The sequence below is a fragment of the Vulpes vulpes genome, chromosome 8 (assembly GCF_048418805.1).
Source record: "Vulpes vulpes isolate BD-2025 chromosome 8, VulVul3, whole genome shotgun sequence".
NCBI lineage: Eukaryota > Metazoa > Chordata > Mammalia > Carnivora > Canidae > Vulpes > Vulpes vulpes.
Genome location: NC_132787.1, coordinates 18754242 through 18826330, shown reverse-complemented (window position 1 = coordinate 18826330; position 72089 = coordinate 18754242). Strand labels below are relative to the sequence as shown.

Sequence of the window (72089 nt, the reverse complement as noted above, 5' to 3'; positions counted from 1 at the left end):
TGGAGAGCCTGTTAAAATACTGATGCTGATCCAGTGTTTGTGAGGAAGGGTCTGTCATTATGCATGCCTTACAGGTGACCAGGTAATGCTGCTGCTGCTCCTAAACCACACTTGGAGTAGTGGGGACTTTAACTCTTTGATCCTTGGTTTTCTCATCTGTAAAATGAGGATAAGGATGGTTAGGTTGTTGTGAGGATTGAATAAGATGGTCCCCTTTTACAGTGTCTGGGCAACTGTTGGGTGCTTGATAATAGGATCAAATATTTTAGGACTATATGTTAGTTTCACTTTATGGAAAACCCACAAAAATATACCATATGTCTTTGATGTGAATTTGTGTGTTCTAGGACAAGTATTTCATTGCGAATTTTGTTTTACATTTCCAGACATTACAGAAATTCTTTTAAATTGTTCATTTTGGTTGTTTATATAGTGTCTTCAGTGCAATGAATAAATGTATTATTATTGGTGATAATGAAAATAATAATGTATTTATCGTCTACATAGTGGTTCTTGTGATCAAACCTTTGGACAAGCTACAAAAGAAATCCAACCCATATTCATCCCTGGTGGCCTTATCTCTATTCTGGTTTTGTTAGCATGTGAAAATGTTTGTTCTGAATGACTATCTAGAGTTACCTTTTAAGTACAGAATAACTTAATTATGGATCTCCCAATACTGGTAACAAAGTGCTATGAGATTTACAGGTTTTCTTTTTTAAAAAACTAAAAGCAAAAACCATCATTGTGCAGATTCTTCCAATAAAAGATAATAGAGAACTTTTGACTTCCACTTATCTCAAGAGAGCTTAAAACTTCTTTTAGTACATGTGCCAAAGATTTTCTGACTTATTTCTCATTTGAAGTTTTATTTTTTATTTATTTATTCATGAGAGACACACACACAGAGAGAGAGGCAGAGATACAGGTAGAGGGAGAAGCAGGCTCCATGCAGGGAGGAGCCCTACGTGGGACTTGATCCCGAGTCTCCAGGGTCACACCCTGGGCTGAAGGCGGCGCTAAACCGCTGAGCAACTCGGGCTCCTCTGAAGTTTTATTTTTTAAAAAAATCAGGTGTTTAAAAATGTCTGCATGATGTATCTATAAATTTATATGTAATAATGATTTTGACTCATTTAAAATGGATTTTCCCTTTAATATTACATCAGATTTTTTTAAACCATTATAGTAGAATATTTCTAATAACTACTAAAAAGTGTTTTAAAAAACTCTTGCTGCTTTTAAGAACACCAATCTCTATTCTCTCTGCAGAACCTATAAAACCACACCACACATAAAAGAAGGAATGCCATATGTGACTCTCTTCTCGTCGGCACTGCTAATCATGAGGATAAGTAAGAATGAACTGCTTATTTTTTTAAAAAAAGATTTTATTTATTTATTTGAGAGAGAAAGGGAGAGAATGAGCAGAAGGATGGGCAGAAGGAGAGAAAGAAGCAGATACCCTACTGATCAGGGAGACAGAAGCGGGAGTCCATCCTAGGACCCTAAGATTATGACCTGAACCAAAGGCAGACACTTAACCAACTGGGCCATCTGAACTGATTATTTTGTAGTTCAGAGACTCTCATCTTCTTCATGGTGGGTGAAGCATTGTTGCCATTTTAAGTTTCCCAAGAAGTTCATCATCATCACTCTAGAATGATGATGGCTAACATTCGCTGAACTCTCATCCAATAGTTTTTGATACTGGCTGCACATTAGGGTCTTCTAGGGAGCTGTCCAGTTCCTAGAGTGGTTGTACCTGAATCTCTGAGGCTCAAGCATTCATATTTTTTAAAGTGCCCCAAGTGATTTTAGTGTACAATGAGATTTAAGAAATACTTAACCTAATTAATAGAACATATTCAAAATCTAATTACAGATTAGTAAGAAGAGTTTCACTTTATCATATAATCCTTACCACAATTCTGTGAAATCTGTATATTTGGTGGTACCTTAGATTTAAGCTTAGAAAGATCACAAAGCAGGACAAAATTCATATATTGAATCCAATTCTGTCTGACTTTCAAGTCTGTAGCAGTTCCTTCCACTAAGCTATGTCACAAGGAAAAAAAATGTGGTAAAATAATGAAACTAATTAAATTAATTTTAAAATAAGTGAAAAGTAGACATCACTCTTTGTGGTACTGGTAAACTTTCTCTGCTTTCTAGAGTGTTTTATTGCAATATAGGCCCTGAAAGACCCAAACTGATCCATTTTCTAGGAAGAAAGGAACAAATAAGACATCCAAAGAAGATGGTTTTAGGCATAGTAGTAATCAAGATTGATAGGTTTAAAAAAAAAAAAAAAAGATGATGCCTGGGTGGTTCAGCCAGTTGGTGTCCAACTCTTGATTTTGGCTCAGGTCCTGATCTCATGGTCATAACATCAAGCCTCTCATTGGGCTCTGTGCTGAGTGTGAAGCCTGCTTGGGGTTCTCTCTCTCCCTGTCCCTCTGCCTCTCTCCACCCACTCCCACTTGCTTGTGCTCTCTCTCTACAAAAAGAATTATAGGTAATAAGTTTATTATATAGATAATAAGTACAATAAGTATATACTGCAAGCAAATATAACCACATTCATCTAAGCTTGTTAAACACCACAAGTTGCTCAAATAGACATTGAGATAATGAGTGCTTAAGACATACTGTAGCCTAGGTTAAGCACTATGTATGAGGAATGTGAAGTCTATAGAGTAAGGGAAAATATCAAGAAAGTGAAATGAAACCATGTTTAACATTATGTTGGGAAGAAAAACATCACCACTCACATGTATTTCAAACTCTAAATTTCAAATTCCTGCTTCCAAAGTTGACCAATATTCAAAGAGCAAATCTGAAATTTGCTTTAGATGCAACAGTTTTATAGCTGCTGCTTAATTAACTTCAGTGTGGTCTCATTTTTGACCACCATTCTAGTCCAAAGAAACCTCATTTGATAAGCCAATAGCTGCCTTTGCCAAGGGTTACCAAGTCAAAATGTTTGCAATAACACCACTAGGATCATTCTAGTCAGGACCACAATACTGAATTAGTATTTGCCCAGTTACCACAAAGCTGACTTAAGACTAAGACTATACCCAGACAGGCTATCATAAGAGAATTGTTATAAAAATGACCCTACCAAGATTATGAGGGCAAACATCTTTTTCTTTCTTTTTCTCCAACGACAGTTTCCCAACTTAAAGGGGAAAAAAAATTCAATGCAGATATGCATTGACAAAAGTTGAATTAAGGGTAATCCTTGTTGAGCAATTACCCAGAATATGAGTATCTAAAAGAGACTAGAAACATAATGAGATAGAGAAAATTGAACATATGCGAACTCTTTTTAGGCAGAGAACCATATGAGTCACACAGATAAGCCATAAGAACTCCCACCACTACCACCAGCTGCACTACTCCACTTATAAGAGCATGTTTATGCAATAAAGAGTTTCTGAAATAATTTGCAAAGGGTTCAAGTTAACTGCAAAGCTTTCTTTATGCGGAGCTTCTCTTTTTACAATGTGGGAGCTTGGTGAAGCTTCTCTCTTTTACCAAATTCTCTTTTTGTAAATTTAGGGCCAAAGAGACACTGCCACCTGGTCCTCTTATCCCATCCTCTGACATACAATCTCATCTCTCTTCCAAATAAAAGTGAAGTGAAATACCCGTTGGAAAATGCCTGCCCAGTGCAACCAGTCATTGGTCTGCCCGGGCCATTGGTCAGTCTGATTCTGTTGTTGATTCTTCTATCTTGTTCCAAGCTATGGAACTAGATGTTGAGTAAGAGCAATTTAGACCAGGTTAATTTGTATCTAAAGGAAAATTTCAATTATATATTTTTAGGACCTGACTATGTGCCAAGCAAAAAGAGGAACCAGGTGTGAGCCTGTCCTTGAGGAGCTCTCAGTCTAACCATGGTTGGGATCAGGGGACATGACTGAAATTCTAAATTTGAGCTGTTGTGCAGAAAGTGACAAGAATACAACTACTCTCCTTTAATAGAACAGTGCTACTGTCTTTGAGGAAAAATTGATGTGTCTCAGCAAACAAAAGTTTTAAAGAATAGAATATTTCCTCTTGTTTCACATTTAAATGTCTGTGATTCTAAGGCACTCACTCAGCTGATGTTTACTGAAAATCTCTTGTAATCTAGGCACTGTTGGACAAAGGGAAGCTAAGACTGCTTAAATATGGTAGATGACCACCAGCTCAAATCATGAAAGTAAAGAAATATTTAAGAAGATATAAAGCAGAGAACACAAAGACAATGAGACAAGAGAGAACAGTAGAAAAAGGATCACCTGCAAACAAAAACAGGACAAGGTGGAAGGTTCTATAGTGAAAGATGTCCATCTTTGATCTTTGCAGATGCTGGCAGCCAGTGATACATCATTCCCAACTTCATCCTCTGCAGAAGATTGGTGAATTTTTTTTCCTTTGGAGAAAAGGAATAGCTCTAAGAAAAGACTTACAGATATTGATATTTGGAGGTACCCTAATTGATTAGCTTGCCATTTGGGCTAATTATGAAAAGTAAAAATGAAAAGTAGAGATCAAAACAAATGAAAGAATATTATAAACTTGAAAGAAACATGACAAACAAGGAAACATAAGATAACTTTAAAATTGCAAATTTGTTCCATATATTTGGACAGATAAAAAATGGTATTTCATCTATAAAAAAGAATAGGGCATTATAAGAATGAAACAAACAGAGGAAAAGAAAAGGCTTTCAAAAATTAACAAAAATAAACACTAGGAGATCTGGAAAAATAAAGCTAAGGAAATCATTAAGAAAGTAGGGCAAAAAGAGAAAAATGGAAAATTGGAGATAAAACATAAGAAAATTAGAAGATCACTTCTAGAGACCCAACAGTTAACGACTAGGTATTCTGAAAAAGAGCAGAGAAAATAGAGTACATTATTAAATAAATAATAGAAGACAGCAGTTGGGTGTCTGCCTTTGGCTTGGGTCGTGATCCCGGGATCCTGGGATAGAGTCTTGCATCAGGCTCCCTGCAGGGATGCTGCTTCTCCCTCTGCCTATATCTCTTGCCCCTCTCTCTCTCTCTCTGTATCTCTCATGAATAAATAAGTAAAATTTAAAAAAAGAAAGAAAGAATAGAAGAAAACTTACCAGAATAAGAGTACATGAGATTCCAGCTAAATGAGTGAAAAAGACTGACACTCAGGCACACCAACAACATGAATTATGTAATTCTTGGAATTAAGAGAAGAGCCTCAAGACTTCCAGAGAAATCATTATGTCGTGGAGAAAAGAGGGAATAAGCATGGCTTGCAGTCTAGTAAAACCAATAAATGAACGATAGCAAGGTGATGCATTTAAAATTCTAAGGTGAAAAAAAAAATAAAAAAAAAAATAAATAAATAAATAAATAAAATAAAATTCTAAGGTGTGTTTTAACCTTATCATTAAGTAATTATAAGTTAAAATAGTTGAGTTTTCAACTATCAAATACGTGGGTATAAGAAAATTATATCAGACAGTCGGGTAAAAATTACTTACCTCCCATCCCTTCTTTCTCAAGAGACTTCAAGGGGACATATCCCACTAGAATGAGGGAATAAATCATGAAATATAAAAATTCCAGAACCAGCAAAAGGAGAAATTCAACAATGGAATAAAGCCTAGGGAAGCTCACTCTCTCCTTTCGCTTTATAGCTCCCAGGGTGACAGGGCCATGTTCCTGTAAAGTCCCTGGAACATAATCATAGCCATGTATCCTGGAACACAAACATTGCCAAACATGAGTCTCCATTGTTTATCTTATAGCATGTTCTTTACCTAAAGGAAGACTCCAGTAGTCTGAAAAGGTGCAGGGAGCATCACTCATGTATAAATAGTCTAGAAATAACACAATTCAGCTCAATGTAGGGCATACTTGTGTTAGAAGCTGTTAGTAATGCACCCAATCTGACTTTAACTTAGAAAAAAAACACCATTTCATATCCTTCATTTATTTACGAAAAGGCAAAATAGTGGGGGTGATTGTTGCTTTCAAAATATGGCTCAGAAAGACCTTAGCCTTGCCTGGGCTACTTATTAAGAATATAGGTTACTCAATACCAGACTTTCCTTCTGTTTTTTTTTTGTTTTGTTTTGTTTTGTTTTGCTTTCCTTTCCTTTCTTATTTGCATTTACAAGATGCACTTGGCTCACCTTGGATTTTCCCTGTCCTAATTTTTAGAATCATCCATTTGTCCAAGTCATGTATATTTTAAAGGAAAATATTTCAGGACCAATACCATTACAACGAATCAGCACTGCTTTGGTAGAGGTTCCAGAAGAAAGATCTGAGATAATCCAAGACACTCTAGTTCCTCCTAAATGATAAACTATGGTTCTGGGTGAACCACTAACGCTTACTTTGAATCTAATTCTGGGGTCCACCCTATCACGTGGCCTGTTTGGACTGCTGACTTCATGGTGATGGAGGCCTTTCCTGGAGTCTGTGTTCCATAAATTTTGAGGAGAGCATCCAGAATATTTTCCCTCTTACACACCTCACCTGCATGAGCAGAGCAAGCATCGGACATGTGGGGCATGTGTATATTCCTGCCATGCACACCTGTACTTGCAGAAACCGCACCTCATTTGTACTGATGAATGAAAACCAAGGCAGCTTGTGTCTATTTTTTAATTATCACAAAGATCTGCATTGTAACTTAAAAAAAAATCTTGGCATTCTCAAGTGTGAACAGATTCATGTAACATTAGTTGTTCCCCTTTTTTGTTTATAAACTGTGATAGTATCTCTTTCCATCTCTTCCACTTGGGTGCTGCCAAGACTTATTAAGCTGATACGAGTTAGTCATGCTTGGTACTAAATGAGTTAGCATTGTAGTAACTTTAGGAACTTCACTGGCATGTGATTTATTTTAGATAAACACACTTACCTATAAACATTCCAAAGTTAAAAGCATGTTTTTTAAACTAAAATTTGGTAATAAGACACTCTCATTTATTTTCAATCTTTTCACAGTAAATAATCACTCATTGTATTTGAGAATAAAGGAGTTAAAAATACTCATTCTCCATTTTTTCTCTTTTCTGTTTCTTTTATTATTACCTTGTATCATAGACATGGCTGCTTATGTCAAATGACTTATTCTTAGAGCAGATTCATTTTGTTTTGCTCCGAGCAGTCTTCAGTGTTGAGGACATTTTCATAGACAACATGGAGAAGTCCATCTCTGTCTGCAAAAGTGACTTCACAAGACTAATAGATATTCTTCTAGGGCTTGACAGAGGTCCTCATTTCTTAGGAACTTAATATTCAGAATGATCTGATGACCATGTTTTGATGTATTACTTCTGAATGCTGAGTTTAGGTACAGTATCTCCTAGCATTCAGCTTACATAGAATCTCAATAGTTCAAAGAAACTTCAAAACATGTTGTTGAACAGTGTTGTTAAAAAAAAAAGGTGGGGGGGATCTCTGGGTGGCTTAGGGGTTTAGCGCCTGCCTTTGGCCCAGGGCGCAATCCTGGAGTCCCAGGATCGAGGTCTGCATCAGGCTCTCTGCATGGAGCCTGTTTCTCCTTCTGCCTGTGTCTCTGCCTCTCTATGTCTATCATGAATAAATAAATAAAATCTTTTTTTAAAAAAAAAAGGTATCACAGTTTGACCTTGAGATGGATCTGTGGTAACCATGTTTCCCAGGAATACTGGTCATGGCACATGATGGGGTTACTGTTAACCAGTAACTAAGATTCCATGCAGCCTCAACCTCAGGACAGGGGAGGCCGGATCCAACTCTAACTCATCTTTGCAGGTTCTAGAATGCAGGGAAAGCCTCTCTAAGAGATTGACCTTTGAGCAGAAACCTGTATGAAATGAGAGAAGAAGTAAGGTGAAGATCTAGGGAGAGAGCAGAGAAGGCAAGGGGTAGATTTTGTTTGCTTGAGAAAGAACAGGAGAGTCATAGTGGCTAAAGCACAGAGGGAGAGATTGTGAGGGGATAGACTGAGCAAGGCAGGGAGGGGTCAACACATAGAATTTTGTTCACTTTGGCAAGGAGCTTCAGCTTTATTTGTAGTATATAGTAGAAATCCATTAGAGGGTTTTGAAGAACGGAACAATGTGACCGTGATGCAGGCAATGGTGGCTTTAAGTCCTCTGTTATTTTGTGTGGCGACCTTCTTCCATTAGGTTTTCCATGTCTCCTATAACCCCATAGGCAAAGTGAGGGGGGAAATCCTTTATAAGTAACTAGCTCCGTACATATGTAGTAGTATATATGTGTGTATATATATGCAACTGGGATAGTACATAAAGACAATCATCTTGGACTCAAATGTTTTGTAGCAGTTTTATTCATACAGTCTTACCTGTTACGAGCCCCTCTCCCCAAGTATCTGGTCCAAGTTCCTGCGTCAGACTCCACATAGTTTTGGAAAAATAGAGTAACAAATATTCTGCTATTCTCAGGATTCTCCTTTTAGTCTTACCAGTAGTTTATTGTCTCTAGAATAATGTTTCCAGCGAGTCCTCTTCTGCTCATGGGGTCAGGTTTCTCCTACGCAGCTCCCTGGTGTCCTTGCCAACAGACCTGTGACAGGTCCTTCTCTCTTGTGCTCCAGAAACAGGAACTTATCCTCACCCTCTGGCATCCCTTCATAATGCATGCCAGCAGGGACACCACAGGGCTTCAGAGGAGTCTTGGCCCCTGGATCAGTAACTCGTAACATCAGTCCATTACAGCTCAAAGGGAGTTTTCTGTATTCTCTACCGAGGGACTCCCTTTAACTTTCCAACAGGTGATGTTATAAGACCTCTTGAATAATTAACTGTCAAGACCATAATGTCAATTTTTCTTCTCCTGAAAATTTTTGCCTTCAGCTAGTTTTCTTACCGTCAAGTCTTCAAGGAAGGTGAGTCCTTTTATTTAATGTGGTTTTCTCCCCCATTATTGTTTGCTCACTAAGCAAATACTTCTTTATTAAAGTGGCTCTGTATTTGACATCGGGTGAGGAAGGAGGTACAAGCTCAAACTGAAAAGTCAGAGATGATAAGATGCCCAAAGAACACTTAGATTTCTCGAGTTTAATTGCACCACTGAGGATCTGTTTATTCATCTGCAGTTTTTGTTATTGTTATTTTGCTTTTGGCGAGGAAAGGGCTTGTTAGTGCCAAGGCAAACAAAACTTTCTACCACTTTGTAGAGGTACTGAGAATGAAATGGTTCTCTTTTTCAACTAGCAACAGCTTTAGACCTGATTGTCTGAGCAGTTGGCCTGAAGAGTTCCCATAGAAAGGGATGCTTTCACTTCTATTGAGGAGCTCATGGTGCTGTACTCATAAGGCCCTCAAGTGCCCAGAAAGAATGTTTTCTTTTATTCCATGGAAAGCTTCTCTGCTAACTGGAGCCCTGACTGAGTACCTTACCAGAGTTTTAAATGCTATAATCTTCTGCTGAGACCACTTTGCCGCATTTATCGTTTTACACAAATCTTTGATGTGTCTGTCCCACTATCAACAGCCCTTTGCTTAAGAAGGGCTTCGTCTATTTTTTTTTAAGATTTTGTTTATTTATTCATGAGAGATACAGAGAGAGAGAGGCAGAGACTCAGGCAGAGGGAGAAGCAGGCTCCATGCAGGGAGCCTGATGCAGGACTCGATCCCAGGACTCCAGGATCATGCCTGGGTCGAAGACAGGCGCTAAACCGCTGAGCCACCCAGGAGTCCCAGGGCTTCATCTCAACATTTATGTCATCTCAACATTTAACTCTTTTACTTTTCTTTAAAATCTAAAAAATTGGGACGCCTGGGTTTGAGCATCTGCCTTTGGCTCAGGTCCTGGGCTCCTGGGATTGAGCCCCACATCGGGTTCCCCGCGGGAGGCCTCCTTCTCCTTCTGCCTGTGTCTCTGCCTCTCTCTGTATATGCCTCATGAATAAATAAATAAAATTATAAATAAATAAATAAATAAATAAATAAATCTAAAAAATCATATCTAAAGAAGTCTCCATTTGCTTCCGCATAAGGCTGTCCCCTACCATATTAAGCTCTGCTTTTGCAGCAGCAAGATGCCTGTCCCCCACCCCCTCCCTAACTTAATGGATATTGCAGCCAAGGATACAGGGATCATTTTAAAACACATGGAGTCCTTAGAAAATTTTAATTCCACAAACCCACTTGAAACGGTAACGACCAACAGTCTTGCATTTTCTCGAAAGCTCAGGCTGTGTGGTGGCAGAGAAGGAGACAGTGGGCCGAGGCGGGCCTTGCCTGGAGCGGCTCCGGCTGCGTGGGGAGGAACAGTTCATTACTGCTGCCTACATCAGGCGACACTCGGAGGGCAAGATCCTAAAACACTGTGCGTTTCTGGAACAATTTCATTTTTGCAAAGCTCATATTGCTGCCTTTTAAGTATTTTTTTTTTAAGTGCCCAATTGTGCCTGCTTTGAAGTCATGCTTTTCTGGTCCTCCTTCCTCTGCTTTCATCATCTGCGCTTGGTTTTAGGGACATTTACATTTAGGACACTTATTTAATTCGGTTTTAACCTCGGGTTTCTGAGTGTTGTACTGTTACTCCATTGTTATGTTTTGTTTTGCTTTAACCTGCTGCCAGAGGTGCCACGTGGGACTGGAACCCACCTTCTGCCAGAAGCAAGCCTGAATTCATGAACTTGCCATTTTCTTTGCTCTCCGTGGGACCTGCCAGACAGGCACCTCCGTGGAAGGACTATTTACCCAACACCAACACCTGCCAAGGAAAACAGAAAGAAAAACAGGAGGCAAAGAAGGTGGAACGGGTAGGAGTACGCGTGTGTTTAGAGATTGGAAGAACCTTTCAAAAGTTATTGTTTAGGGGTCTGGGAACATGATTCTTGCTGTTACCAAAAGCATCCCATCAGGGACACATGGTCTAACATCTTAGCTGAGAGGCAGACCTTGAGCTCTTCACTTCCAAGACAACATGAATTAAAATCACAGCAGACTTCTGACAGGGAAACGAACATTGTGATCTCAGCGGGAGTCTCTGTAGGGTGGTAGTCCACTGGATTACAAAATAATCTCTGTAATTAAACACATTTGACCTCTTCAATGTGTGGGAGAAGTCACGGATGAACAGATCGGAGGATTTGATTTTATGCTGGAAGGAGGGTGGTCCTGCTAAGGCAGGGTCAGCTATCGGGCAAGAAGTCAGGAGGAGAAGCATGTTGTTTGGCTGACTGATGCAATCCCCGGATAATTAGAAAACTGAAATCATGTCTTGGTGTTTTCATCATTCCACAGCCCCAGCACACACAGGGAGAGGGGAATGGAGATGTGGTCATTGGTCCACGCTTACGTAAAGCAGAGGCCTTCTTTGCTTGTCTCTGTGCACTGGGCTTCTCCCCAATGGTTTCTCCTCCCACCAAGAGAACAAACAAAATTCAGCCTAGTCTTCTCTTCTTATCTGTGATCCTGAGAGAAAAAAAAAAGACTTTCAGAGAGGAGGGATACATGCACAAAGTGAGAATGCTGTCTTTCTTCCCTTTCGCTCCAGAGAATAGATTGTGCCACCTTGGCTACGCCTTACAGAATGATCAACACTCAGTCACGTGAGAAGCATGTTAAACACATCACAGCTTTTGGAGACATTATTTTCACAGCTAAGTGTTCTCTGCAGGGAACCACCTGGATGTCTCCACTCAGGAAGATTCCAGTTCAGGCAGGACTGATGATAACTATTCTACACTCTCTCTGGAATCATAGCCACCATCCCTTATCTTCCACATTCTTCTGCAGAGATGAGCAGAGCCACTGAGGAAGAGCACTGACTGCCAGAGACTCTGATTATGGTGGATTAAAACCAACGGAACCCTCAGAACCTTGACCTCTCTTTTTCCTCCCGCATGATTTAGTCTCCTCCATGCAATGACATTCCACTCACATGGTGTAGAGGGCCTCTCCTTTGGGTGTTAGACCTTGTTTCACAGGATCCTAAATATCTATAACTGTAATCCCTGGAATGAGAAGTGTGTCTCATGAACAAGTACATCACAGTCAGGTAAATTCCCTTTTCACTGAGGGATTTCCTAAGCCTGTATGATGCTGTCATGTAATGCAAAACTCTAAGAGTTCCCCAATAGGTAGCGTCTCCAGAATACGTTTGACTATGAAGCCCCTATTGCTGTAGCAGATAAGAGAATGTACTAGTGTCATGCTGCTAATGTTAACCTGGAGGGATCTCTAGGATGACTTGCGTTAAGGTTCTGTCCTTGATCTTTTTCTCTTCAATATATTTATCAATAGCTTGGATGAAGTCATAGAATGCGTGCTTACCAGATATCCTGAGGAACCAAAATTGAAATGGATGACAAATTTGTTAGATGTTGGAGTATGCTGTCAACAAACAGTCCAATTTGTTGGCCTGGTGATGGACCAAATCCCACAAAGTGAAATATAATCAGAGAAACTTAGAGTCCTTTCCTCAAGCCCCCAAATCGTAAGTATGGGGTAAAGAAGATGTGACTGTGTCGGGATCTTTATTTGGGTGCAAGAGTGATATGAGATTATGATGAAGAGGATGAAGAGTTTGAAGCCACACATAGGTTAGAGGCAAGTTTGAGGCAAAATGAAGGCCATTTGTGTCATGTTTGCAATTCTGCAAGAAGGGAACACAGCTTGAGTGAAGTTATGTCCATAAATACTCCATCCTGCGAGTGAACAGGCCGGTATGTACAAGAATGTGAATGGGCGGCACACCCCACACTCCCAGGCTCAGGAAGGGCAGCGTGACTCACTGGAATTGTAATTCAGGAATTGTTACACATTTAAACAATACTCATAACATTCTCTTCCAAATGCTTATCGCTTAAAGTAATTCTGGTTCATCAACAAGTCCCAACACTTTCCTTGGCTAACGATACCTCCCAAACTGGTGCCCATCACTTCATATCTATAAGCAAGACCTTTACTAGGATCTCACAAATGTACTCTTAGGATTGTCACCTCATCCTGGCTTACGTGTGTGTGTGTGTGTGTGTGTGTGTGTGTGTGTGTGTACGTGTGCATTAAAGTTGTGCTTCACCTGAATTGTGAATAGAGGATATGCACAACTTAAAGTAATCCCTTATCGGCTACTCTTTGTTGGAGAGCCAAGACAATAGTAATGATAAAAACTAACACCTGGGGAGTGTTTGTTACGTGCCAGGCACTGTTATAATTGCTTAAAATAGATTCTTTAACTTTCACGACTCTCCGTTTCCTTCTCCCTCCGGCAACCCCTGGCAACCACCATTCTATTCTCCACTTCTGAGTTTGACTATTTTAGATACCTCATATAAGTAGAATCATACAATAGTTGTCCTTCTGAGACTGGCTTATTTCACTTAGCAGGAAGTCTTCCAGTTTCATCCATGTTGCCACAAATGGTAGGAGTTTCTTCTTTTTTTAAGGCCAATATTCTATTGTATGTACAGACCACATTTTTTTTAATCCATTCATCTGTTGATAGACATTATTGCTGTTTCCATATCTTGGCTATTGTAAACAATGCTGCAATGGGCATGAGAGTGCAGGTTTCTCTTTGAGATTCCAGCTTTTTGGATGCATACGCTGAAGTGGAATTGCTGGATTATAACATAGTTCCATTTTAATTTTTCTGAGGAACCTGTATACTGTTCTTCATGGGGGAACCATTCTACATTCCCACCAACAGTATGCAAGGGCTCCAGTTTCTCCACAGTCTTACCAATACTTGTTATCTTTTCTTTCTTGTTTGATAATAGCCATCCTAACAGTTAGGAGATGTTATCTCATAACCTGATTTTTAAAATGAGCCCAGGACTGGATTAGACATTTCTCCAAAGGAGGCATACAAAAGGCCACCGCTTATATAAAATGTGCTCAACATCACTAATCATCAGGGAAATGCAAATCAAAACTAAGATATCCCCTGTACTTGGTTTTATCAGGACTTTTAAAATCAAGTTTTGTTGAGGCATAGTTTATAAACAATAAGATGCACTCCTATTAAAAGTACAGTCCAGCGAGTTCTGACAAAAGCATACATACTTGTAACCACCAGCAAAACTATTTATATAATATTATTATCACCTTCAAAAAATTCCCGTGGCCCCTTCACCATAAAGTGCAAGCCCAAACGTGGCTCCAGACAACCATTGATCTTTCTATCACAATATATTAGGGTTAGCTTTTCAAGAGTTTCCTATAAGTAGAAACCTACAGGATTTCTCTCCTGTCTTCTTTTACTGAGTGTAATGTTTTTTTCTTTTTAAAGATTTTGTTTATTTATTCATGAGACACAGAGAGAGAAAGGCAGAGACACAGGCAGAGGGAGAAGCAGGCTCTATGTCGGGAGCCCAACATGGGACTCGATACTGGGTCTCCAGGATCACACCCTGGGCTGAAGATGGTGCTAAACCACTGAGCCACTCGGCCTGCCCTGAGTGTAATGTTTTTATGGTTCATCATGTTGTGTGTACAAATATTTTATTCCGTCATGTAGTATTCTGCTGTATGATTATAGCACAATTTGTTTAGCCATTTACCTGTTGAGGGATATTTAAATTATTTTGAGCTTGGGTCATTATGAATAAAGCCACCGTGAATATTTGCAAACAAGCCTTTCTGTGGATATGTTTTCATTTTTCTTGAGTGATTATAGATTAAAATGACAAGATCATATGGAAAATGTTGTTTAACTTTATAAGACACTGCCAAACTGTTTCCACAGTGGTTGTACCATTTTACATTTCCACCAGAAATTAATAAGAAGTCCAGTTTTTCCATAGTCTTGCCAAAATTTGGTATGATCTGTCTTTTTAATCTTACCGTTCTCATAGACGTGTCATGGTATCTCATTGTGGATTTAATTTACATTTTCCTGGTGAATACTGACATTGAGTATTGTTTCATGAGCTTATTGGGTCTTCATGTACTTAGTTTCTCATGTGTCTCTTTAAATTCTTTTTAAAAGTTGTGTTGCTTGTCTTCTTAGTAAGGAATTGTGAGTTCTTTGTAAATTCTAGATACAATCTCTTTAATCTATAGTGGAAAAAAGCAAATGTTTTGTTCTTTAACTTGCGTTTTTATTTTTAAATGCATTTTCAAAGCACAAAAATGTGGAATTTTGATGAAGTCCATGTTACAATTTTTTTTCTCTACGCTTCATGCTTTTCGCGTTCTACTTTAAAAATTTGCCTGCCCCAATTTGCCAAGATTTTTCTCCTGTCTTCCTTTAGAATTGCATATATTTTGTTAATTTTCTTGCATATATTTTGTTAGCTTTCTTATTTCATATTTTACTGATACATATTATATTGGTTTTCTCATTTTAAGTTCCAGTTGTTTATTCTTAATACAACAAAATGCAATTAAACTTTGTATTTTGACCTTGTTTCTTTTAACTTGACTAAAGTCATTTTTAGTTTGAATAGGATTTTTTTGACCCTTACATTTTTTTCACAAAAAAATTATGCCAACTGCAAATAAAAGCAGGTTTATCTCTTTACTTTCTTTCTAATCTGTATGTCTTTTTAATTCTTTCCTTTCCCCCCTTTTTGCATTAGCTAGAACCTCCAACACAACATTGAATGGCAGTGTTGAGAATTAATATGCTTGCCTTGTTTCTGAACTTAGGGGGAAATATTTCAGTTACTTATCATTAAGTATGAAATTAGTTTATGATCTTCATGGATTCTACTTATCCGGTTGAGAAAGTGATCTATTTTTATTTTGCTGAAGGCCTTATCATGATTGAGGATTAATTTTTTAATTACTTTTTTGCATCTATTTAAACGGTATTATAACTCTTATTATGTTTTTTATTAATTCGGTAAAGTTCATTGGTTGGCCATCAAATGTTAAATCAACCTTGCAGTCTCAAGACAAACACCACCACCACCATATTGTACATGTATATGTGTATATATGTATATACTTATATTGCTGAATTTGATATCATAAAATTATTACCATAACAATATACTATTAATACACGCATATACACATAGACGAGATATAGTAAAATTATTTGCTCTATACTTCACTGAGGTTGATTTCTATTATTATGTCTCCTGCACAATGTAATCTGCCATTAGTCTAATCCAGTGAGCTACTCATTTTAGATATTTTATTTTTCATGTCTGTGGTTTCATTCGGTTCTTTTTTATATCTCCATTTCTCTCATTGAGTTCACATTTTCCTTTATATACTGTAAGATAGTTTTAACATCCTTGTCTGCTAATCCCATCATTTCCATCTGTTTCAATCATTTTGGTCTTTCTCTATTGAGTGATGTTTCTCCTAATTATGGGGCACATTTTCCTGCTTTAAAGGTCTAATAATTTTTCACTGGGTTCTGGACATTGTAAATGATACATTTTTTAAGTCTGGATTTTGTTGACTTCCTGTACAGACTGTCGGGCTTTGTGTTTAAAGGTAGTAAAATTAATTGCAAGTTAAGTTGATCTTTTTGAGTTTTATTTAAGCTTTGTCGGGGAAGGTCCAGGAGTATGATTTCTTTCTTTCTTTCTTTCTTTCTTTCTTTCTTTCTTTCTTTCTTTCTTTCTTTCTTTCTTTCTTTCTTTCTTCTTTCTTTCTTTCTTTCTTTCTTTCTTTCTTTCTTTCTTTCTTTCTTTCTTCCCTTCTCTTTAGTACAGTTCACACAAAATGTTACATTAGTTTCAGGTGTACATAGTGATTTGACCAGTTTATGCATGATCCTATGCTCATCACAAGTATAGCTTCCATTTGTCCTGATACACCACTATTACAAATATTATTGACTGTAGTTCTTATGCTGTGCCTCTTATTCCTGTGACTTATTCATTCCATAACTCATCCCACTAGTCTTCACCCATTTTTTCTACCCCCCCCCCCCCCAGCAACCATCAGTTTGTTCTCCATATTTGTAGGTCTAATTCTGCTTTTGGTTTATTCATTTGTTGTTGTTGTTGTTGTTATTTTTACATTCCACTTATAAGTGAAATCATATGATATTTGTCCTCCTTAGTCTGACTTACTTTACTTAGCATAATAACCTCTGGGTCACCCATGTTATCTCAAATGGCACTATCTCAAGGGATGAGTTAATCTAATTCATAAGGTCTGACCCATACAGGATCTCTAATAAATGCCCTAAGCAATCAGTGTAGGCTTGCAACTTTGACTGCCTGGCACTTCATGCCCTGCGTGAGTTCTTGGAACCCTGAAGTTAACAAATGTATTTTCCCCCCAATTGCATGTAGTTTTACCCTGTGCATGCATATCTTTGTGTCAGGAAAGACTCATAGATACCTCTGTGCAGATTGCTAGAGTCCTTCCTCCTCATTGCTCCCTTCTCTCTGAACTGTGCCATGCATAATACAGGGAAATTCTGTTTCCAGCCATGACAGAGTATAAAGGACTAGATTTACCCTCCCACTGCAAGCAAATGAAAAACGGAACAAGATAAATGAAACAACTGTTTTCAGGCATTGGAAGACAGGCAGCGTCAGACTGTCATGCTTGAGAGAGAGAAAAAAAAAAAAAAAAAGACCAAGGTGGACTAACTCTCTAGCTAGAAACAAGTTCCCTACTGCCTCAGGGGGAGAATCATCAAAAGCACTGTTTGGTTATCTCACTGAACTAAGGAAGCACAGGTTGGGGCTCAGAGAAAGTGAGCTGGTTGGAAGTTCTGGGACAGAGTTACAGGGAGGAAAGAACTGTGAGAAAAGAGCGAACTTCAGAAATCTACTTGGGAGATTCCTTTAGTTCATCAGACTTTTTGCTTTTTGCCGGCCAAGTGGGTATGGAATCATAATTCAGCATGGTCTTAATTTGAATTCTTCTGATTGCTAATAAGGTTGAGCATTTTTCAATATATTTATTGGCCACTTGTTCTTCCTTTTCTAGTAAGGTGTCTGGTCAAATCCTTTGCCCTTTTTTCTTTTTTTTTTTTAATAAATTAATTTTTTATTGGTGTTCAATTTACCAACATACAGAATAACACCCAGTGCTCATCCTGTCAAGTGCCCCCCTCAGTGCCCGTCACCCATTCACCCCCACCCCCAGCCCTCCTCCCTTCCACCACCCCTAGTTCGTTTCCCAGAGTTAGGAGTCTTTATGTTCTGTCTCCCTTTCTGATATTTCCCACACATTTCTTCTCCCTTCCCTTCTATTCCCTTTCACTATTATTTATATTCCCCAAATGAATGAGACCATACACTGTTTGTCCTTCTCCGATTGACTTACTTCACTCAGCATAATACCCTCCAGTTCCATCCACGTTGAAGCAAATGGTGGGTATTTGTCATTTCTAATGGCTGAGTAATATTCCATTGTATACATAAACCACATCTTCTTTATCCATTCATCTTCCGATGGACACCGAGGCTCCTTCCACAGTTTGGCTATTGTGGACATTGCTGCTAGAAACATCGGGGTGCAGGTGTCCTGGCGTTTCATTGTATCTGTATCTTTGGAGGTAAATCCCCAGCAGTGCAATTGCTGGGTCATAGGGCAGGTCTATTTTTAACTCTTTGAGGAACCTCCACACAGTTTTCCAGAGTGGCTGCACCAGTTCACATTCCCACCAACAGTGCAAGAGGGTTCCCCTTTCTCCACATCCTCTCCAACATTTGTGGCTTCCTGTCTTGTTAATTTTCCCCATTCTCACTGGTGTGAGGTGGTATCTCATTGTGGTTTTGATTTGTATTTCCCTGATGGCAAGTGATGCAGAGCATTTTCTCATGTGCATGTTGGCCATGTCCATGTCTTCCTCTGTGAGATTTCTGTTCATGTCTTTTGCCCATTTCATGATTGGATTGTTTGTTTCTTTGGTGTTGAGTTTAATAAGTTCTTTATAGATCTTGGAAACTAGCCCTTTATCTGATATGTCATTTGCAAATATCTTCTCCCATTCTGTAGGTTGTCTTTTAGTTTTGTTGACTGTATCCTTTGCTGTGCAAAAGCTTCTTATCTTGATGAAGTCCCAATAGTTCATTTTTGCTTTTGTTTCTTTTGCCTTCATGGATGTATCCTGCAAGAAGTTACTGTGGCCGAGTTCAAAAAGGGTGTTGCCTGTGTCCTCCTCTAGGATTTTGATAGAATCTTGTCTCACATTTAGCTCTTTCATCCATTTTGAGTTTATCTTTGTGTATGGTGCAAGAGAGTGGTCTTGTTTCATTCTTCTGCATGTGGATGTCCAATTTTCCCAGCACCATTTATTGAAGAGACTGTCTTTCTTCCAATGGATAGTCTTTCCTCCTTTATCGAATATTAGTTACCATAAAGTTCAGGGTCCACTTCTGGGTTCTCTATTCTGTTCCATTGATCTATGTGTCTGTTTTTGAGCCAGTACCACACTGTCTTGATGACCACAGCTTTGTAGTACAACCTGAAATCTGACATTGTGATGCCCCCAGATATGGTTTTCTTTTTTAAAATTCTCCTGGCTATTCAGGGTCTTTTCTGATTCCACACAAATCTTAAGATTATTTGTTCTAACTCTCTGAAGAAAGTCCATGGTATTTTGATAGGGATTGCATTAAACGTGTAAATTGCCCTGGGTAACATTGACATTTTCACAATATTAATTCTGCCAATCCATGAGCATGGAATATTTTCCCATCTCTTTGTGTCTTCCTCAATTTCTTTCAGAAGTGTTCTATAGTGTTCTATTGATTTCTGGGCATTGATTTTGTATCCTGCCAAGCTACCAAATTGCTGTATGAGTTCTAGCAATCTTGGGGTGGAGGCTTTTGGGTTTTCTATGTAGAGTATCATGTCATTGGCGAAGAGGGAGAGTTTGACTTCTTCTTTGCCAATTTGAATGTCTTTAATGTCTTTTTGTTGTCTGATTGCTGAGGCGAGGACTTCCAGTACTATGTTGAATAGCAGTGGTGAGAGTGGACATCCCTGTCTCATTCCTGATCTTAGGGGAAAGGCTCCCAGTGCTTCCCCATTGAGAATGATATTTGCTGTGGGCTTTTCTTAGATGGCTTTTAAGATGTCGAGGAAAGTTCCCTCTATCCCTACACTCTGAAGGGTTTTGATCAGGAATGGATGCTGTATTTTGTCAAATGCTTTCTCTGCATCTAATGAGAGGATCATATGGTTCTTGGTTTATCTCTTGCTGATATGATGAATCACATTGATTGTTTTACGAGTGTTGAACCAGCCTTGTCTCCCGGGGATAAATCCTACTTGGTCATGGTGAATAATTTTCTTACTGTACTATTGGATCCTATTGGCTAGTATCTTGTTGAGAATTTTTGGATCCATGTTCATCAGGAATATTGGTCTGTAATTCTCCTTTTTGGTGGGGTCTTTGTCTGGTTTTGGAATTAAGGTGATGCTGGCCTCATAGACCGAATTTGGAAGTACTCCATCTCTTTCTATCTTTCCAAACAGCTTTAGTAGAATAGGTATGATTTCTTCTTTAAACGTTTGATAGAATTCCCCTGGGAAGCCATCTGGCCCTGGACTCTTGTGTCTTGGGAGGTTTTTGATGACTGCTTCAATTTCCTCCCTGGTTATTGGCCTGTTCAGGTTTTCTATTTCTTCCTGCTCCAGTTTTGGTAGTTTGTGGCTTTCCAGGAATGCGTCCATTTCTTCTAGATTGCCTAATTTATTGGCGTAGAGCTGTTCATAATATGTTTTTAAAATCGTTTGTATTTCCTTGGTGTTGGTAGTGATCTCTCCTTTCTCATTCATGATTTTATTAATTTGAGTCTTCTGTCTCTTCTTTTTAATAAGGTTGGCTAATGGTTTATCTATCTTATTAATTCTTTCAAAAAACCAACTCCTGGTTCTGTTGATCTGTTCCACAGTTCTTCTGGTCTTGATTTCATTGAGTTCTGCTCGAATTTTAATTAACTCTCTTCTTCTGCTGGGCGTGGGGTCCATCTGCTGTTTTTTCTCTAGCTCCTTTATGTGTAAGGTGAGCTTTTGTATTTGAGTTCTTTCCAGTTTTTGAATGGATGCTTGTATTGCGATGTATTTCCCCCTCAGGACTGCTTTTGCTGCATCCCAAAGATTTTGAATGGTTGCATCTTCATTCTCATTAGTTTCCATGAATCTTTTTAATTCTTCCTTAATTTCCTGGTTGACCCTTTCATCTTTTAGCAGGATGGTCCTTAACCTCCACGTGTTTGTGGTCCTTCCAAACTTCTTGTTGTGATTAAGTTCTAATTTCAAGGCATTATGGTCTGAGAATATGCAGGGGACGATTCCAATCTTTTGGTATCGGTTCAGACCCGATTTGTGACCCAGTATGTGGTCTGTTCTGGAGAAAGTTCCATGTGCACTTGAGAAGAATGTGTATTCAGTTGAGTTTGGATGTAAAGTTCTGTAGATATCTGTGAAATCCATCTGGTCCAGTGTGTCACTTAAAGCTCTCGTTTCTTTGGAGATGTTGTGCTTAGAAGACGTATCGAGGGTAGAAAGAGCTAGATTGAAGTCACCAAATATAAGTGTATCATTATCTAAGTATTTCTTTACTTTGGTTATTAATTGGTTTAAATATTTGGCAGCTCCCACATTCGGGGCATGTATATTGAGGATTGCTAAGTCCTCTTGTTGGATAGATCTTTTAACTATGATATAGTGTCCCTCTTCATCTCTCACTACAGTCTTCGGGGTAAATTTTAGTTTATCTGATGTAAGGATGGCTACCCTTGCTTTCTTTTGAGGGCCATTTGAATGGTAAATGGTTCTCCAACCTTTTATTTTCAGGTTGTAGGTGTCCTTATGTCTAAAATGAGTCTCTTGTAGACAGCAAATAGATGGGTCCTGCTTTTTTATCCAGTCTGAAACCCTGTGCCTTTTGATGGGGTCATTAAGCCCATTCACATTCAGAGTTACTATTGACAGATATGAGTTTAGTGTCATCATGATATCTATTCAGTCCTTGTTTTTGTGGATTGTTCCACTGAACTTCTTCTTAAAGGGGAATTTTAAGAGTCCCCCTTAAAATTTCTTGCAGAGCTGGTTTGGAGGAAACATATTCTTTCAGTTCCTGCCTGTCTTGGAAGCTCTTTATCTCTCCTTCCATTTTGAATGAGAGCCTTTCTAGATAAAGTATTCTTGGTTGCATGCTCTTCTCATTTAGGACCCTGAATATATCCTGCCAGCCCCTTCTGGCCTGCCAGGTGTCTGTGGAGAGGTCTGCTGTTACCCTAATATTCCTCCCCATAAAAGTCAGAGATTTCTTGTCTCTTGCTGCTTTAAGGATCTTCTCTTTATCTTTGGAATTTGCAAGCTTCACTATTAAATGTCGAAGTGTTGAACGGTTTTTATTGATTTTAGGGGGGGATCTCTCTATTTCCTGGATCTGAATGCCTGTTTCCCTTCCCAGATTAGGAAAGTTTTCAGCTAGGATTTGTTCAAATAAATATTCTGGCTCTCTGTCCCTTTCGGTTCCCTCGGGAACCCCAATTAAACGTAGGTTTTTCTTCGTCAGGCTGTCGTTTATCTCCCTTAATCTGTCTTCATGGTCCCTTTAATTGTCTGTCTCTTTTTTCCTCAGTTTCCCTCTTTGCCATCAACTTGTCTTTTGTGTCACTCACTCATTCTTCCACCTCGTTAACCCTCGTCGTTAGGACTTCTAGTTTGGATTGCATCTCATTCAATTGATTTTTAATTTCTGCCTGATTGGATCGAAATTCTGCAGTCATGAAGTCTCTTGAGTCCTTTATGCTTTTTTCTAGAGCCACCAGTAGCTGTATAATAGTGCTTCTGAATTGGCTTTCTGACATTGAATTGTAATCCAGATTTTGTAACTCTGTGGGAGAAAGGACTGTTTCTGATTCTTTCTTTTGAGGTGAGGTTTTCCTTCTAGTCATTTTGCTCAGTGCAGAGTGGCCAAAAACAAGTTGTATTGGGAAAGGGAGAAAAAGAGAGGAGAGAAAGAAAGAAAGAAAAGAGAAAAAGAAAAAAGGAAGGGGAAAAAAAGGAAAAAAGAGAAGAAAAAGAGAAAGAAAAAGAAAGAAAGGGAAAAAAAGGGTGGGGGAAGCAAACAGAAATCAAAAAGAAAAAAAAAAAACCCCACGGGGGAGTATCTTCCGATTCTGTATACTTTAAGTCCCTTGACTTCCCCTGGAACTGGTCCGTCTCGCTGGTCTTCTGGGGGAGGGGCCTGCTGTGCTGATTCTCAGGTGTTAGCACTTGGGGGAGCTGCTCTGCCCCTGCCTGGTGCAGGGCTCAGTGGGGGTTGTTCACCCCGTGAGGCCCCAGGAGGAACAGCCCAGTGGCTGCGGCAGCTCTGCAGCCCTGGAGTCAGCTCCTGCAGTAACTCCGGGCTCTCCGTCTGCAGGGCCTGGAGGCTCCCAGGCGGGGCCGCTGATCTGCTCAGTTCCAGGCAGGAGCGTCCTCGCTGTCCTGGGCCCTCCCGGCCTCTGCCTGTCCCGGGGGAGGCCGGATCCTGGGCTGTGTCCCGGCGCCCTGTGCTCTGGGGCCTGGGCTGTTGGATTCGCTCCCGCCCCGCAGCCCCCTCCGCGGAGCCGCCGCCCGAGCCCCTCCGAGCTGCTCCGGGTCCCCCCGCGCGCTGCAGCCCTTAGGGAGCTCGGCGCACTCTCCCGGGGCGCGGTTCCTCTGTTACTGTCCCCGGGAGCCCGAGGGCATCCCCGCCTTTCTGGGGATCCTGCTCCACCTCCCTGCGGGCCCCTTTCCCCCGGGAAGGTTGGTGCAGCTCCTGCTCCTCCGGGACGGGGCTCTCCTGTCCTGGGGACACTCGCCCCGGCCTCTGCCCGGCTCCTCGGGGCCCCTCCCCCTCGGAGGCCTTTTGTGTCTTTATTTCTTTTTCCCCGTCTTCCTACCTCGATAGAAGCGCGAACTCTTCTCACTGTAGCGTTCCAGCTGGAATCTCTTTAAATCTCAGGCCGAAATCGTAGATTTTCAGGATGATTTGAAGGTTATCTAGGTAATTTGGTGGGGACAGGTGACTTGGGGACCGTACTCTTCCGCCGCCTTGCCCCTCCTCTGTTTTGCCCATTTTTCTTTTGAGTTTTTTCTTATTTACTGTTTCTTCTACCTTGCTAAATTCCCCTATTTTATCTAGTGATTTGTCTGAAGGCTCTTTGATGTTTTCTACGAAGGAAATCACAAAATGTGAAAATAATGCGTCACCCTCTCATTATCAATTCTCATACCTTTTTTCCCTCACTGTGGTGACTCATAATGACAGTAAGTGGTGAGAGTCAATATTCTTCTCCTAAAGTGGTTTTATTTTTATTTTTTTAAAAGATTTTTATGTATTTATTCATGAGAAACACAGAGAGGGAGAGAGGCAGAGATACAGGCAGAGGGAGAAGCAGGCTCCATGCAAGGAGGCCGACGTGGGACTTGACCCCGGGTCTCCAGGATCAGGCCCTGGGCTGAAGGCGGTGCTAAACCGCTGAGCCACCCGGGCTGCCCTAAAGTGGTTTTCAACATTTTCACCATGTGGGTGTCTGGGTGGCTCAGTCGGTTTAGCATCTGACTCCTGATTTCTGCTCAAGTCATGATCTCAGGGTTATGAAGTCAGTCCTGCTTCAGGCTCTGCACTCACCATGGAAGCTGCTGAGATTCGTTCTCTCCCCCTCCCTCTACCCCTTCCCACCTCTCAAGAATACTCTCTCACTCTCTCTCTAAAATAAATAAATAAATAAATAAATAAATAAATAAATAAATAAAATCTTTAAAAAATTTTCACCATTAAGTTGGTGTTTGTTCTAGGTATTTTGTTTTGAGATTCCCTTTCCCACGTTAGGGATGATCCCTTTATTCCTAGTTTCTCAGGTTTCTTTTATGAGGCATTTATTTGTACCCAAGAATCCTGAAGAGATCTAAAATTTCGCTGTCAACAACTTCTGCCAGTGGAATAATGTTTTATCTAATTTCCCCTTCCCCTTATGTTACTCCAGTTCCACTTCTCTGCCTCATGCAACCTCAAGACCATCATCCTCTGTCCTCTACAGGGAGTGAAACTCACACACATACTCCACTCTGCACGTTAGTTAGCGAGCTCTGTTAGATAATGAGCTCACTACTCTGATTTTCAGGTTGCTTTTTTTTTTTTTTTTTTACATATGGGTTTTCTTTTCTTTCTTACTAATGTAACTCTTGATTTCAGCTCAGGTCATGATCTCAGGGTTGTGAGATGGGGTCTGCACTGAGCGCCTGCTCAGGAAGAGAGGTTCTCTCCCTCTCCCTCTGTTCCTTCTCACCCTGCCCCTGTGTGCGCTCTCTCTCAAAAAAAAGTGGGGGGGTAGGCATTTCGGTTGCTTTATTTGTAATGCTTCATGCCTTAATTCACCAGTATTAAGCACCTGCAGTCCTCAGTAGCCTAATTTTTCACTTTTCTAGTTACACTGTATTCCTCAGTCATAAATGTTCTAACAGAAACTAATTTCTTTCTAATTCTCCGCCTTGACACAGTTGTGGCAGGTTATTACTCCTGAGCCATCAAAAACTTTGAAAACGCCCTTTGGAATAATCCAAAAGAAAGTAAACGAAGCATAGACTAAAGATGCAGTTTTGTATGCAAATTATTTGATAATTCATTATTTGAATATATGTGATAGTTATTTAAAACACTGTTATTATAAAAGCAATAGATGTATGTCACAAAAAAACTGAAAATCATAAAAAATGAGAAATAAAATCCCTGCTCCCTTCCACAGTCTAACAAATCTTACTCCTCAAAAGATGTTATAAATCTTCTTGGATGTTCTCTGTGCATTTAGAACACATACATTCAAGTTTTTTACTTAAAGGAAGTTCATTTCACACTGTTTTGCAACTTGTTTGTAGAATCTAAGTCATGTGTGTGCATGCATATATAAAGAATTCTTATGATCATCTATATTCCATAGTGAGGACATGATATTATTTATTTGTTGTAAATTACGCTGTTTAAATATTTTTTACTACTTCAATAGTCTTTATTTGGGCTTTTGCTTTTAATCAAATCAAGTTTTAATCAAGAACCTTTTTTTTTAAAGTTTATATCAGTTTGAAAAAAGTTTATATCAGTTTGTATTTACTATGGTAAATATATTTGGCAATTTTACTATACATGATTTTATTTTATATTCTATCATATTATTTTATGTTAGAGTTTCCCTTTTACCTCTTCTCCTTCTCCCTGTTTAAATTTTAGACACTTAACAGTTTCTGCTTATATTTGTCTTTTATTCTCCTGATAAGCAGTTCTATTACCACTTGACTTTAGAATTTTAAATAGCATACTTAAAACTCTTCCAATTTCTCAATTTTAAACAGTACATACCAGCTCACATAAAACAATGAAAAAAATTTTTAAAAATAAAGGATTACTCCTTCAGTGCAAGCAGAATATGACTACAACCACAAACCATGGATTTTTCAGAAATTTGTAAAATCTGTGAAAATTAGGACCAAATGGAGGCAGGACAAGTTAGAGCCTATATGTAATCCTACATGTTACTTTGTGTTGAATTCAAGAAATGGTTCTTTGTCTCTTGTGACAGAAACCAGGATTTGGAGTGGGCCAGAGAAAAGGTTTGAAACCACTCTATGGAGGTTTGACTCCCAAGCACAGACTGGTAAAGAAGAAAGGTCTGGACAAGGTATATCGGAGTTGTGCCATCTTTGATTTTTCTTTATTAGAATCCTCACCCCAAACCAGGTAGAGAGAAGGAAAGCTATAATCAGCTAGAGTTACATCTGATACCATAGTGAAAATAAACACTAAGTCACCGAACAGAAACAGACGGACTGGATAGAACTAAGCTTGCAGGCCTCCTGCTGAGCAATCGGCCTACTTCAGCGTGTGAAGGGAGATATGGAAGGAATTCCTGGAAGATGAACGCAGTTGTTCTACAGAGAAAAACAGCAAATATGCTGAGAAAGTGTTCTGAGATGACACTCCATTGCCAATTCTAATCACCCTCCTTGCCCCTTCCCATGTTATTCTTGAGCAAAGAACAGATTTAGATAGAATATTAGATATTTAAAAAAGAAAATAGTGAACAGAAAGGATTCTACATGAGACCCAGGTACATATTCAACAAAATGGGAACATGGCATGCTGTTATAAGCACGATAATCAGATAATCTGTGAAACGCACTTTAGAAGAATTACGTGGAATATGAGAATATTCCAGACAAACCATTTCCTAGATTTGTGAAGAAATTAGTAAGACAATGAGTTGGAAAGGACACAAGATACCAAGATTCTTACTCTGTAGTTTGCTCAGGCTTCCCCTCAGCCAAAGACACCCTGGGAATCCTACATGACTTCTGAAGTCTCCCTTTTTGGTGCCTTACCCTTCAGATTCCTGGACATCCTCCAGATGCTGATCTCTGCCTCCTCAGCTCAGAAGAACAACTATATCTACTTGGATTCCAGATCCCTACATTGCACTCTGGAAATTGTACACATGCACAGGACTGGGATGATTCAGGGCTCTCACCCCAAGGATTTCCTTTCTCTTAAGTATTGCTTTCTAGCACTGCCTGTTGTCCAAGACCTGGACACAGTTGCCTCATTTTGAGGGGGTGCCTATTCTAAGGCTGTTTACAGAAGGGAAGTAGTTGGGTACCAGTTACTCCATCATAGCCAGAAGCAGAGAGACCACTTCTTTTTCTATCAAACTCAAATTCCTCTTCTAACTAGCACTTTGAAACTCTCATTGCTTTTGTATTTGGGGTTATAGCAGAGTTATATTGTGCATAAAATAAGCAAGAGCATGCACAAATGCAAAACAACATGTCAGAGATGAAGGCTGAAATAACTCACAGCTTCTACTGCTACCTGCTAGTGACAGACGATGCCCAAGCTACGTTCTCTCATGTAGATTTGCACATATTAATGAAAATTCATAAAAAATAAGTTTGTAAATACAGAAGCTTCTAAATTTCTAATTCCTACTTCTACCAATCAGTGCCTTAATTTACTAAATATTGCAGCATGACATCAGAAGGTACATGTGTGATATACAGAAAACTTGAATCACAAAACGGGTGGACGACTTGATCAGGTAAGGAGACCTTCACTGATAGAAATTCCTTCAGAAGGAAAGAGATGAGTGAAAGCTTGGAAAGGTCATGAAGGTGCAGGGGAGGAATATTTGACAAAGGACTCAGGGGGCCCAGGCCTGAAGCAAAGTGTTGCCATGTAATAGGTCTACCAAATTGCTAAGAAGCCCAGTAAGTGCTTAGGCAAAGGGCTGCAACCATCCGCAGATTGCCACGCACTTTTGCAAAGTGCTGCTGCTGGAATGTCAAGGGAAGGTTTGAGGTTCCGTATTTGGTAGGCTTTGCCAGTTTTCTTCCTGACTTTTCTAAGTGCGGTCTTCTTAGCACTGAGAACAGATCATTTTCTAGCCCATCAGTGAAACCCTGATCACCGTTCCTCCCTTTTTTAGAACTTTTGGTTGAGTGAGTTGCCAACTCAAAGCAATGGGGGTGTTCCTCTTCATAAAGACAATCTTTGTGATAATAGTCAACAGTGCTGGTGCAGTATTTGAAGTGCTTTCCATGATCAACACACGTAATCATCGCAAGAACCATAAGAAGTAGGTATTGTTATCCCAGTTTTATAGATGAGAAGCTGAATATAAAGATTAAGTAATTTGCCCAAGAGCACAAGGCTAAGAGGTGCAGAGCTGGGAGTCAGAGCCAGCCTGAACCCAGAGCCTGAGGACCTCCCTACTCTGCTTTCCTGCCTCTCGGTATCCTAAAGTGCTTACTAAACGCTGCAGATTCCTGGAGAGCTAGGAATGTCTACCCTACCAATAATTTTCCATAATATTCAGCCTGTGTTGTAGGTAAAACTATATTTTCCCCTCTGCCATGGCTATCACTTTTCAATGGACACCACCTACTTCCTTTTCCCTTCAATGAACATCTGTTTCGCAGCATCTAAGTGACCTGGTTAGAATATTGCAACTGGAGAGAGGTGGGTGGTGTTACAATGAATCCCAGCCAAGGCAAACCTTAAAACCCGGCAGCACTAATGCTCTCCAACACAGTGCACAATTTTGTTTGGTGGACCAGTTTCGATTTAGCCATCCAAGTAACTTGTCACTGCCTGGTTTACATAAGAGAGTGTACTGTGTGTGAGCATGCATGTGCATAAAACTAAGTTTCTTTCCACCTTTATAGCTCAGGCCAAATGGCTCCAGGGGTATAACTTGAAAGCATTGTAAGTGGAAACAATTCTACTTTTCTACCACAGGTTTTCAATGTAAAAGGGATTCTTTTCTATTTAAAAAAAGAATTCGCTAGAGGATAACAGTATTTCAAATTTATGTCATAAAGACAATTTATTACCTTTCAACTTTGAAGCAGCTACCTGATGTAAATCGATTTTCACAGCACTCCTGAGTGTAATGTTAGTATGCCCTGCTCTGCAGATACAGAGCAGAGCAAGTGGTTTTGAGTTGTGAGTGGAGTTGACATTCAACCAGTAACTAAGATTCTGTCCTCTCTGTTAGAAATAAACTTTACCTTCATGCCTGCCCCTGGACATACAAGCCTCTGTGTTCTCTCTGTGAAAGCCATAATAATGAATGGGTTATGTCTTGATTTTCACTCATTCCTCTACTCATTATTCATTCACTTATGCAAACAAGTATTTGAGAGTTGACTCCAAAGGACTGCGTCAGGTGCTGTGATACAATTATGACCCTACTCTGGAGGATCCTTCTAGTCTAAAAGCTGAAACATACATGTAGACGATGTCACTATGTGCTGCAAGTCCCCTGCCTGAACTATGCAGAAGGGCCCTGAATCATGGGGGATCGCTGAAGAGGAAAAGGTAGCTGGCTGGGAGGAGGAGGGAAGGAAGCAGAGAAGGCTTCACAGAGAAGGTGGTGATGGAATTGTTTCAAAGATGAATAGGAAGTTGTCACATGGAGGAGGGTGGGAAGGTGCGCTGCGCACAGGATACAGCATGTGTAAAGAAAGGACTACATGGGGATCCCTGGGTGGCTCAGTGGTTTAGCGCCTGCCTTTGGCCCAGGGCATGATCCTGGAGTCCCAGGATCGAGTCCCACATCAGGCTCCCTGCATGGAGTCTGCTTCTCCCTCTGCCTGTGTCTCTGCTTCTCTCTCTGTCTCTCATGAATAAGTAAATAAAATCTTAAAAAAAAAGAAAAAGAAAGAAAAAGGACAACATGATGTATGTGCCTTGGCCCATTCTGAGAGATGAGTGGTGTGGTATGATGGGAGCAAAATCTAGAGTGCTAAGCACCAGCATCAAGAGAGAAGAACAGTCTGAGGCTGGATTGGAATGAACCCTGTATTTTGTGACAAAGAGTTTGTACTTTATTCTGTAAGTTCTAAAGAGCTATGTGTGTGAAAAGCAGAGAGAGGATGAGAGAAACAGAATAAGCATCAGGATGGTGCTTACTCTTTAATAGGAAATGGAGCACAAATTACAAAATATAGTACCAATTACTTTTTTTCCTTTCAACTGGAATTTATTTTTTTTTAACTAAGGAGGTTTTTCGTGAGGCAACCTTATCTTTACATGTTCATATATATTTAGAAAATGAGGCATCTTTTAGTTTCTAAGGGCGTATTTGCTCTGGACTTCAAAGCAGGGAGCTGGGTAGCCGCCCAGGACCCCCAACTATATAATACTGGTGTCACCATTTCTTTGTTTCAATATATTCTGTTCAACTGTCCAAATGACTGATTGGGACAAAACAGCTTCTTTATGGGGCTAAAACAAAATTAAACTTCTTTGTTCTGAGGTATTGCTGCTAAAAAAAAAAAAAGGAAATGCCTTTCTAGATTCCTAAGGTAATGCATTTCTCAGTTTGTGTTTGGGAATATACCTAAATGGTGTCTAAAGTCAAATATAGGGCATGTGATAGTATATGGGACAGAAGGACTGGGGACAGCCAGAATGGGAAATAAGACACAAAAACAAGAAGACGAGACCAATCAACAAATGAGAAGTTGCTGGGGAAAAAGATCAAGGATTCTTTTTTTAATTTGACATATTTTTATTGTGTACAATTCACCCTTTTAACTATTTTTACGGACACAACTCCACGGCATAAAGTACACTCACCTTGTTGTGTACCCAATACCACTACCTGTCTTCAAAAATTTTGCATCTTCTCTAGCCCAAACCCTGTGCCCAGTAACCAATAACTCCCCATTGCTTCCTCCCCTTCCTTGCCCCTGGCAACTATCATCCTTTCTTCTGTTTCTCTGAATTTGATTACTCTAGAAATCTCATATAAATGGAGTCATACCATATTTGTTCTTTTGTGACTGGCTTATTTCACTTAGTGTGACATCTTCAAGGTTCATCTGCTTTGGAGCATTTGTCAGAATTTCATTCTTTTTAAGGCTGAATGAGAGTCCATCAGATGTGTATACCACATTTTGTTCATCTATTGGTCTTACAATTGACACTTGAGTTGCTTCTATCTTGCAGATATTGTGAATAATGCCTCTGTGAATAGAAGCGTATAGATATTTGAGCCAGGGAACTTTTTATTAGTAATGTAAGGAGGAAATTGAAGCAACATGCTGCTGAAGGAAAATTTGGCCAACATTAGACAAAGTGTAATAGTATGATGCTATTACAATCCTTGAAACACCCCAGTTTTTATGAAAAGGGAAAATTAGGCCATTTTGTTTACAGGGGGGCCAATATCATTTGGTTGAATATAAAGATGAAATTGAATATGACCAAAGTATATTGAATTGAAGTAGAGGAAGGTATTTAAAAAATACTAGAGGAAGACATTAATTATAAGTAGGGAAATCAGGAAATGCTTCACCAAGATGGTGGCTTTCAGCTACACTTGACCTTTCTCAGCCAAGACTGCCTCCTGGATGGGACTGACCTTGGCATCGTGGCCTTGGAAAATCAGGAGGAGAAGTTTCCCAGTGTGTTCAGTAAACTCTGCTTGGTTCATAAAGTTGAACCTCTAGAGAATATCAATTTTTCATTATGCAGCTTTAGTTACACATGCAGAGTGGTTCAGAGAACTGATCTCTATCTTCCCTTGCCTATCCTCTCAGCTCTCCTGATTTCACTTAGAATGCATGACTGGGTGACGGGCACTGAGAGGGGCACTTGATGGGATGAGCACTTGGTGTTATTCTATATGTTGGCAAATTGAACACCAATAAAAAATAAATTTAAAAAATTAAAAAAAAGAAATGCAATGCACTTAAAAAAAAAAAAAGAATGCATGATTGCAATCAAACAATTCTTCCAGGAAATACCACGCATATGAGTGAGTGCAAACGCTCCTTGCCCTAATACCCTATGCCCACTCTTCACAAAGATAAATTTTAGAATAAAACTTTTCCTCCATTTAAAGACAGGAAGTGAGGGATCCCTGGGTGGCGCAGCGGTTTGGCGCCTGCCTTTGGCCCAGGGCGCGATCCTGGAGACCCGGGATCGAATCCCACATCAGGCTCCCGGTGCATGGAGCCTGCTTCTCCCTCCGCCTGTGTCTCTGCCTCTCTCTCTCTCTGTGACTATCATAAATAAATAAAAAAAAATTAAAAAAAAAATAAAGACGGGAAGTGAGAACTGACAAAGGCCTATAAAGGGCACAGGAGACTTTTGGTAATTAAAAGGTCCTAAATGTGTAATTTAAATAGGCTCCGAGAAGAAATGGAACCTTCCAGGAGTGTTTGAAATGGCAACTCTCTAATGCAACAGCAGCAGGCAGTAATGGAAAATTCTGCTTTGGCAGAAAAAAAGAAACAGGTTTCATCGTTAAAGGTGTGGTAAAATGATTTTGTAAATTAATGCATAAATCAGTCAACCTGTATTTTAATTAACTTAGCCAAAAACACTAGGGACAAAAAAATTGTCAGAGTTTAGAATGAAGTATAAATCACTCACTAAGGGGGATCCCTGGATGGCTCAGCGATTTGGCCCCTGTCTTCAGCCCAGGGCATGGTCCTGGAGTCCTGGGATCGAGTCCCATGTCAGGCTCCCATCATGGAGCCTGCTTCTCCCTCTGCCTGTGTCTCTGCCTGTGTCTCTGCCTGTGTGTGTGTGTGTGTGTGTGTGTGTGTGTGTGTGTGTGTGTGTGTGATGAATAAATAAATAAAATCTTTAAAAATAAATAAGTAAAAAATAAATCACTCACTAATTTTATGATGTGTAATACACATACAGAAAAGTGCAGAAACTATCGGTATACAGTTTAGTGAGTATTTACAAGTGAACATATCCATGTAACTGCTGTCCAAATCCAGAAAGTGAACATTATTAGCACTCTAGAAGGCTCTGACTTGTTACCTCCCCATTACTCTCTGCCCCATCCCCAAAGATAACCATTTTTCTGACTTCTATCACATTGATTAATTTTGCCTGTTTCTGAACTTTACATAAGTAGAAAGAATATAGATGGAATTATATAGTACTCTTTTGTGTCTGGCTTCTTTTGCTCACCATTATTTTTGTGAGATAAATCCATATTGTGTAAATGTCTAGATTTTTCTTTCTTTCTATATAGTGTTCCATTGTGTAGATATACCACAATTTCATTTTGGTTCTTTTATTGATGGACATTTGCATAGTTTCCAGGAAAGGACTATTACTAATAGAGCAGCTATAAGTATCCTAGTACATTCCAGGTTTGGGTATATATACATTTCAGTTGGGTACATGCCTAAGGGCACAACTGCTGGTCATAGATGATGCACATGTTCAACTTTAGCAGATACTACAAAAAGTTTTCAAAAAAAAAAAAGTTTTCCAAATGGTGTGCCAATTACAATTTCATCTGCAGTGTACAAAAGTTTGAATTGCTCCCCATCCTTGCCAACACTTGATATTTTCCATCTTTTCCATTTTAGCCATGCTGGTGCTAATTTATGTTTCTATCATAACTAATAAATTTAGCCTGTTAGATATCCTCTTTTGCAAAGTACCTTTTCAAACTTCTACCCGTTTTTTTTTATTTGTCTGTCTGTCTTATTGATTTGTAATGATTTTTATACATTGGCATATATTCAGAAAATATCTGTATGGGTGTATGAGTTCTCTGTCAGGTAGAAGTTTTACAATTATCTTTTCCCATTCTATAGGTTGCCGTTTTACTCTCTTGATGTCTTTTGGTGAATAAAAGGGTTTTTTTTTTTAAAAAAAGATTTTATGTATTTATTCATAAAGGACAGAGAGAGAGAGAGGCAGAGGCACAGGCAGAGGGAGAAACAAGCTCCTTACAGGGAGCCTGATGCAGGACTCAATCCCAGGACCCTGGGATCACGACCTGAGCCAAAGGCAGATAGATGCTCAACCACTGAGCCACCCAGGTGTCCTATGAATAAAATTCTTTAAATACCCACCATTTGCTTCAACGTGGATGGAACTGGAGGGTATTATGCTGAGTGAAATAAGTCAATCGGAGAAGGACAAACATTATATGTTCTTATTCACTTGGGGAATATAAATAATAGTGAAAGAGAATAGAAGGGAAGGGAGAAGATATGGGTAGGAAATATCAGAAAGGGAGACAGAACATAAAGAATCCTAACTCTGAGAAACAAACTAGGGGTGGTGGAAGGGGAGGAGTGTGGAGGGTGGGGGTGAATGGGTGACAGGCACTGAGGGGGGCACTTGACGGGATAAGCACTGGGTGTTATTCTGTATGTTGGCAAATTGAACACCAATAAAAAATAAATTTATTATTTAATAAATAAATAAATAAATATTCAAAAAATAATTAAAAATAAAAAATAATAATAATATACATTATCTTTTTTTCTGGATGGTTACTTTTTGGAGTCCTTTTAATATTTTTCTACTAAAAAATATTAAATTAATATTAATATTTTTTTATATTTAGATCTAGAATCCATATGGAACCGACTGATGTCTTGATATTAGGTAGGGATTAAGATACAGATGCATATGTGTGTCTGTTTTGCTTAGTTATCATTTATTTTTAAAAATCCCTTTCCCAATCATGCTTCATTGTCATCTTCCCAATATAAGATCCATCCCAATATAAGATCCATTGATCTTATATTTGGATCTGTTTTCCCAGTCTCTAATCTATTCCATTCATTGGTATATTTATCTTTAATACTATGTTGTATTATTTATTATAGCTCTATAAAGGTCTAGCTATCTAGTAATATAATTCTTTCACATTTGTTATTTTCCTCCTTCAGGATTACAGTAACTATTTTTGGTTCTATGCATTTCTATACTCATTTTAAAATAACTTTTATCAGGGTGCCTGGGTGGTTCAGTTGGTTAAATATCCTACTCTTGGTTTCAGCTCAGGTCATGATCTCATGAGTCTTGAGATCCAGGCCCAAGTTGGGCTCAGCACGCAGTGGGGAGTCTCCTTGAAGTTTCTCTCCCTCTGCCCATCCCCCACCTCTAAAATAAATAAATCAATCCTTAAAATGATTTTTATCAATTTTCATAGCAAAATATGCTATTTCAAATTGTGTTAAATCTATGGTTTATTATAGAAAATATTAACATCTCTAACACATTGAATCTTGAATCATTAACATCACCCAACCCCCTATTTATTAGAAAATAATAGAAAAATTAGAAAAGCAAGCTTTTCTCTAATTTCTTTCCGTAATGTTTCTAGTTTCAGTACAAAGTTTCCACATTTGTTTTCTACTTGTGCTGGTAAGTTGAAGCCCCACTGATTTTTGTAAATTGATCTTGTATCCAGCAAATTTGCTGGAATTGACTCTTAAATGGTTTTCCTATGGATGATGGTGGATTTTCTGTCTACACAATTATGTCACTTCTGAGTAATTCTATCTCTTATTTTCCTATTTCTATACATCTAAATATTCTGCACTTGCCTACTGAACTGTCTGGGAGTGCATTCAGTATAATGCTGAATAGAAGGATGCTAATGGGCATCCATGTTTCATTCCCAGTCCTGAGTCCAAGCTTTTAATGATTCATTTTTACTATGTGCAGCTTAGCTATATCATTTTTATAGGTCCCCTTTATCAGATTAAAAAGTTCTCCACTATTTTTCTAGTTTCCTGAGAAAATTTTGAGCTCTTGTTAAACTATGTTAAGTGTACTTTCTCTACTTGTGAGGAGATTGCATGGTTTCTCTCTTTCATTCTCTTATTGAGTTAAAATATATTCGCTGATTATCAATGGTAAATAGTCTTACATTCCTGAATAAACCAAAGCAGGTTATGATGTATTATTTCCATATTTTACTACTCACAATTTTTTTGGAATTTTTGCATATATGTTCTTGAGAAATTGAACTATAATTTTTCTTTCTTATGATGTCCTTGTCATGTTTTGGGATCAAGCTATGTTGATCTAATAAAACAAAATGGAAAGTGTTTCCACTTTTTTAATTATCTGGGAGCACTGGTGTAAGATTAGTATTTGTTCCTCCTTAAATATTTAGTAAAATCCACTAGTGAGTCCATCTGAGTGATCCTGATACTCTTTTTTGGAAAGGTTTTTAATTATGCACTCAATTTAATAGTTATATGTCTAGTTATATATCCAGTTTTACATTTTTTCCTTTTATTTTTAAAATTGAATTTTGCTAAGAATCCATCCATTTTATCTACCTTTTCAAAATTCATTGGCATAAAGTTCATAGTAAAATCTTATTACTGTCTTTGTAATGTCTCCAGAATCTGCTTTAGTGACTATTCTTTCATTCCTGATGTTAGTAATTTTATTTCTCTTTCTCTATATCTCTCTTTCTGTCTCTCCTTACTCTTTACCCTCTTAGTCTTGATGCACATTTGTTAATTACATTGTTTTTTTTTTTTAAAGAATTAACCTTTGGGTTTTTTTTTACATTTTTTTATATTTACATTTTTACATTTTACATTTATTTATCATTTTATTTCTTCATTATTTTTTGCTGTGTCTTTATGATTTTCTTCCTTTTGCCTTTCATTATATTTAGTTCCTTCTTTTTGAGGTGGGTGCATTGCTTTTTAATCTTCCTTCCTTTTGTATCTACTTTATGGCTATAAATTCCCTTGTGATCACTGTCTAGTCCACTAGATTTAATATATGTTTATTATGATTCGGCATAAAATATTTTCAAATTTCTGTTGTAAATTTTTCTTTGACCATGGGTCATTTATAAGCACATATTCCTTATTTTTTAAAGGCAGAATTTTCCTTTTAAAAAAAATTTATTTATTTATTCATGAGAGACAGAGAGAGAAAGGCAGAGACATAAGTTGAGAGAGAAGCAGGCTCCCTGCGGGAAGCCTAATGAGTGACGCAATCCCTAGACCCTGGGATCACAAACTGAGCCAGGAGCAGATGCTCAACTACTGAGCTACCCAGGTGCTCCCAATAAGGAATTTTCTTATTATTTGTTTATCCACTTCTAGCCTAACTGTCTCATTGTGCAAGCTGAAACTTTTAGTACAATATTGAAAAGAAGTAGTACCTTGTCTTATTTCCAATATTGTGAATAACTGTTCTGTATTTTTCCTTTAAGTAAAATGTTTGCCACAGGTTTTTTTTAGATATATATTACCATGTTAAGAAAGCAGAACATGTAATCCTAATCATTATGATATACTTCTTTCACTAAGTAATATTCAGAGTATTTTACTTTATTCCACTTGTCTCCTAAACTTGGCCTGAGTTAAGAAAGCCCTCCTTTAAAAAAAAAAAAAAAAAAAAAAAAAAAGAGTTTATTCATTTATTCATGAGAGACACAGAGAGAGACAGAAAAAGAGAGGCAGAGACACAGGCATGGAAGAAGCAGGCCCCACCTAGGGAGCCCGATGTGGGACTAGATCCCAGGAGCTCAGGATCACACCTTGAGCTGAAGTCAGACACTCAACCACTGAGCTACCCAGAAGTCCCTAAGAAAGCCCTCGTTATGAAGAACAGGGCTTCCAAACCAAGACACATCCCAATATTTTAATTTTCTGCACCCACAATGGATTTCTCTATAAACTACTTCTTTAGAAAGAAAGTAACTTGTTCCTCTGCTGTGGGATTCCGAGAAACAGGTTTCTGGGTCATTTCAGATCTGAGAGCTGATGAGGACCCAGGGGTGAATCTTAAGACGTGGTATTTTTGCATTGTTTTCCACTGTAATTGGGCATTTATTGCCTTTACCCTCCTCCATTCCCCATGTCCCCTCCACAGACACACTTCCACCAACAGAGAAAGAGGATCCCCTATCCATCACCCAAGTCATATTGTTTCCTTATCCTATGGTACCTGCACTGCAACTTCCATGTTTGTGGGCTAAAGAGATCCATTCAGTCCCTTTTTTTTCTTTTAAGATTTTATCTATTTATTTTAGACAGGGTGGGGAACCCAACTCAGGGTTCAATCTCACAACTCTGAGATCATGACCAGAGCCAAAATCAAGAATAGAGTGCTCAGCTGACAGAACCACCCAGGCACCCCGGTTCGGTCCCTTTCTACTTCCTAAAGTGATTTTCCATTCTCAGCGATCAGCAAATGAAATATTTATGTGAATAACAACTTCTGCAAGTACCTGTTCAGTGCAGAGAAAGTAAAGAAACAGTTTGTGCTCCCCTATTACCCTCAGGCACTAAGCAGACATCGCTAATCTTTCACAGAATAAAGTCTGACTATCCTTCCCAACACAGCCCACTGGACTTCAAGAGCATTTCTTCCTTATGACTGGGGCAGACACCTACTCCTCTCCTCTGCAAAAGATCTTACTTTACTGTTAGCCCTAAAGTTGGGAAGCCCTTTGGTGGAGGGTGTAAACTTTAGGTTTCTTCTTATAAACAAGTACAGGATCTCTTTTCAGCCACCCTCTAAAGAGTGGAAAACACTGCCCTTAATATAGCACGATAATACCTTCACTTCTTAAAATGTAGATTTCACTTTTCCTATAGTGAGAAAAATATCAGTATCTCAGAAAATGGGACCAGCTGCCAAAACAGAGTTGTGTTTTTTAATGGGACAAGGGTTGAAATTCACTTGTATCCTTGATATTTTTAAATAGAAAAAAAATCAAAGCCAGATGATTCACTATATTGTGATTGGTTTTCATTTCATTTCTTCCTCTTCAGTTTCCAATATTCATCTGTCCAGTCTAATCTCATAACTTGGAAGTTGTTAAAAGTCCTTTTTCTTTTCCATCTCTTTTCCTCATGCCTTAAGCTTCCAAGGCTTCTCTAATTAGATGAATAAGTGATAAATCTGTTCATGACTTGTGCAGCAAAGCAAAGATCTTTCTCTCTCCAGGCTCCCACACATGCCTCCAGAGCAGAGCAAAGGCCTGGTCAGTCCTGGTTCCTCCCAAAGAGGTAAAGGGAACTACATTATAGCTTAAATTGATTGTTCTCTTCTTTGGAGAATTGCTGGCAGCTTCTTTGAGTCATAAAATGCTTTGCATATACAGAGAGTGGGTTGAGTGATCCGCTGAGTAGGCAATCACTCATTCTGTAGAGAAATGAACAAAAGTCTCTTCTAACAAATGTGAGAGAATAAATCCTCTTTTTCTGCTCTTCTTGACTCCTATGAATACATTAGTGAAATGGTCATTCCCATACAAATTAAAATCCATGTTAGTGTTTCAAAGATAGTTTTCACTGTATACACAGAAAAAAAAATGGTACTGTGGAATAGCAATATATTGCATGGAACAGGGGGCCACATGTCTACCTTTCTGAATCCCATGACCTTAAAGATTGACTATTGCGTTGTGAAGGGACAGGTCACAGTTGCTAAGATGATCTCAGTTGTTTTGCTCGTGTCTGGATCTGCAAATACTCTCTGGGCCCCTCCAGTCTCTCTTACTTCCCTCTTGCCATCATTCTTTGCTGGCATTCAAGAACAAGCACATAAGGGACTGACACATGAAAGCCCCCCCCAAATTTAAGAAAACATGAAGGATTTGGGATGGAGTGGGGAGGCCAGTGCAGAAGAGCCAGCTTCTGTTCTATTTACTTCATGTGTATTTCTCAAGAGAAAGATGTTCCCTTTCCAGAGCCTGGGACCACCCAGGACAGTGAAGCAGTCTTGAGACAGATGGCCTCGTCAGGTGGGCCTCCTTGGGCACAAGTTGTCTTACTTCTCAAGAGATTGGCTGAGAAATCCAGTCATGTTGCATAACAGACCCTGGGGCTTCAAATTTTAACACACACAAATTTCAGGAGGAGGGAAGGCGGACTTAGGGCAATCCCTATCACGTCCTCCTTTCCAAACTCCTTGCTGTTCTACTTGAATCCCCTCTTCTTATTTATTCCTTGGTGCCCCCACCCCCACTGCCACCAAGTCCCTGTAACAGCGCACTGACCTACTTGGAAGTTGGCTGCAGATCTGAGAATCCCAGTCCTTCCCCGGTTTCTGTGGTTGCCACATTCATTACTCATAAAAGACACAGGGAGTCCCAACTCTCCACGGAGCCTCTGGCCTTTACTTTACTTTATTTATTTGTTTATTGATTTTGCCACAGCTCACACTGGAGCCCAGGGAGGGTCTGTCCACTCGACCAAGAAGGCGAGCATGGAAGCTTTGCTAGAAAGAGCCCTCAGTTCTAGCATCTCAATCAGGTGAGAGTTGGCTTCTCAGGGGTTTTTGTTTTGGTTTTGGTTCTTAAGATTAGCCCAACTAAAATGTTATATGTTTTCATGATTGTTCATCCATGTGTAATTTTTTAAAACATGAGTATTAGTAGAGGCAAAGGAAATGAGTTTTCCTGCATGTGCAATATTTAAAAATAACAATGCCAAATGTAAATAAAAAGGGAAGGTACTTCCTGTAAGTTTGTGAAGGATTCTGAAAATAGCTTCAAGCCTGAGCCAATGTTAATACAGTTACACAGCCAGAATTTCCATGAAAGCATTGGTACCTTGGGTGTTTGTACTAGTAAAATTGTGCAAATATCTGCAGCCTGGATGCTCTGCTCACCACAGCTTGACTGTCCCGCACACGGTGACTTGAGATTCCTTAGTTCTCATGCCACTTTAAAACCCCCAATTAAAAAGGTGGCAGTCATGTACCTTGTGATGTCCAAAGACTTTCAAACCTGTGCTGTATTTTATAAAATAGCATGAAACCTGGCTGTGTCACTAAACCAACACACTGAAGGGGTTTTGATCATTCTGTGAGTATAGAGGTGTGTGAGTGTACATGGGGTGGGGGGGGGCAGGAGAACTTTCCTCTCCTCACCACACTGCCCTTTACAGTAGCTCCCTACATCATACAATAATGAAAGTCTTTCTCCATATCCAACAACACAGTCACCACTTTTCCAGGTATGTTCTCTTAATTATCTCATTTCATCTTCACAGAAATCCAATGCAGTACAGAAGCCAGAAACTACTATTTTCACTTCAGAGATGAGGGAACCCAAAAGCTCAGAAAAGATAGAAAATTGAGTAATCCCTGAATGTTCAATTTCAAGGATGATTATAATTTTTAAAAAACTAAGGAGGCCACTTAGAGTAGAAAGTAGTATTTTTCCAAATGAGGATATTAAAGAAAATGCTCATAAATGCTCATCAATAATTATGATAATGGTCAACCCCACACACTGTAGCATGCGCTTACCGTGGGCTATGACATTGGATTTCCTTGATGAGAATCCCAGTTCCATCACTTAGCAGCCATGAGACCTGGGCAAATCAGTTGACATCTTGGTGCATCCTCTTCCTCACCTTCAAGATCAAAGTAATAGCACCTATTTTATAAATTTGTTGTGAGTACTAAGTTAATATTTGTCAAGTGTGCAGAGCAATGTCTAGCTTAAGGAAGCACTGCTGCTATTTGTCAAAAAAAGTAGTCTCATTTAGTCCCCACAACAGCCCAAAGAGATGAACAGCAAGGTTAACTTAATTACTGAAGGCCATACAGATAACAGATGGCAAAGCAATGCTCCTACCCAGAAAATGTAAGCCTAGAAGCCACAAACTTAAGGGCTATGCCACACGGAGCATTAGCCTTTCAATTTTCTATAAAAAGGGGACATTTTTACCCCCAAAATTAAATAGGATATGGCATTATGATAAAGGACACCTCTCCTAAGGAAAGACAATTAGAGATTATACAAAGGTATATATTCACATTTATATTTTTATTTTCTTAATATATATGTATACATATATATGTTTATATACACTAAATTGTATCTCTTTTAAAGTTTTTATTATGTAATAACAAAAACTTGGCTGTGGGTGGTACTGGCCTATGGAGAACATTGGCATTATTGATTTGGTTCACTGAACTAGGGGATCCTTGAACAAATTCTCTTGTGTGTCTCTGAAATCCACCCACTGTCTCTCAGCAAGCAAGGCACAGTAGCATCTATGTGCTGTTTTTCCAGAAAGAAAATTCCAGATACTGTAACAAATAAAAGCTGTAATATTTCTTCTAGTCTTCTGCTGAGAAGAGAAAGTATATGTCCCATGCAATCTGTGTCAAATAAATAATAGAATCATGAGTAAGCATTTCATGATCCTCCAAAGGATCTATATACCTTCAAATGAGATATAATCAGGAACTCAGAATATACTCAATCTCCTACTACTGCTTTGAAGAAGTCATTGGTTGTCTCTATTCTCCATCCATAAGAATAAAAGCACAGTGGAAAGTCTAGGACCACTCAGACTTGAGATGAGACAAATCTTTTGGCAGAGGGATGAAACCTGTATGGATAATATTTTAATGGAATTTAATAATGGTTAGAGTAGAAAATAAAGATCAAAGAAAAACCTTTCCCTGGTCTCTTGGGACCTTGAATGTTCTGTCTCGTTGTTTAAAATGACTCCTAAAAATAAAATAATAAAATAAAATAAAATAAAATAAAATAAAATAAAATAAAATGACTCCTGATTTGGGTAAAGTCCTGAACAATTCTTCAAGCTTTCATGGCTAATGAAGTCAGAAAAACCTCCTGAACCTAGTACAGGGGAACTCTTATCCCATGATACTGGGTCTTGGAGTTGGTGACTATCAGGACTTCGACACACAGTCTGGTGTCTGGCAAGTTTTCTTCAGCCTGATCTGATCCAGGGGACATAGAAATGACCATGTTCCCTATGGGTCCCAGAAAGACCATGGTTCTGGATGCTTTGCATCCAATCACACTGGATTTATTTTTAAAATATTTCATTGCAGTAAAATGCATGTAACATACAATTTATCTCTTCACATCTAATTTTTTTGTTTTGTTTTGTTTTCGGGGGGAGAAGGGCAGAGGGAGAGAGAGAATCTTAAGTAGGGATTGATCTCACAACCCTGAGATCATGACCTGAGCCAAAATCAAGAGTCAGGTGCTAAAAAAAAAAAAAAAAAAAGAAAGAAAGAAAGTCAGATGCTCAAAAGACTGAGCCACCCAGGTACCCCTACCCTTTCACCATTTTAAGTATACACTTCAGGACAGTAAATATGTCTATAATGTTATGCAACTATCACCACCATCCATCTTCATCAACACTTTTAGTCTTGTAAAGCTGAAACTCTATAACCATTAAAAAAAATAATCCACCAAGCACTTGGCAATCACCCTTCTACTTTCTGCTTCTATGATCTTGACTACTTTAAGTGCCTAAGGAAAGATAATTAGAATCATACAGTATTTGTCTTTTTGTGACTGGTTTATTTCACTTAGTGTAATGTCCTCAAGTTTCATCCATGCCATAGCATATGTCAGAATTTCCACACTGGAATCTTCTTAAGGCTCAAAGAAAATATCCTATTTGCCTGATGTATTTTGGAGTACAGAAAAATGGCAAACTTTGAAGGCATTAGCAGGCCTCCCTACTTTTTCATCACAAACACAGATGGAAATACAGAAAATGTATTACTCATACAATTCTCATGGTCTGAAGGCTTTCACCTCTATTACCATAGCAGGTACTATTCTCTATGGTAAGTAATATTTTTACATCTCTGTTCTACCTTACAGTCTACTGTAATTCTGAACTTCCTGAAACACTGATTTCCTTCTGTCATTTCCTAGCAAAAGAGAATGCATGGCTCTTTACCTGTGATTCCATTTCTAATTTTTATGGCCTTCCATCCCCTGCCTATTCCCCTGCTCATGCCTTATCCAGTCTGATTTTGACAGTTTGATTTGTTCACAGTTCCTCCTCCCCTCTCCAACCTTGCCGTGACTTCCCTCCGAGCAGAATGCACTTCCCCACCCTACTGATACTGGGCTTGGATATGTCAGTTTTGCCAAATGGAGTGAAAGGAAGTGACAAGTTGTTAGTTCTGAGCCAAAGATTTAAAAGGCATGGCAAGATTCTTTGGGCCCTTTTGAGCTTCTGGCATCTTCCATTACAGAGCATGTGCCAAGTTGTCAGAGATCCTGCAGCCTGAGTCCTAGGATGAGTAAATATGGCTTGTAGCCTAGAGTTAAATCCAGCTGAACCCAGGAAATCTTAGCCAAACTCAGCAGAGGCATACCTAATCTGTGGACTCATGAGCAAGAAATAAATTGTTGTTGGTGTAGTCTATTAAGATTTGGGGCTTGTTTGATACACAGCAACATTGCAGCAAAACTGACTGATACACTAACCTCAAACTATACTCTTCATCTTGAGATATGTCTCTTGCTCTAACTTAGCTTTCTGGTCTCCAAATATACCAGACTTCTCTCTGCCTCAATTATCATCCTTGTGCCCTTTCCCTCTTCTACATTTGTAAATCCCAGGTCAAGCCCCCCTTCATATGTGAGACTTTCTCTAAATTTCCCTCTACAATTTGTAAACGTGTCCTCAAGTTTAATATGGACTGAAATCAGTACCATTTTATTCTGATTTATTTCATTTCTAAATAAAACGATTGACTCATCTTCACCTACCATTCTATTTCATGACACCTTGTTGAGAAAGTAGATTATCAATACAGTAGAAAATACTTTGGCATTGAGTCAAAAGGCAAGGGTCAAATCTTGCTTCTGATTAGAAACTTGAGCAAGTTACACAATCTCTCTGAGCATCAGTCTCATCACCTTCAAAATGGTGGCTATAATATCAGATTCAGAGGAAAGCATAAATAAGATGAAGTACACTCCATGCTCTACACCCCTTCCTCACTTACATTCACTAATGTCCACCCCATTCCAATCACTTTGTTTTATTACTTCTGTTGTGAAGAAAAAAAAATCCTTTCACACATGATTGAAATGGATTTTCCATGCATCTTTATCAAATAGAAAAAACAAACCAATCACTTTTCTAGTATTTTATGTGACATCAAATTTAAGCCCAGAAGTGCTAAGATTCATGTTAACTATAGTAGAAAGTTAAGATATATTTCCTTCTTTGCAGTCTAACCTAGAAGACAAACTAACAAGCCCACTTTAAAATTATTAGAAAACAATTAAAACATAAATTGTACGGTCTGGATTTTTTTTAAGATTTTATTTATTTACTCAAGAGAAAGAGCACATTTACTTGGGAGGATGAGCAGAGAAAGAAGAGATACTAGCTCTCCACTGAGGAGGGGCCATGTCTTAGAGCTCCATCCTAGGACCCCAAGTTGTGACCCGAGCCAAAGGAAGATGCTTAACTGACTGAGCCACCTAGGCGCCCCATATATTTTTTAAAGTTCAATAAAAATAAGTAATCCAAGTAGTCTAAGAACTGAAGAATTTTTTAAGAAAGCACTTGGGCTGAATATTATATCTGTAATATCAGGGTAGGCAGAAGGCTGAAAGAGAGGTGTTCCAGGTAGGGTGTGAATAACATCAATGAAGTCCAGTGGTAAAGGAATGGGACAGTTTATGCAAAGACAGTAGAAATATCAATCTAGAGGAATGGTTTTATGTACCAACCAGAAAACAAAATGAGATTGTTTTAATATAATGGGGCCAGATTAAGAAGAACCAGGAACAACAGTTCTGGTTATTTCAGCAACAACAACTGGGACTTTATGTTGCTGCCAAGAGTAAACTATTATGTGTTCTTGGAAAGAACAATGATCTAAAGGATAGACAGATAATAAATATAGTTTATTATTCTCCCAGCTCTTGATAATTATACAAAAGCATGCTGCATTTGTTAGCACTTCTACTTTTTTTTTCTCCCTCTTAGAGCCAGAAATGTATTTCCCTCAAGTGTAGACCTAGCAGAGGTAAAAACCCTTTTAATCAACCTTTCTAAGAATTATAGTAAATAATGATATCTTTTTTAAGATTTTCTTTATTTGTTCATGAAAGACACAGAGAAAGAGGAAGAGACATAGGCATAGGGAGAAGCAGGCTGCCCACAAGGAGTCCAACGTGGGACTGGATCCTGCACCCCTGGGATCACTCCCTGCCAAAGGCAGATGCTCAACTGCTGAGCCACTCAAGTGTCCCTGATATCTTTTTTTCCCCCTTATATATTTTGAAATAATTTTTAAAAATCACAGTCTTGGAGTGCCTGGGTGACTCAGTTGGTTAAGTGTCTGCCTTCAGTTCAGGTCCTGGGATCCAGGTCCACAGGAGGCTCTGTATTCATTGGGGAATCTGTTTCTCTTTCCCCCCTGCTGCTTCTACCCTGCCCCTACCCCTGCTCATGCTCTCTCTCTCAAATAAATAAATAAAATCTTTTTAAAAAAATAAACACAATCTTTTAGTATTTATAGTATATTGGTACTAATTCTTTTCCTCATTCCCTATATATCCCATATAAATCCCCTCTAGAGAAAAGCAGGAAGGATGAAGGAAATTCTATAAATGTATCTCATGATTAAAAAAACTATAATACAAAAAAAAACTATAATACTTAGTAATTTGAAACCCTTTATATCATGATGATCTTTGTCAATTGGGCAAACCATATTTACAAGTTCATTATGTGTATATTAATCTGTTTGAAATGTAGATTTTTATCCTTTTAATTTGTAAAGTTCTCTTAAAGACAATTTTTTTAAAGATTTATTTATTTGAGATAGAAAGAGAGAGCACAAGCAGGGAGGAGGAGCAGAGGAAGAGGGAGAAGCAGACTCTCCGCTGAGCAGGAAGCCCAAGGTGGGGCTCAATCCCAGGACTCCGTGATCACAACATGAGCCAAAGGCACACACTTAACCAACTGAGCTAACCAGGTGCCCAAAGACAATTTTTTAGAATAACCATAGAGGCCAGATGATAAAGAGTTGATTTTGATAGAATTCCTCACAATATTGATAGAAATATTGAGGTTTGAATGTCCCTGAAAATCATATTCCATCTCTCTAAAATTGGCTGGTAGATCAGAAAGCCTTAAGCTGTGACTTACTCTTCTCTCTGTCAGCAGTCATAAGGAAAGGCACCAGTGTTTCTTTTAAAATTTCTTGGCTTTTCTAATATATTCTTACTCTGAAAACAGGAAAAATCCCCTCAGTTACTTTGCCAAAATGCGAGTCTGATGTTAACGTACATTGGCTGAACAATAGACAACATAGTAACAATAAGGAAAACTGATTTGTGGATGAAAAGAGAGATGACAGATGCTGTTTGGTTTCATTGTCTTTTTCCTTTGCTGCAACCTCTTTTCTCTCTCCCTAGACCTGAGTCATAGTGACATTAGGACTCCCAGTTTCAGTGCCAAATCCTATAAATGATCCCATTCATGCCATGCTAATGCCATGCTGTGGTGGGCAGGCTCAGCACAGCTTCCTACTCTGAAGTTTGCTTATGTTGCTCCCCCACTCCTGTTATATACCACATGGGACAAAATCCCAAAAACTTGATAGAAATTTTTCTTTCTCAATCTGAAACTAGTCACCTTTGATATCAATGAGTACAATACCCTGAGGGAGGAAAAAAAAAAAAGAATGATTACAGAATAATGGAAATGTTTTCACATTGGATAATTGCATACTCAGTGAACTGGCTTAGGGGATCCTTTGTGCGAAAGGCTGCCAAAATAACAACAACAACAAAAAAAAAAAATGGGAGAGCTAAAGAAAAGAATATGGTGCTTTAAATCCGCTCTCTTAAATCTGAACATATGCTCTATCAGAAGTAAATATATGCTAAATCTGATGCGGATTGTAATAGCTTCTGCTCCTAAATCTCTGAAGAGAGAATATTGATTTCCAGTTTGCTTTAATCCACTACAAAAGGGAGCATGGGACTGCTACTTATTCCTGGTATCAAATGCTTTATAGTAGTTTCCTATAAAGGAACATTCCAGAGAAACTTCAGGGAAGAAAAGGGGTCAAAGATCTAGGGTGACAATGAATATCATGCCTATCTATAAAAAAGTTAGATCTAATCTTCAAGGATTCATTCTTTCCCGGTTTAACCCTATCTTTCCAATTCATTCTAGCCTAACCTCTTCAGTTCACTTCACTGTTCCCTTCAATCCTCATCCCTTTTGACTAGCTCTTTCCCTTTATTATGAGAACCACATTTCCAGCCCATGGAGTTTTTCCATTCTCTGGCAATTTTTAGCTTATAAACCTTCGGGTACCAACTATCTTGTTGTAATCTCTTTTTTTTGGGTTTGAAGGTATTTTCTGTGATGTCTAATACAATCGTATCTATGTGCCTAGCAGATATTCATTCATTCCTAAGAGACCACTGGACCGCTTTGTAAAGTGCCAGGATAAATTGAACTTTTATAAGAACACCAAAGTCCTACAACAACAGATTCCGGGCAAACACTTTGATAACATATTTAAACGACAGGCACTCAAATACCCACACACTACTTATTTTCAGTAGCAGGAACCTAGACATAGCCAGTGTAGAATTTGCAGAGGTGGGGGCAAGGATGGGGAGGAGGTTGTGGCTGGAGGAGATGGAATCCTAGGATGAGCCAAATAAAACTTTAAGCTGAATCCTTGATTTCTCAGTGGCAGGTATGGCTCAGCAAATAAGGATTACCCTTGGAAATATTTAATAAAAACACCCTGTTCTGTTCTGCTCAGTGGTGTTAGGAGGTAGACCACACTGTTGGGTATAGTCAAGCATTGCGCTTGTTGTTCAGAAATCTGTGTATTCTTTACAGCTCGATCAGTCACACCTAGGAAAAACATTCTCTTCTGGATTTCTCATCTGAAAACCAAGTGAGCGGGGTAGCACCTTTCTTACCTGCCACACAGTGTGGTTTTAAATTCAAATGATGGAACCCAGAGTTTAACAAAGAAAGGGCACCCAAAAAGCATTTGTTGAGTGAATAAGAAGGATGACAATTTAACTTGACCACATGTGACTGTGCATCATGCAAATTATTCGATACTATCCTCGTTAAATCAGGAAAACAGAACCAGGTATTTTCTGAGACCTTTTCACATTTTACCTTTTTTTCATGTTCTGATGTTGCTGTAATTATTTCCTGTGATTACATCTATAGCATAATTTTTAAAAGGAAAGGGAAATTTAAAATAATCTGTATAATTACTACCACTTCAAGGAAGTAGAAGGAAGAGATCACACCCCATCTCTTAAGTATGGCCTACTCAGTGACGTCTTTTCCAAGAGTATATCATAAAAAGGGGGGAAAAGAGTAATTTTACAGTAGTTACACACTACTTCAGCCAAATGGTCATGGTTGACATCAACAGGACTAAGTCGTGCTGTTAATATGTACCCTTGATAGTAGTGCTTATACCCTGTCACCTTCCTCCCCCAAAACTTACAACGCCATTCGAATAATGAGATAAACATCAGACACCCCAAACTGAAGGAAATTCTACCAAACATCTTACCAGTCCACCTCAAAATTTTCCAGGTCATTGGGACACCTGGGTGGCTCAGCGGTTGAGCATCTGCCTTTGTCTCAGGGCATGATCCTGGACTCCCCAGATCGAGTCCCACATTGGGATCCCCTCAAGGGATCTTTCTCTGCCTGTGTCTCTGCATCTCTCTCTCTCTGGGTCTTTCATAAATAAATAAATAAAATCTTTAAAAAAAATTACCCAGGTCATCAAAAATAAGGAAAGTCTGAGCAGCTGTCACAGTGCAGGGGATCTTAAGAAAATATAACCAGTAAATGTAATTGCTATCAAGAGGGGGAATCTTGAGTAGAATAAAGAACCATAGATCAAAAAAAAAAAAAAAAACAATAAACAAAAGAAATGTGAATAACATATGGACTTACATTAAAAAATAATTTAGCTTCATAATGTATCAATATTGGTTCATTAGTTGTGATAAACACATCACATTAGTGTGAGAAATTAACAACAGAGCATCCTGGATGTCAGGTGTATGGAGACTCTACTCTCTTTGCCGCCTTTCTGTAAATCTAAGATTTTTACAATAAAAAGCTTATTTAAAAAGATCAAAGCCTTGATCTCTCAAGTTAACTCCAAGGGGGTCCACGTTTGCTCTGCCTACTTGGTATAAAACCTGGGCACAGTGGCCCTGTCCTTTTTTGAAATACTGACTCCTGAGTTCTTTTTTAAATTTTTTTTAGAATTTATTTATTTATTCATGAGAGACACACAGAGACAGGCAGAGACACAGGCAGAGGGAGAAGCAGGCTCCATGCAGGGAGCCCAATGAGGGACTTGATCCCAGGACCACAGGATCATGCCCGGAGCCGAAGGTAGATGCTCAACCACTGAGCCACCCAGGTGTCCCTGACTCCTGAGTTCTGATTGGGATCCATGTGTATGTATGTGTTTACCTTATCTCATATCAAGTAGTTTCTGTTTCATGTACATTAATTAAAACAAGACTATTTTGTAGATGCCAATTTAGACATATTTACTCCCTTCTTATTTAGTAAATAATATGACTATGTTGTGACTAATATAGTATACAGCTCTTCTGGGAAGCATTATTATATATAGCTCAAGCATCCAGAATGCTGCCTGAAACATTTTAGACAAAGAATGATAGTAAGTGAAGTTAAAAACAAAACACTAGGTAGGAATTTAAAGAATTAGACCCTTGGTCCTATCTCTGTTACCAAATCGCTGGGTGACTTAGATAAGTCTGATCACATGTCTGAGCAGATGTTTTATTTTAAAGGCATATATTGGAAAAAAAAAAAAAGGCATATATTGGGGTTCTGGTCATTCACCTGGAAAATAGTGTTCATTGGTGCTCACCCCAATTTAATGCCACTTGAGAAAGTTCCCTGAATATATGTTTTTCATGACTCCTTGTTACAAAAAGAGGAACTGGTTGTTTGGCTGGAAGGCAGAAATTATATTCCCAAAGCTGGAGCTATAAGCACAGTCACTAGTACTGGACAGGAAAAAACACACACAGGCGCGTGTGTGCACACACACCCACCCACCACCACCCACACTGCTTAAGAAAAGTGACTGGATCCACAGAGGCTCTTTCCATTCCTCCATACTTGTTGAAAAGTTTGAGGTGCTAGATGCTACAATCTACTATTTATCTTGGCTTAAAAAAAACAAGAGCAGAGTAATTCTATTCTGTGTTCCTTAAATAGGTGTGGAGGCTGTATGTATGTGCTTAGTCCTTAGATTTTCTCTTTAGTGCTGAAAAATTAGTTCCCTTCTTTATTAATGAGGCATCAGGGGATGACAGAGGTGATTTTTTGGTTGAACTTTCATTGTCTTAATTGCAAATCCAGCATCTGATGCCTCCACTGATTCCTGCTAGAGCCAGGGAGCATATCTCCTTGTCAAAGTAACTGTGCCACTAAAGAAACAGCACTCTGGGAACAGTCATTTAACATGAGTAAAAACAGAATTTCATTTAAGAAAAATCAAAGAAGTAATTCACAAATGATTCCCACAACTCTTTGGAGAAGCTTGGGCAGCCACAATAAGTTTATCATGTTGTTGATACAGACAACAGTCTAAACCACCCCGGGGGTCTGTGGGAAATCAAACCCCAAGGGGCGGGGTAGATAAAGCTTTCTGGGAGAAATTCCCAGGCAACTGTGAGTGTGGTTCTAAATGAGACTGGTGGGAATTTCCAACATAGACAGCACTTTGGGGGGCCGGGGCAAGACAGAAAATCTTTTTCTTTTGGACTGGGGCTGGGAATGTTTCTTTCAAGCAAAATCTAAGCACCCACCAGTTGGACGGGTTGCTTAGAGCCAAGTTATAAATGATTAATTTTATCAAGGAAAAGAAACAGTGCCTCTTTGCTAAGCTTTGTAACGGGGTTCATATAAATTTGCGTAAAATATTATGTGGGATTAGCGTAGCCAGCCAGGAATCGAGCTACAGGAGCCAAGTGGAGGGTGGGAGCTTAGCCAACAGGAGAAGCAGGAGATGAAGTGGATCAAGCTCGCCAAGCCAAGGAGGCCAGCCAAACCAGAGCTACAGTAGCATAGAAATGAGAAGTGAGAGTCTGGCTCATCTGAGGGGTGTTATCATTATTAGTATTGCTGTTGTTGTTTATGAAATAGAGTTTCATCCCCTCTTTCCCCCAAATAATATTCTTCTTACATTCAAGCTTAATAAGAATATACGATTACTAAAGATGACAACAGGGAAGTTCATTTGCTTTTTAGGTTAAGTTTGGCCTAGCAAAGAGATCCAGCAGGTTGGGAGGTGGAAGGGGAAGGACACGGATGGCCCTCCAGCCCCATAATGGCTGGAAGGCAGTAGGGAGACCTAAATGTAGAACACGGAGCCTACATTATTTGCCCCCAGAATCCCATGTGAGAGTCAGATCCAGAGGGTCATAACTGTTTTGTCCTGAGACTCCACAAGGCTTCACTTTGGCTTATTCTTTCCATGATGTCTTCCTGGAGCCACTTTCCCTAGAGTTAGGAGTGGAAGCTGTCAACAGTTTTATCAGGACAGGCCTGATTATGTCTCCTCAGCTCCACTCCAGATAGTGGACTTATTCAGCAATATTCCTACTGGGATAAAAGTACAAGGAATCGGTCAGAATTAATACATTGAGGTCGCACATCTTCCATTGTGGCCAGATCCAGTCAGAATCTGATGTACACTTGTGGACACCCTCCAACCCCCCATGATCGTCCTGCGCTTCTGGCAAAGGTCCCAAGTAGTAGCAGGTATGCTTCCCACAGAGGAAGTGTGCCCCTCCTCACATTCCAACAGGTCTTCTTTCCCCTCCCCAGGGTTCCCAACACATTCTCCACACGGAGGTCTAAACCAAAAGGACCCCAGTGATTTGTCAATAGTGGTTCCTCCAGGACAGATGAAGGGGAACCACCCTTCCTGACCAAGCCTGTAAGGAACTGCCCTGCTCTGTCTCAAGAGGGAATTATTTCTGGCTCCACTTCCAACCCCTGATGCACAACACACACAGTGTACAAGAGCACAAGGCACATCCCAGCTCTGAGGGCATTATTCCAATATGACTCCTGTCTGTGCCCCCACCCCCACCCGGCCAACAACAAATGTACAGGCACATGGAGGAGAAACAACCCTTCCGTGCCTTCAGCAAATTCTGTGGGCTCTGCTCAGCTGAGAAGAGGATGACATTCTCTTTACTTTCAGCTGGGGCGAATCTGACGATCTTCTCATAAACACAAACTGAGAGATTTCTTGTGTTCTGGAAAGAGACAGGGTGAAGTTTGGACTTTTGCCCTAAGCCATGGTAGAGGGAGTTCCCCTCTTGGAAAAGGAAGACTTGCCAGCTATGGCTGGCCTCACAAATGCCTAGAAATGGGTATTAGCATAGCCAACCATGGTCCCTTTGTCTGAGATTTTTTTTCATTTAGTCCTATTTTGGGGGAGCCTACCTTTGATTTGCTGGAGTCGATGAAAATAAATTTTCCTGACTGCAGGTGCCTTCTGGTGATCTAGGGCACAAGAGAACTATAAGCTTCCTGTGAGACTCTCTGGCCCTACCAAATACCCATCTCCATTGCCTGTGTACTAGCTGAGGGGTGTGCTCACAGACAGGAGGCATGGTCTATGACCATTTAGTGAGAACTGGGGCATTTGATGTTTTCTTTTTCTTTTAATTCTCATGACAACTTCATGAGGTACATTTTCATTTTATAGATACAGTTACAGATTTTAAATACATAACTTCCCTGAGGACATCTAGCTTAAGAAGTTCTCATAAGTTCTAGCTTGACCTCAAACCCAGGTCTGTGTGACATCAGAGCCCAGGTTAACGATGCTGGGCCACCTGTTTCATAACGCCCTGAAATTCTGTGTCCCAGAAACTGAGTTCTTAACCTGGCCACTCCGCAAGTGTGTCCCTCAGAATCAGAACCTGATAATGCTTAAGCAAAACTTTTGAGATCTCCCTGCTCAAAAGCACAGCTACTCTTTTTGCCTTCTATAACAAAGAAAGAACCTCAGGTCCCACAGAAGTGATGTGCCTGAGGACACATAGTGACCTGTGGAGCCAACGTTCAAATAAAAGATTTTTATTTTGTCTTCTCCTACAGTCATTTGATAGTGAAATAAAATCAGTAGGAAAGGAATAAAAGCAATTCCTCCCTTTCACTGTGAAATAGAGACAGCCTAATGCTGCCAGGTGAACTGAACTGTTTTCCGTCCTGGGACATGACTAGTATTTTTTCTTTTTTTTTTTCTTTTCTTTTTTTTTTTTTTTTTTTTTTTAGTATTTTTACTTCTGTTTGTGAATTTTCCATTTTGCCCCAAGATAGATAATAAGAGCTACCAAGAGTGGAAGATGATTTAGATGATGATTTAGAGGGATGAAAATTACCTTTGCTAAAACTTCAAACAGAAAGAAACCGTTCTATACTTGCTTTTTTATTAAATTTCATGACATCTAAATAATCACACAAAGAGCAATCTTCTATACTTGCTTTTTAATTAAACTTCATCACAGCTAAATAAGCACATAAACTCAGATTTTTCCTTCAGTAGGCGGTCTTGTGCCAAAACTCTCATGTTCAAATCATTCTCAGCTTAGTAAACAAAGCCATTTTCCAGCGTTTAGAAAGTAAAATGATCCATCAGTATTTGCTGATATTAAATGATACTTGATCTCTGTGTACATCATCTGTCTGCTGTATCAGAAACTCCTTACAGGCAGGATTTTTTTTTCTTATTAATCTGTATATCTCAGTGCCTATTTGAGAGCTATGCAGAGAGTAATTGATTGACAAATGTTTGAAGGATGAAAGATAAATGAATAGGGCTGGCTGATACACAAATTATCTATTTCCCTCTTCCAGGGAGTCAGGATCTTTAATTGAAAAACTGGTAGGGAAGGAAAAACCAGATTCCTTGTTTTAAATGTGAAGAAGCCATTCATCCATTAATCCTTTCACCATTTAATTATTTCATATAGTTGTTCAGGTGTACATCCACTCTCCCTGCCATGTCCCAGGCACTGGGCTGGGGAGCTCTTAGCAGCTCACATCCGATGAAAGGAGGCAGATCAGTAAAGGTGGACAAGTCCAATGAGAAAGTAGAAAAGAGAAACATCTAACCCAGTTCCCAGGCCCCAGAACTAATCTTTAATCTTAGGGAAAGAAAATAACTTGGATGCTTGAAATTGGAAAGGCACAAATAAGTTTGGTTATCCTTTGGGTAACCACAAGATGTTTTTCAAACTATTACCCCAACTCAAGGTATCTCATTGTTATGGTTCTGCCCTTGATGACATCATGTCGATGCTCTTCTGCAGATGTCTTAGTTTCCTTCCTCCTACCCAAAGCGTATTTTTGCTGGACAAATAGCCCTCTCTATTCTCCCTTGGGGTCTATTTTCCCAGTCATTGTTGCAGTTGACCCTTCTTTTCTCTATGGTAGATGCTTGCATGATGGCCTTGATATCTGAGAACCTACCATTAGCAGGATTTTGTACTCAATAACGGGCATACAGACATGGATGCCACTTACAAAAAAAAGCAAGGAGGTTGCTAAAGTTTTATGTTTGGTTTCCCTGAATCATTTAGCTAAATGAATCTACTCTACCTTTAAGAAGTAGTATGGTTTGGAACACGCTGCCTCCATTTAGATCCTTTCTAAGAATTTTCTTTCCTTTTCCTCAACAACTCCAAAGGGACATGTACTTTATTCATTTATTTATACTTAAATCTGGGCACTTGCTCTGAGGAACACTGTGTTAAGGATTGTCATCATATTCATCGCTGGTGGCACTGACAGTCAGAGGGACTCACAGTCCATTGGGAGGGACTAGTGAGTAGTAGGGTGCTATTGTGGGGTGCTTTGGAGGCACAGAGGAGAAGCACCTCAGGCAGTGTAAGAGTTAGAAAAGGCATCAGGAGGAAACTTCATCTAAGTCAAGATTCGAAAAAGGAATTTGAATTAGCTTGATGGTAAGATGATGAAAGAAAGTACCAGCAGTAGGAATAGCCTTCAGTTATGAAACATGCTTACAGAATCTGAAAACACGCTTTCACATACAGAAAGACAAATATTGCATTACCTCATTTAGACATGGAATCAAAAAGAAAAAATATACTGCACTTATAGTAACACAGTAGAATGATGGTTAACAGAGGTTGGGGTAGAGGAAGAGGGAAGGTATTGATCAAAAAGCACAAACTTTCAGTTTTAAGAGAAACCTAAGGTACAGCATGGTGATTATAGCTAGTAGTAATGTACCATATGCTTGGGAAAAAGGAAACATATATTGAAACAAAAACACAAGAATACAAATGTTCACAGCAGCCTTATTCACAATCGTGAATTTAGTGCAGAAGAGGTGCAGAAGAACATTCAAGACAGGGAAGGATAGAAGTGCCATTTTTCTATTGATCAGGACATGAGTAAAAGACAATTGTTTCCTTATATAATGGTCCATGTGTACACAAAGTGCACATATGGGTTTGTAATCTATGTCTCTATCTTTAGAATTACTGTAAAGAAGAACACACGGTGGTAGAAATAGAGAATATTGGAATGAGAAATACAATTTTTACATTTGATTTGTGTTTTTTGAAAAACCTTTTAATCTGAAGAGCTTATGCAGGTTAATTTTATTATGTCTCTGACATGGAGAATTGGCTACCAAGTGCTGTTAATAGTTTCCCTATCTTGACTTTAAACTCAGTAAGTCCAAGACAGTATATCCTATTAACTTGGTTTTCCTATGTTCTAGCATGGTGTGGTTTAACGTAAGTCCTTGACAACTATTTGTTTGGTGAGTGAATATGAGAGCTCCCTGCTTTAACCAGAAAAGACTGCACAAAGAAGGAGGGGTTTCAGCCTGGCAGTTGTTACAAGCAGGGGAAACAGTGAAGGGAAAGACTAAATGTAGGACCTGGGGCTTTGACCTTGGCCCATGAGTACATTTTCATGGCTAAGCTGTCAGTCATACACAGAGGGTAGGTGAAATTTGGATGGCGATTTGTTTGCTTACATTAAAGTGATCAAGGATGCTGTAGTGTGTAGTAGAATTTTTAAGACAAATGATCATGCTGTGGAATCTATAGCTGAAGAACTGGTTTTACAATAAAATTTGTTATATTATGTAGGAGAAGCCAGTGGAATGTATGAACTCTGTGTGAGGATCTCCTGAGCATAGTGTTTTTAAAGAGTGTGGCTTCCTGGTCAGACTCACATCTCTGCTCTGCCATTTGCCAGCTGTATACCTTGGGGTAACTTACTCAACCACTATTCCTCAGACTTCTGATCTTCAATGAGGATAATCACATTTACCTTGCAGTGCTATTGTAAAGGTAAAGTGAGTTAACATACTTCAAAACCAAAGGATGATTGTTGCACATATGAAGTGCATAATAAATGTTTACTTACTAATCTATTGCATGGGTTACAGAGGATCAGGTGGTCCTACCAGCCCAGAAATCTCTGGCATGGTTTACTCTTAGCCCCTCCCTGACTTAAAATTCTCACCATGGAGAATTTAAGTGTAGAGAAAAAGAAAGGTTTCCAGACAGCCATTTTTTAAGTGTGCATAAATTACTTCAAAAAGAGAAAAAAATCATAAAATCATTATGTGGTGGGTGCGATGGTTAGTTTTATGTGTCAGTTTGACTCGTCAGTGGGTACCCTGGTTAAACATTATTTCTGGGTGTCTTGAGGATGTTTCTGGACGGGATTAATATTTGAATTGGTGAACTCAGGTACATTGCCCTCCCCAAAGTGTGTTGGTATTATCCAGTCCACTGAGGGTTTGAATGAAACAAAAGGTGGAGGAAGGAGGAATTAGCATCTTTTTTAACCCTGCTTCACTGTTTGAGCTGGGATAGCTCATCTCATCTTCGCTGACCCTGAGACTAAGATATATATAATATTGATTTTCCTGGTTTTCAGGCCTCTGTACTTGGAATGAATTACACCACATGCTTTCTGTGGGACTTCTCAGCCTCCATAATCATGTAAGCCAATTCCTCATAATAAATATCTTTCTCTCCCGCCCTCCCTCTCCCTCTCTCTATCTCTCTCTCTATGTATATAATATATTTATATTATATGATATATTTACATTATATAAATATGTTTCATATATTTATATAATATATTTATATCATATGATATATTTACATTATATAAATATGTTTCATATATTTATAGATTTATATATATAATATATATAATATATATAATATATATAATATAATATAATATATTATAATAATATATATAATATAATATAATATATAATATAATATATAATATATAATATATAATATATAATATATAATATATAATATATTATAATAATATATATAATATATATAATATAATATATATAATATATATAATATATATAATATATTATATGAATATAATTTTGCCAACAAGAAAAATAGATCCTCAAAAGGGAAAAGTTACCTCTCAAAACTTATTGATGTACCCAAGATTATCATTCCATGTATCCACCTCTTAATCCCCTTTTTATTTCACATCTACATCAAATCTTCTTCCATTAATATAATTGCCAAGATGATAGAATGCAGGCTGATGTTTGATAGCCTTCAGAGAAGACCTTGAAAACTGAAGGGAAAGTAGGGAACACCCTGCCTTATAGGCAAGGGACAACCCAAAGATTATCAACCAAGAAGCATCCCCTAGATAATAAAGAAGAAGAGAGGAAGCATTGATGAAGAGGAGGAAAACATTTGCTTAACACAGAAGGTTTCTTCTATGATGTGAAAAGGCAAGAGGTGCTAGATGGAGGTAATCCCTGCATTTCCCAGGTGTCTGGCTGAGAGGATGAAAAAGAAGAAATGGGAACTAAGAAAGTCTGGGATGACTGAGTCCGACTTTCTTTGGAGATTTCCAGAGCATCTATCCTGGAGCTTCACAGTTGGAGAGAAGTAAACATCCAAACCCAATAAATGTTCTAAAAGAAAGCATCCGGTGCCCAGATGGCTCAGTAGGCTAAGTGACCTGACTCTTAGTTTCTGCTCAAGTCATAACATCAGTGTCATGAGATCCAGCCCTGCTTCAGGACTTCTTGCTCAGCCAGGAGTCTGCTGGCGATTCTCCCTCCTTCTCCTTCTGTCCTTCTCCCCTCCCCCACTTTCTCTCCCTGTCAAATAAATAAATAAATAAATCTTAAAAGAAATAAACAAAAGAAAACAATCCTTGATGAAGAGTTTATTTTTTTAAATTTGTTTTCTTGATGAAGAGTTTAAATGTCTCCTACCCACTTAACAGAAATTGGTATTTGATGGGATTTTTTTTTTCAGCAAGATTGAAGGTTTTACAAGAAATCTCAAACCCTGTGCAACTTTTCTTCTGAGAAACCTGAAGGTCTTCAAATTTCCATTGTAACAGCTGATGATGATTGCAGTGTGACCCCAGAATAGCATGACTGTGAGTAACGGTCTAGGACATCACAATGTTTTGACTTGATGCTTTTTTTCTTTTCTATAATATGCAAGCAACATGTTTTATTGGTAAAGTGGATTTTAATTTATGTTTATTCTTTGCCACTAACATATTATAAAACCAGTAGTTTTCATAATTTGAGAGAGTCAGGACACCAGATATTTGCTATGTAATTTTTTTTATATACTCAAATGCCTTTAGACAAAACAAGAGCCTAATTTAGCCACCCACTAGCCATGAAAGCATCTGGGGCACATAATATTTTTTCCATGGGGCCTGGATGACTGCTTTTGGTGCTTGTTTATTTGATCTGGGAAAACACTGCTCACAAACAGCATCTGGATTTCAGAGAAGGTTCCTATATTTGCCCCCAAATTCTCCCTTTCAGTCAATGGTATCCAAGTGACTCATCTGCAGGGTCAGAGAGTTGAGTTGCTCAGCAGAGACTAAAATGTAAGCTCCCTGGCTCATTCCCTGTAACCACCAAGCCCTACAATCTCCTCCATGGGTGTGTGGCATGGGAACCTGCATGAGGTTTTGCCAAGACCACCAGGGACTGGGAAGAAAACCAGATCTTATAGCCAAAAGTGGGCAATACAGTTCTGACAAGGGCAAGAGGGACCCTGGAGAGGTTTTCGAAGTTGTTTGTTTGGTTTAAAGAGTTCCCTGCTAAGAGCAGAAGCTGGGGTGCGGTGGGAGGAGAAACTTTTTTTTTTTCCATTAAAAGGTGTGACTGAGAACTTGCAATTTTTGATGACATGTTTCTCCCCGAGAGATCTTCACTATTGGCAGTCCCATTTGAGACACCGATGAAAAGCTGTGGGGCACAGTTTTCCAAGGTCTCCAAGAGAAACGCAACAGTTGTAACTTAATCCAGTTTCAGTGGGGCGAGTAGCTTAGAGTAAATGAAATAAATAGCAAGTGGCGCTTCTCGAACACTTGAGCGGAGGTGAAACAAGGCTAGGTCATGTCAGTGTCAGCTTGACCTGCACCTCTTATCAGCCTGAGAATTACGGCTTCCCCGGTTTTGCCCAGCTCCTTTATTTACTTTACTGAATAACGTCTGGAAGCAGGCCACCTACCTAGCTTGACCTCCCTACCACTGTGGTTTTCAGCAATCTGTTTTCGGCAGATTTAACGCCAATCTCTTTTTGATGATTTATTGTATTGCTATGGCATCACTGAGACACACCTCACCATGAAAGGAATGTTCATGGAACATGGAGATTTCTGTCATTTTAATGAATGCACAATAAGTTTAGACAAAGTGAAGAAATAGCTCATTTCTCAAACAGGCTCGTTAGCTGGTGACCCAAGTTAATGTCTAACTCTGGGCTTCTCACATTTTTTTTTTTTTAAGATTTATTTGTTTATTTAAGAGAGAGAGGGAGAGAGAGCATGACGGGGAGGGGCAATGGGAGAGGGAGAGAGAAGGTCTCAAGTAGACTCCCTGCCGAGAAGGGAGCTTGACACTGGGCTCGATGCCATGACCCTGAGATCAGGATGCTGAGCTGAAATCAAGAGTCAGGTGCTTAACCAATTGAGCCACCCAGGTACCCCTGGGCTTCCACATTTTTAATCTTCTTTTGTTTCTTTTTTGTTTTTAACTTAATTTTTGACATAAGGAAGAAGATTCCAGTTACTCTGCAATGTGTGAAATCAAGCTCAGTTATATTTTCAAACATGGTAAGTCTGCTAAGAACTGAAAAGTATGATTATGTTTAAAGGAATACACAGGTTAATACTTATATAGCAGTAATTACATAGGGCCATGTCCTCAAAACAAAAAGAAAAAAAATCAAGCTTTTCCCTTCTTCTTGTAAGTGGGGGAACCTAATATTTAAATGTTACTAACTTCCTACAAAGACAGTCAATATTTAAATCCCTGGAGTTGGGCAGCCTGGGTGACTCAGCGGTTTAGCGCTGCCTTCATCCCAGGGCGTGATCCTGGAGACCAAGGATCAAGTCCCACATCGGGCTCCCTGCATGGAGCCTGCTTCTCCCTCTGCCTGTGTCTCTGCCTCTCTCTCTCTCCTTCTGTGTGTCTGTCATGAATAAATAAATAAGATCTTTTAAAAAAATAAAATAAAATAAAATAAAATAATAAAATAAAATAAAAAAATAAATCCCTGGACTTCTTCCATAGATGTATGCTGGATTAGGTTCCCTTACTCTTCTTACTTTTTCTTTTTTTTCTCTCTCTCTGACTTTCTCCACCTTTTCTTCTCCTTCATCCCTTTTTCTCTTCCTCTATCCATAATTTCACACCTCTTGGCTCTAGGATACCTTTTTTGTTTGCTTATAATTTCTTCTGCCCTAAATGACAGTGCTTCTCTTGTCTTCTTGTAATATTATATTCTTGAGACTCACAGCTTTCTTTGTCATTTTAAAGTAAATTCATTGTTACAGACCAGATCTATGTTTTATTTATGTATTCTACAGTTCTGAAGAAATGTGCATAGCATTCAGAAACTTTGTTAGAAGCCCTCTCAAATCTTTCCAATGCTTTTATGGTGAAACATTATCCATCCCAAAGCTAGGTATCTTTTGTAGCAGCCATTGTCCAGCCCTGAATGATAATACTGGTAATGAAAAAAATAAAGATGAATATACCAAATTCAGCCTTTAAATAAATCCCACACCACATTTCCTTTCCAACACGTCCATAAAGTCTCATGATTTGGGGAGGCGGGGTTGTAGGTTAGTATAATCATAGCCTTTGGAATAGATAAACCTGACTTCAGATATTGGCTCTGCTACTCACTAGTTCTGTAATCATGACTAAGTTCATCTCTCTCTGCCTCATTTTCCCTATAATGCCTACTCTGTAATACTATGGTGAAGATCAATGAGAAATATCATGCATAGTATTAATATTACTGTATGTCACACAGTATGTGTCCAATGGAGCTTTAATGTGATGGGCAAATATTTTTCATTGATGGGAAAGCAGTATCAAAACTGCCACCTTATGTAACTCACATTATTAACTTAAATAGGGTAAGAAAAAAGCACAATTTCTACAGTTTAAGTTAAATACAACTAATTATTTTTCATAGAGATAGTGTCTTGATTTGAGTCTTAACTAAATTAATTTTATTATAGATTCTGGCTTTGGGACATCTGGTACATTACTCTGGATGTTAAGCTGTCTTCTGAATAAAGTTTTCTCCCTACAGTGGTCACTAGCTGGTTGGTGGCAAGGCAACATTAGTCACCATAATATACTAAGCACATTGTCACTGCAAAGTGATTACCAAGGGGCTCTATTCCATTATTTCTATAATTCCCCAGGACAAATTACCTGAGCTCATTTACAAACCAGGTCTAGTATAAATCCAGAATGTCATAAACAGAGCCCAGAAATGTGTATTTCTCCTGATTTTCTAGGGGCCATGAATACATTTAAGAATCGTAATGAAAGCTATATGTGACATCCATCACTTTTCTTTTTTTTTTTTTAAGATTTATTTATTTATTCTAGAGGGAGTGAGCTAGAGCATCCATGCAATGGCAGGGGCAGGGAGGGAGCAGCAATGGGAGAAGGAGAGAAGCAGACTCCTCATTGAGCACAGAGCAGGATATGGGGCTCAATCTCATGACCTTGAGACCATGACCTGAGCTGAAATCAAGAGCTAGAAACTCAACCAACCTACTGAGCTTCCCAGGCCCCCCATCTGTCACTTTTCTCATCAATTGCAGAACCTTCCTGGGTTTATAGTTTTGAAATCTACACAATTCAAAAAATCACAGGTGCTGAGTACAACTAATCTTTACTAGATGTCAATGCCTTCATGAAGGTGAAGAATATTAGTAGAAAATGTCTATTCATGTCTTAGAGTGGAGGTGGGTGGGGGGATGGGTGAAATAGGTGATGGGGATTAAGTAGTGCACTTGTCCTGGGGAGGAGGGTTGTATGGAGCACGGAGGGTTGTATGGAGGTATTGAATCACTGTGTTGTACACCTGAAACTAATATTACACTATATGTAAACTAACTGGAGTTAAAATTAAAACCTAAAAAAACAAAAACAAATAAAAAACAAAAATAAAACTGAATATAAAAGCAATTATCTTGAATTTAAATGGTCTAATGCTCTAATTACTTGAAAATCCCAGGCTGGATTTAAAGAAAAAAACTACTCTTCTGTTTATCGGGGACACATTTGAATATCATGGCACAGAATATTTGAAATTGCAATGATGAGGATATTATATTGTATAAATACTAACCAGAAGAACGAAGGTATATTAGGCAAATTTATTTAATGTCAAAGTAAACTTTAAGAAAAAATATAAAATATTTCTAAAAGGCTGTTTTCTTTAAGGTAAAAAGCTTAATTCACCAAAAAGAGATATCAATTATATGTGTCATGTACGTTAAGAACATAACCTCAAAATATATAAAGAAAAGCTGACAGAAATAAAAAGAAATAAATGAGTTTATAATTAAAGAGGGAGATTTTAACACAGCAAGATAATAAATATAACAAGCAGACAAGAAAATACATCAGTAAGGATGTAGAAGATTTTAATAACATGATTAACCAATTTCTTAGTTGACTTGGGGGCACCTGGGTAGCTCATTGATTGAGTGTCTGCCTTTGGCTCAGGTTGTGGTCCTGCGGTCCTGGGATCGAGTCCCACATCAGGTTCCCCACAGGGAGCCTGCTTCTCCCTCTGCCTATGTCTCTGCCTCTCTCTCTGTCTCTCATTAAGAAATAAAATCTTTTAAAAAATTACAATGAAAATTGGGAAAGATTTTGATCTGGCTGAAAATAAAACTACATATCAAAACTTGTGAAATGCCACTAATGCCATATTTAGAAGTTTACAATGGTGGATACATTTATTAGAAAAGAAGCAAGTCTGAAAATAAATGAGCTATCATACATCTTAAGAAATTAGGAAAAGAACATCCAATTGAACAAAAAGAAAGTAGACAGAAGAAAATAATAAAGATAGGAGAAATTAATGAAATAGTAAACAAAAAGGCTAATAAAGAAGGAAGCTTCATTAAAAAAAATATAGCGAAATTAATCAATGCTGGACAAGACTACCAAGAAAAGAAGAAAGAAGGTACAAATAAGCAATGCCAAAAATGGAGAAGGGAGCAGCAGTGCTGAAGAGCCTGCGAACCTCTGAAAAAATCATCAGAGGCAATAAAATGATGTTGAGATTTGCTTTAAAATAATCCAGGGGAAGGGGGTAGTGGGAAGAATATGGATGAGATAAATTGGCATGTGTTAAAAATTGTCAAAGCTGTGAGATGAGTACCAGCTCTCTAATTTAGCATATGCTTAACATTTTCCAGGGTGGGAAAGGAAAGGAAAGGAGGAATGAGAGGGAAGGAGGGGGAAATACTCAGTAGAGTATTATTTGTAAAGTGACTACGTGTCTAGTTCATACTTTTTGACCTGATATCCCAACTGCTTCCTATTTTCACTTGAGTTGCCTTTTGTGACAAAACATTAATTTTAGTACTTATAATAAAAGCATCCGGATGGATTGTGTAGACCTCTTCTTTGTACTTTCACCTTCTACTGTGGCTTTATCTAGTGGTGTATGAAATGTACGCTCAGGGCACCTGGACGGCTCAGTTGGTTAACCAGATGTCTGCCTTGGGCTCAGGTTATGATCTCAGGAGTCCTGGAACCCAGCCCCACATCAGGCTCTCTGCACAGTGGGGAGTAGCTTCTCCCTCTCCCTCTGTGTCTCCCCCCATGGCCCACTTGTGCTTTTTCTCTCTCACAAATAAATAAAATCTTTAAAAGAAAAAAAAAGAAAGAAAGAAATGTATGTTTAGTGAACAAGGTTCTCACTATAAAACTGAAGATGTTTATAATCATGAACTAACCCTAACCACACTCAGTGCAGCAAACACCTCCTTTCATAGGCAGCAAGGCAGGCATTCACTGATTAAATTAGTCCATTTTGCAGGAGGACAGCACCAGCTGACACCGGGCTCTGGGGAAGATAGGAGACTAGTCATCTGACAGCCCCTGTTGGCTACTTGGCATTCTAGTGAGTTATGCCATGATTCATGCTGAGACTATGAGATGCATGAAACCACCAGGCTGCCAGAGGTGGAGTCTATGAGAAAAGTGAAAAATTACAGGTTACATGAGGAATTTATGTGGGAAAACAGCTGTGCAGTCCTGCCAGAAAGGGTATGGGCTAGAAAAATCTTAACTCTCTTGCTATAATGGCTTTGTCATTCATTGACTGGAGTAACATGTAGAACTATCTATATGTTTCTTTTACTGTTTGGTGATGCTTTTTTATTTTCTAAAAAATATTTTTGAATTTCAAAAAGCATATTTGGTAAAAATAAATTCTGGATTTCAGTTTCTCAAGAATGTTGCTGATAAACATGTGGACTACACAAATAGGAGTTTACATTTACCCAGTCATCATGGGAGTCAGTGTTATTCCTGCTACACACACAAAAAAAGACAGAAGATACAAATTTACTAGCGTATCACTATCTTACTTCAAAATTAATATTTGAGATTATTTCTGAAAACCAAAACGAGCAAAAGCAGCTGCAAAAGGTAAATTTATATATCATGACTTTTCATTTAGATCAAATGACTGGTCTAAATTAATTCCACTCATTTTGTTAACATAAGATTCCTTGCACTCATATGAAAAGTAAAGTGACAGCTATGAATATATTGGCTCCATTAGTTCTCTAACTTCCTAAACATGTAAGCACTGGCTTTATTCTAGTGTCATCAGACACTTCAAATAGAAAATCAGTTAATTCGACAACTCTTCTGTTGTTTACACAGAGTGAAATGCTTGGAAGTTTATTCTGTTGAAAGTCAGAATCAGACAATTTTGTGAATGCTATTATAAATTTTCTTTAAAAGTTCAACAATAAAGACAAGATTATTCATTTCTGTGATAAAAATACAAATTTTGGTGAAACATGACACCAATACAAGGTAAAATTCTTAATTTCAAATTTGTGTCTTAGTCATTAGTTGTGCTACACACATAATTTAAAATTACACTCAAGAAACTACTACTTGAAATCAAAGCTCCAGTTGTCAATACTTACAGATATATATGAATTTTGACAAGGAACTACAAACATTTTGTGATAAACTTATTAAATTTAAAGCCAAACACACGTGCTGCCTTTGCCACTCACTATCAGATTTTAGAAATGTTCAAGCCTTTGAAGAAAAACTATTTAGTAATTCAACCTCAATGACCTACAATGCTTTTGAAGTTCTTAAAAAAATAAGACTTCTGAAATTTGTCTTTATTTTTCCAAAATCAATTGTAAATCTTTAATGAAAATATTCATTAAGTGGAACAACAGAAAGCTTTAGTTCTTAGAATTACTAATTGCAATTAGGTAACAAATTTTTTAGAGAGAAATATGAATGTATCCCTTCATTAATAATGGAAGAAGGAACGGAAGAAATTAAATACGAGAACTCAAATGGTGTGTAAGATTTAACATTAAAACATTATGATTGAGATTTGTGATATGTCAGCTTGTCATAAGAATGTTTTGATGGACCTTCTATTTTAAATTGGATAAATTTACATTCTGAACTAGAGTGGAATGAAATTGAAAAGGCCTACAATTTTACAGCATATAAATTTAGCAAATGCTCAAAGAATCGTAATCATAGACAACTTGTTTGATGAATCTTGCTAAGCAAAAACATTTTTTAGAGAGATGTATTTTAAATTGAAGAGACATAATCTGTGAAAATATGTGGACTGATATATTTACACATTTCTTTATGAAAAAATTAATAAAATTTATTCTTGAAAACTATGATCTTTGAAGTACCTCAACACCTGTAGCAAAAGTATGCTCTCAATTGAAAATATCTCCATCTATAGAAAAACATCAGTTGAAATTATCAACAACTTCAAATTTAGAAAGATGAGACTCAATTTTGAAAACACCACAGGAAATGCTATGAAAAAATTAAAAATAGTAGGGCAGTATTGTAAAAAAATATATTCTTCAGAAAAATATCAGTGACAAAGTAATATCAGTGATAAGTACAGCCAAGAAACCAACTAAGTAACATGAATATTTACTAAAAACAAATATTTGTATGTCATTTTATAATGTTTCGATACTCAGTATGAAGACTTGTTTTAATAAAAATAGATATGCTCTTTATATTTTATAGAAAGGCTTTTATCTTTGAAAATAGATTGTCAGTAAAACCATTTTGTAAGTACAGCAAACTGTTTTAGGTAAAGAAATAAATATCTAAAAAATTACCCAATTTTAATTATTTGCACTTCCCTTCTCAATCTCAAAAGTGTTCCAGTAGGATTATAAATTATATGATCACTATAATCATAAGCAACTTAAAGAAAATGAACTTAGATTACAAACATCAAAAAATTTCAATTTACTTAAAAATATATGATTACTGGGGTACCTGGGTGGCTCAGTTGCTTAAGCATCTGCCTCCAGCTCAGGCCTGGGATGGAAGTCCTGCATAGGGCTCCCTGCTCAGTGGGGAGGTCTGCTTCTCCCTCTCCCTCTCATGCTCTCCCAACCCTCATAATGCTCTCTTTCTGCCTGTCTCAAATAAATAAATAAAAATACATATACATAGAATTACCAAAATTTAAAGAAGAAATCAAAAACATTAATAACACTATAGTGACCATTAAATAAATGAACTTGGTAAATAAATACCTTTACCTTTGTAACAAAACTTGACAAAGACATTGGCAGGGGGAAAAGGGGTAATTACAGACAAATCTAACTCGTGAACATAGAAGCAAAAGCAAAATTCTTAAACATTGTATTAGCAAGCCATGCCAAGGTAAATACATCATGATTAATTTGGGTTTAGACCAAAGAGGCAAAGTTGGTTTAATATTAAAAAATAAATCAGTATACTTCAGCACATGAAGGAATCATGAAAGAAAAAAATATGGTTATCTCAATATTCGCAAAAACCGTTTACAAATATTCAATATACATTTGTGATTTTTAAAAATTCCTTGTAAATATAAATAAACTTTCTTAATCTGATAACAATATCTTCAAGAAACCTTCAGCAAACACTTTATTTTATGGTAATAAATTCTGAAATTTCAGGAACAAGAATAAGAAGCTTAATATCAGAACTTCTCAAAATCATCATGGAAGTGCTATAAGAAAAATAAGAGGTGTAAGGATTGAAAGAGAAAAAAACAAATTATTCTTTTCACTGAAAATAAGATTATATAGAAAGTTCAAACAGGGGCATCTGGGTGACTCAGTGGTTGAGCGTCTGCTTTTGGCTCAGGTCATGATCCCGGGGTCTTAGGATCAATCCTGCATCTGGCTCCCTGCGGTGAGCCTGCTTTTCCCTCTGCCTATGTCTCTGCCTCTCTCTCTCTCTGTGTCTCTCATGAATAAATAAAATATTTTTTTAAAAAAAGAATTCAATAAGCAGCTTTTCAAAAATTGCTGGGGGGAGATCCATATGCTAAAAATCAATTGCATTGTGTTAAATTGCTAACAAAATGGGAAGTTGAAGTTTTAAAAAAATGTCATTTTCAGTTGTACCAAATAACCACGTTTCTAGGAATAAATCTATAGAAAGCCCTGTAAGATGCTTACATGGAAATTTATAAAGTATACAGCACAGAAATCAAAGAAAACCCAAATAAATAAACTATTGGATATACATGCTTATGAAATGTAAAAATTAATTTTGTTAAGATGTCAGTTCTACTCAAATGGACCATACTCAGTGGTTCTACCCAATGGTTTAACGCAATTGTCACTCCCCTGAAAAAAAAAATCCTAAAGCATTTCTTTAATAACTTCAGCAGATCTTGAAGGGTTGACTCTAAAACTTATATTAAAAGGCTACCAAAGTCAAAGCTATCCAAGAGCCATTTGAGGGAAAACCAGTAAAAGGATTTGTTCTCCTAGACACCAGGCACCAAGACATAAAGTGACAATAATTAAGACAGTGTGATATAGGCTCAAGGATTAACAAATAGGTCTCTGGAAAAAAGTAAAAAGAGTCTATACAGACCCACCCATATGTAGATACCATATTGAAGATGACGGTGTTACTATACAACCACAGAAAAATAATAATCTTTTTGATAAATATTGCTGGGACAATTGGACTTAAATATGAACAAACTGAAATATCCTCTACCTCAATTATATGTAAATATCCATTTTTGATAGGTTGTAGATCCAAACATGAAAGGCAAAACAATAATGTTCTAATGTAAAATATGAGAGTGTATGCATAACCGAAGGGAGAGAAAGATTTCTTAACCAGAGTATAAAAGACATTATCCTTGAAGGAAAAAGAAAATAGTAAATTGGACTGTATTCAAAGTAAAAACTTTAAATTTTCAAAAGACATCAAGAAAGTGACAAAGGCAAGCCACAGAAAGATGATATTTACCATCTTTAAGTTAACAAAGTGTTCATATACAGGATATATAGAGAAGTGCTACAAATCAATAAAAAGATGACCCACTGAATAGAAAAAAATGATCAAAATAATACTTCATTAGCAGCCAATAAATATATAAAAAAAACACTCAACTTCATTGTCATCATCAGGGAAGCGCATATTAAAACCATGGTGCAATACCACTACATGCTTGCCAGGATGGCTAAAATGAAAAAGACTTAAAATAACAATTGATGGGAATGTAGACAACTGGAGCTCAGGGCTGGTCAAAGTATCACTTTGGAAAACTGGTAGCATCTATTAAAGCTGAACATACACATATCTTATAATCCAACAATTCTACTCCACAGAAATGCAAGCACATATGCACCAAAAGATTGGAACAAGAATATTCATAACATCATTATTCATCATAGCTGTACCTGAAAACTTTCCAAATATCCAGTTAGGATATATTCTTCCCTGGGAAATCTATTCATCATTGAAAACAAGCTACAGTTACTTGCACAACTTAAATGAACTTCATGAATATATTGTTGAGTGATAAAAAGTCAGATACCAAAGAATATACACTATATTACTGCAGTGTAGCATTAAAGGTCAGGATACTCATGGAATAAATGACCAGATGTTTTCTAGATTACCCAGATAGCTCAAGGTTTCTTAAAGTAACTTGGGGGAAAAAAATCAGACTTCTTGATCATTGTGTGAAAAATACTGTTTCTGTTTGATAAATCTAGAGTATTGATCCTTTCCCTAGAGGGAATTATGCATGCTTGGTTAGCAGATTTGGGGGGGAAAAGTATAATAATATTTTTTTTGTAATAATATTATTGTGTCATAGTATGTGGGTCCAAATCTTGATTCTACTATTTACCAGCTGTGAGATTTTAGTCAAGTTACTTACCTTTTCTGTGTCTCAATTAATTCATCTGTAAACAACAACAACAAACAGCTGATAACATTTACCTGACAGGATTGTTGGTTAAAGAGTTAAATTATACAACACAGGCAAAATATGTAAAGCTCCTAGCATTTAACAGTCACTTAATGACACTCATAAGTGGGTGATACAATTGTTATTATGCACTCTGGTGTTTTAACCATTAAGTTCATGAAAAAGGAAGAGAAATAATATTCCCTGAATCTATTATGCTTCAGGTATGGCATCAGCTTATTTTTATATTTTAGTCAATCTACAAAATAATGTTACTGGGTAAAGATAATTCCTTATTGATCATGTTAGGGAAACCTCATAGGAGAGCTTAAATAACTTGTCCAGGTCCAGACAGCTTGTTTTGGAATAAAGGCCTCCTTTTCATAAATATTTTGAATGTCACTTGTCTGGCAGTACATTTGACACCTTCCCCATGTGTACCTGCCCTTCTGTTTTATAAAGTAGCCTTCCTGTTTTTCAGGGTCAGGAAAACTCTCAGACCCCATTTTTTTTCTCTTGGTTTCATATTTCTTGTCTACTGTCTATCTGAGCAGCCGATCCCTCCCTAAACCCTAATCATTTCCTTGTGGATCCAGACCTACAATTAGGCTAATAGGTAGAAGGATGAAATAGATAGAAGACATTCTATTAGCAGCTTTTTAGCATGTGCCCCTCTACGGAATAAAAGTAAATGGATTCACACCTTAGGAAGAGAAGTTACACTTATCCATCCCTGATTTATCACCACCACCATCATCACCCCCTCCTAACATACACGCTTTGCTGTTGTTTGCAGATTGATTTAAATTAGCCTCTAAGTAACTCAAAGCTTAAATAATGAGGTTCTAATATCCCCAGGCCCTCATGAGGGAGTGAAATTCAAAGACACAGAAACCAGGAACAAGAAAAAAGAGGGCCATTTCCATGTCTCTTAAAAACAAATGCAATATTTTACTTCCATGAGAAGTAAGGGACATGGGCTTGAGGGAAGGAATTCTATAAAGTATTAAGGAACGTCCCAGTGGTGAGGTAAAGGAAAACCAATCATGGCATCCACTACCTTGGCTGAGGCTGCTCTCCAGAAGGGCTGCCCAGTTTTCCTGCGGTAAAAGGGGAAGGAGCTAGCACACATATCTTACGAGCATAACCATAATGGACACTGACGCAGAGCTCTAAAAAAAAAAATGAATGGGCTAATTCTGACTTCTTGAAGTTCCTACAATTTCTAAGCACGGAGAGTCTTAGATGTCAATTTTCTAGCC

At 38.3% G+C, this 72089-nt stretch overlaps 1 long non-coding RNA gene across 1 annotated transcript; it reads left to right on the top strand.

Annotated features, from left to right (window-relative positions):
- The first annotated feature begins 40274 nt into the window (after positions 1-40274).
- On the top strand, positions 40275-61150 carry LOC112917527 (uncharacterized). The gene is made up of 4 exons (XR_003234477.2): positions 40275-40432; positions 57941-58005; positions 59323-59449; positions 61090-61150. It is a non-coding gene; the product is annotated as an uncharacterized lncRNA (long non-coding RNA).
- Positions 61151-72089: the final 10939 nt, after the last annotated feature.